At 48.2% G+C, this 70,387-nt stretch overlaps 3 protein-coding genes and 2 pseudogenes across 4 annotated transcripts in view; 2 read left to right on the top strand and 3 right to left on the bottom strand.

The window, feature by feature from the left end:
* LOC113927762 (putative HLA class I histocompatibility antigen, alpha chain H) overlaps positions 1-545 on the bottom strand; it is an 8,894-nt gene extending 8,349 nt beyond the window's left edge. The window contains exon 1 of the mRNA XM_027603913.2: positions 420-545. Coding sequence (XP_027459714.2) covers positions 420-426 — 7 coding nt within the window. The 5' untranslated portion in view covers positions 427-545. The remainder of the gene's footprint in view (positions 1-419) is intronic.
* Positions 546-12,916: 12,371 nt separating this feature from the next.
* On the bottom strand, positions 12,917-26,611 carry LOC118357140 (annotated as a pseudogene).
* Positions 26,612-35,942: 9,331 nt separating this feature from the next.
* Positions 35,943-39,494, top strand: LOC113926585 (class I histocompatibility antigen, Gogo-B*0201 alpha chain-like). 2 transcript variants are annotated; one of them, XM_035728706.1, is made up of 8 exons: positions 35,943-36,139; positions 36,426-36,695; positions 36,898-37,173; positions 37,782-38,057; positions 38,177-38,287; positions 38,643-38,754; positions 38,893-38,940; positions 39,070-39,494. In XM_035728706.1, the coding sequence occupies exons 1-7, from the start codon at positions 36,067-36,069 to the stop codon at positions 38,894-38,896; spliced, it is 1,122 nt and encodes a 373-aa protein (XP_035584599.1). In that variant the 5' UTR covers positions 35,943-36,066; the 3' UTR covers positions 38,897-38,940; positions 39,070-39,494. The 2 variants fall into 2 exon arrangements, with proteins under 2 accessions (XP_035584599.1, XP_035584600.1); XM_035728707.1 differs by having other exon boundaries at positions 35,945-36,139; positions 38,722-38,754.
* Positions 39,495-47,737: 8,243 nt separating this feature from the next.
* Positions 47,738-49,161, top strand: LOC118357225 (annotated as a pseudogene).
* Positions 49,162-49,738: 577 nt separating this feature from the next.
* Positions 49,739-65,990, bottom strand: LOC113927768 (HLA class I histocompatibility antigen, alpha chain G-like). Its single transcript, XM_027603919.2, has 7 exons — positions 64,927-65,990; positions 64,463-64,738; positions 57,269-57,921; positions 56,791-56,995; positions 53,758-54,843; positions 53,333-53,415; positions 49,739-50,524 (listed from the first exon to the last, which is right to left on the bottom strand). Exons 1-3 carry the CDS (start codon positions 65,504-65,506, stop codon positions 57,590-57,592), a joined length of 1,188 nt encoding a protein of 395 aa, XP_027459720.2. The 5' UTR covers positions 65,507-65,990; the 3' UTR covers positions 49,739-50,524; positions 53,333-53,415; positions 53,758-54,843; positions 56,791-56,995; positions 57,269-57,589.
* Between the last annotated feature and the right edge of the window lie 4,397 nt (positions 65,991-70,387).

Here is a 70,387-nt window from a genome sequence, read left to right as displayed (position 1 = left end):
GCCACCGCACAGTGTTCTAAGCAGCAGAGCGCAAAATCAGAACTTCTAGAAGTCGGCTCCAGTGAGGGATGTCCCGGCTCAAAGGTGCTCAGGTGGCGGAGTGGGGGCGGAATCCAGGTGGGACAGTGTGGTCTCCGAATCCTGGGCTCGCATGAAGAACTAGGGTGCCTAGAGCGGCGGAGCTCCCAGGCGTCGGAGCGGGGAGCCGGCTGCAGTCAGCGGGTCTAGGCGCCGGCTTTCTGCTGGGTGTCGGTGTTGCCGTAACCTGGGAACCGCTGCACAGTCGGCAAACCACTCTCCGAGCAGGGGCCCAGCAAGCGGGAGAAGCACAGGAGACCCCCCCCACCCCCAGGAGGAACCGCAGGGGGTCACGCTGCGAGAGTCTGTCCAGTTTGGAGTTTTGAAACTCGGTCACATACCTGACATAAAATCGCTTGGTCACAGGCTGGGTGAACACAGAGTTCCGAGGGAAAGCAGGGAGACCACAGTGATTGACTGCTTCTCGGTGTGGGCTCACTGAAGGGGGGGCGGGGGGTGAATTTTCAGCTCGGGGCTAGAGAGCAGGGCGCAGCCATATTGATCCTGGGCATCAGAGCTGGAAGCCTTCGGGGGCGAAGCAGCGCCACCCGGTGGAGCCCAGAGCTGCTTACACTGCGCCCGGCCTCTGCCAGGGAGGAGCAATTCCACCAGGGCAAAGCCCCCTGACAATCCGCGAAATACGCCCCTCCCCCAGAAGACCGGCAGGGACAACTGATCATAGGGGCTGCAGAGCTTCAGTTCTCGGGGGAGGCCAGTAGTATATAGCATCATGGGTTTTTTTTATTCTCTAGTCCTTCAGTATTATTTTTTGTTATTTTCTTATTTTTTATTCTTTTTAAAGTTTATATTTACATCATATATTTTTTAACTTTTTGTTTCCTTCCATTGAATTTTATTTTATTTTCGTATATATATGTTTGTCTTTCTTATTTGCGGATCTAGTTTCTTTTAATAAGCAGACCAAAACACACCAAGGATTTAGTTTTCTGTTTTGTTTTGTTTTTTGTTTATTTCTTTTGTTTTTTGTTTTTGTTTTTTTCTGGTTTGTTTTTTTTTCTATTGTCGTTGTTATTGTTGTTTTTTCTCTCATTCTTCTATTCTTTTTGGACAAAACGATGAGATGGAGAAATTCACCCCAAAAGAAGGAACAGGAGGCAGTACTCACTGCCAGGTAGTTAATCAATACGGATATAAGGAAGATGTTTGAACTAGAATTGAAAACGATTATAAAGATACTAGGTGGGCTTCAAAAAAGCATAGAAGACACTGAGAATCCCTTATTGTAGAAATAAAAGAACTAAAATCTAATCAGGTATTAACAATGCTATTACTGAGAAGCAGTCCCAAATGGAAGCAATAAAAACGAGACTGAACAGGACAGAAGAGTGAGTCACTGACACAGAAGACAAAATGTTGGAAAATAAGGAAGCTGAAAAGAAGAGACAAAAGAAACAATTATATCATGAAGGGAGACTTACAAAACACAGAGATTCCATAAAGTGAAATAATATCCATAATATAAGAGTCCCAGAAGATGAGGAGGGGAAGAAAGGAGCAGAAGATGTATTTGAACAAATTATAACTGAGAACTTCCCTAATCTGGAGAAGGAAACAGGCTTTCAAGTCCAGAAGACACAGAGAACCCGCTCGAAATCAATAAAAATAGGTCAACACCTAGACATATAATAGTGAAGCTTGCAAATTTCAAAGATAAAGAGAAAATCCTAAAAGAACCTCAGGACAAGAGGTCCTTAACCTACAAGGTTAGACATGTAAGGCTGGCAGCAGACCTGTCCACAGAGACCTGGGAAGCCAGAAAGAACTGCATGATATACTCATGGTGCTAAATGAGGAAAATATGCAGCCAAGAATACTTTATCCAGCAAGGCTGTCGCTCAGAACAGAAGGAGAGATACAGAGTGTCCAGGAGGGCGCCTGGGTGGCTCAGTTGGTTAAGCGACTGCCTTCAGCTTGGGTCATGATCCTGGAGTCCCGGGATCGAGTCCCACATCGGGCTCCCTGCTCAGCAGGGAGTCTGCTTCTCCCTCTGACTCTCCTCCCTCTCATGCTGTCTGTCTCTCATTCTCTCTCTCTCTCAAATAAATAAATAAAATCTTTTTTAAAAATTAAAAAAAAGAGTGTCCAGGAAAGACAAAAACTAGAGGAATTTGTGAACACTAAACCCGCCATGCAAGAAATATTAAAGGAGATCCTTGGAGTGGAGAGCCCAAAAGCAACAAAGACCACAGAGGAGCAATCTACAGGAACAGCGACTTTACAGGGAATACAGTGGCACTAAATTCATATCTTTCACTAATTACTCTGAATGTAAATGGTCTAAATGCTACAATCAAAAGACATAAGGTATCAGATTGGATAACAAAAGAAGACCCATCCATATGTTTCTTAAAAGAGACTCATTTTTGACCCAAAGACGCCTCCAGATTGAAGGTGAGGGGGTAGAAAACCATTTATCATGGCAATGGACATCAAAAGGAAGCTGGAATAGCCATCCTTATAGCAAACAAACCAGATTTGAAACCAAAAACTAATGAGAGATGAAGAAGGACACTATATAAAAGTGTCTATCCAACAAGAAGATCTAACAATTGTAAATATTTATGCCCCTACCTTGGGAGCAGCCAAGTATATAAACCAATTAGTGTCACAATTAAAGAAACTCACTGATAATAATGCAATAATACTAGGGGACTTTAACACCCCACTCACAGCAATGGACAGATCATCTAGGCAGAAATCAACAAGGAAACAAGGGCTTTGGATAACACAGTGCACTTCACAGATATATTCTGTTGAATAATATATATATTCCCAGTTATATATATATTCCAGATACATATCTCCAGACAAAACCCCACTAAAAAGGAGAATTACAGACCAATATGCCTGATGAACATGGATGCAAAAATTCTCACCAAGATGCTAGCTAATAGGATCCAATTGTACATTTAAAGGATTATTCACCACAACCAAGTGGGATTTGTTCAGGGAGGTTCAACATGCACAAATCAATCAGTGTGATATACTACATAAATAAAAGAAAGGACAAGAACCACAGGATCCTCTCAATAGATGCAAAAAAATGCATTTGACAAGATACAATGTCCTTTCTTGATGGAAACTCTCCACCATGTAGGGATCGAGGGAATATACCTCAATATCATAAAAACCATACATGAAAGACCCACAGTGAATATCATCTTCAACGGGGAAAAACTGAGTTTTTCCCTAAGGTCAGCAACACAACAAGGATGTCCGCTATCACCACTGTTGTTCAACATAGTACTGTGAGTCCTAGCCTCAGCAATCAGCCAACAAAAAGAAATAAAAGGCATCCAAATCGGCATAGAAGTCAAACTCTCACTCCTTGCAGATGACATGATACTCTATGTGGAAAACCCAAAAGACTCTACCAGAAATTGCCAGAACTCAGCCAAGAATTCAGCGACGTGACAGAAGATAAAATCAATGCACAGAAATCAGTTGCATTTCTATACAGTAACAATGAGGCAGAAGAAAGAGAAATCAAGGAATGGATCCCATTTACAATTACACCCAAAACCATAAGATACCTAGGAATAAATCTAACCAAAGAGGAAAAGGATCTGTACTCTGAAAACTAGAGCACTCATGAAAGTAATTGAGGAAGACACAAAGAAATGGAAAAATGTTCCATGATCATAGATTGGGAGAACAAAATTGTTAAAATATCTATGCTACCTAGAACAACCTACACTTTCAATGCAATGCCTATCAAAATATCATCAACTTCTTTCACAGAACTGGAACAAGTAATCCAAAATCTGTGGAACCAGATGGAATGGTTCCAGAAAAGACCCCACAGAGCCAAAGGAATGTTGAAAAAGAAAACCAAAACTGTGGCATCACAATTCCAGACTTCAAGCTCTATTACAAAGCTGTAATCATCAAGACAGTATGGTAGTGGCACAAAAACAGACACATAGATCAAATGGAACAGAATGGAAAACCCAGAAATGGGCCCTCAACTCTGGTCAACTAATCTTCAACAAATCAGGAAAGAATATCCAGGGGAAAAAAAGTCTCTTCAACAAACGGTAATGGGAAAACTGGACAGCCCCATGCAGAAGAATGAAACTGGACCATTCTCTTCTACCATACACAAAAATAGACTCAAAATGGATGAAAGACCTAAATGTGAGACAGGAATCCATCAAAATCCTTGAGGAGAACACAGGCAGCAACCACTGTGACCTCAGCCGCAGCAACGTGTTGCTAGACACGTCTCCAAAGGCAAGGGAACCAAAGGAAAAAATGAACTATTGGGACTTCATCAAGATAAAAAGCATTTGTACACAAAGTAAACAGTCAACAAAACCAAAAGACAACCGACAGAATGGGAGAAGATATTTGCAAATGACATCGGATAAAGGGCTAGGATCCAAAACCTATAAAGAACTTACCAAACTCAACACCCAAAGAACAAATAATCCAGTCAAGAAATGGGCAGAAGACATGAACAGACATGTTTCCAAAGAAGACATCCAAATGGACAACAGACACATGAAAAAAATGCTCAACATCACTTGTCATCAGGGAAATACAAATCAAAACCTCAATGAGATACCACCTCACACCAGTCAGAATGGCTAAAATTAACAAGTCAGGAAACGACAGATGTTGGCGAGGATGCGGAGAAACGGGAACCCCTCCTACAGTGTTGGTGGGAATGCAAGCTGGTGCGGCCACTCTGGAAAACAGTAATGGAGGTTCTTCAAAAAGTTGAAAAATAGAGCTACCCTACGACCCAGGAATTGCACTACTGGGTGTTTACCCCCAAAGATACACATGTAGTGAAATGAAGGGGCACATGCACCCCCAATGTTCAGAGCAGCAATGTCCACAATAGCGAAACTCTGGAAAGAGCCCGATATCCATCGACAGAAGAATGGATAAAGTAGATGTGGTATATACATTCAAGGGAATATTAGCCATCAACAAAATGAAATCTTGCCATTTGCAACAACATGGTTGGAACTGGAGGGTATTATGCTAAGCGAAATAAGTCAACCAGAGAAAGACAATTATCATATGATCTCACTGATACGTGGAATTGAGAACGAAACAGAGGATCACAGAAGAAGAGAGGAAAAATGAAACAAGTTGAAATCGGAGAGGGTGACAAACCAAAGAGGACTCTTAACCATAGGAAATAAACTGAGGGTTGCTGGAGGAGACTGGGGGGGGAACGGGGTAACTAGGTGACGGACATCAAGGAGGGCATGTGATGTAATGAGCACTGGGTATTATATAAGACTGATGAATCACAGGCCTGTACCTCTGAAACCAATAATATATTATATGTTAATTAATTGAATTTAAATTTTAAAATGTTGAAAAGAATTAAAATAAAAAGATAAAAAGAGGATTCCTAAAGTTTGAGAGAGGAAATAAAGGGAAGCGCTGAGAACCTTCCAGGGTCTGCATGTTTTGCTGTGCTTCTTCTGGGGGTGGGGACAGGAGAGGCCGTGAGAGCCAGCATGGAGGGGGACTGTGCCCAGCCCGTGTTCAGTGCATCCTGGGCTTTGACATGGTCCACTCCTCTGCTGGGTCATCATTGCTGCTCCTTTGTCCCTGTCCCTTCAGTGAAACCTTGTCTCACCAGGCCCTGGGGTCACAGGGACTCAGATCTCTCCTGTTCCAGGACCCTGTGCAGCAAGAGCTTCCTGTGACCAGGGCAGCCTAGGCTCAGGCCTGGGGCAGGACTCAGCCCCCCAGTTTTGCATGTCTTTTTTTGTTTGTTTGTTTGTTTCTATGAAGAATGAGGCCTGTTCTTCTTGGGTAGGAGTTCTGGTCTCATGTTTCTCCGGTATCTCCCGGTCTGGAGCAATCACACGGGTCCTTTGGCTTCTTACTGTCCCCACAAGGCAGGGAGTCCCTCACACAGGAGTGTCTGTGCAATTGAAAGATGAATTTTCAGACCCATCCATCTCTTCTCCTGCTTCTAGGGATGTTCTGGACCACTCTTTCCATCTTTTCCCCATCTTTTATCAAAGCAGATTCTGGAGTGAGAGATAGGGTCTGAGAGTTTCTCATCCTTATTAAATTTCAGTTAGTTCCTATCTTCTCTGCTCACCTGCCTGTCCCCCTGCCCTTGGCTCTAGTGATCCTTGTTCTGGTTCTGCTCCTGATTCATAGAGTGATAAAGCAGGGTCTAATCTGAATTCACATTTGTCTGGAATACATGACCCATAAGCCTAGATAGAACTTTTCTGAGGGGAGAACTCTCAGCGTTTCCTGTGCTGTGCAGGAGGGATGGTGTGGGAAGGAGGACGTGGGGACGTGGAGGAGACCGCCACTGGAGAGGAGGGTGGTAGCTGCCACGAACAGCTGTGGCCTGAGGCTCATCTAGAAGAGAGGGGTGCTCTAGGCGGATCGTATCTCCAAGTGATAACTGAGTGTCGGACACAGGAACTCTACCGTAGCATCTAGGACACCTTAGTGAAGTCAGAGCAGACAAAATGGGCCCCCCCCTGGTGGGGCATATGTTCTGGAGTGAGGGGCAGGCTGTGTGCTAGTAACTAGGAGGTCTGGGGGGAGCTATTTCCAGCCGGGGAAGCCCCAGTGCACACGCACTAGGGCAGGAGCGTGTCCTGTGTTCACGGAAGGGCGAGGAGGCCACTGGGGCTGGAGCAGAGAGCAGCTGAATTGACATCAGATGTCCAAGTCTTAGGATCTTAGAAGGGTTTAATTCTAATATCCTTGGGGGGCTTATTCTTTTAAGCATCCAACTCTTTTTTTTTTAAATTTTTATTGTTATGTTAATCACCATATATTACATCATTTGTTTTGATGTAGTGTTCCATGATTCATTCTTTGTTCATAACACCCAGTGCTCCATTCAGAATGTGCCCTCCTTAATACCCATCACCAGGCTAACCCATCCCCCTACTCTCCTTCCCTCTAGAAACCTCAGTTTGCCTTTCAGAGTCCATCATCTCTCCTGGTTCGTCTCCCCCTCCGACTTACTCCCCTTCATTCTTCCTCTCCTGCTATCTTCTTCTTTTTCTTTTTTCTTAAAATATGTTGCGTTATTTGTTTCAGAAGTACAGATCTGTGATTCAACAGTCTTGCACAATTCACAGCGCTCACCGTAGCACATACCCTCCCCAATGTCTATCACCCAGCCACCCCATCCCTCCCACCCCCGACCACTCCAGCAACCCTCAGTTTGTTCCTGAGATTAAGAATTCCTCATATCCGTGAGGTCATATGATACATGTCTTTCTCTGATTGACTTATTTCACTAAGCATAACACCCTCCAGTTCCATCCACGTCGTTGCAAATGGCAAGATCTCATTCCTTTTGATGGCTGCATAATATTCCATTGTGTATATATACCACATCTTCTTTATCCATTCATCTGTCGATGGACATCTTGGCTCTTTCCACAGTTTGGCTATTGTGGACTTAAGCATCCAACTCTTGATTTCAGCTCAGGTCATGATCTTGGGTTCCTGGGATCCGTCCAGCTTTGGGCTCCACACTCAGCTGGCGAGTCTGCCTGAGGATTCTCTCTCCCTCTCCCTCTGTGTCTCCCCCCCGACTCTCTCGTGCACGTGCATGCTCTCTCTCTTTCTCAAAAAATTAGGAGACTTTTGAGTTTATCTGAGTGAGGTGTGGATTTACAAGAAGGTTTGAACAGATGATCTACCTGTAGGACTTCTCTTAGAGGCATCGGTTTGCTGCTGTGCAGAATCGGGAGGTGCAGGGCGAGGGACCGGTAGGGAACCCTAGGAAGCCCACGCAGTGTCCCAGGAGGGAGATATGGGCTGTACGTCTGGAAGTGATCGGGTGCTGGAGATATTTAAAGATGGACTTTGCAGCATTTCCTAATGGGTTAATTCTAGGGAGAGAGAATGAAGAACCAAGGAGGACATCCAATATTTCAGACTGCAAGTAGAAATGTGGAATGCCTTCTGTGGAAATGGGGAAGACTCTGGAAGTAAAGACATTTGGGGAAGCAGCATCACAGGCATCAAGTTTAGGAATGTGGAATCTGGGATGTCTATCAGAAATGTAAGTGATATTGGCAGTTCAATACAGAGTGCAGGGTAGGAGAAATATCTAGGTTGGAGACATAGATTAGGGAGGTGACACCATGTAAATGATGATTAGAGCCTTCATCAGCGATGAGGTTACCAAGGGGGTGAGGGCCATAGAAGAGAAAGGAACAGGATCAAACCCTGCACTCCTCAAGGCTAAGCAAGCTGATCAGAGTGCACACACCCAGAGTGGACTGCACAGTCCGGTCTGCGTCTAGAAGGCACATAGACCAGGGAGGCCCACCCTTCAGTGTGCACAGGAATTTCCTGGACTATGAAGATCTAGACAGTCTGGAGTAGAGCATGAGATTCTGGGTTGATAACAAGGTTGGTGCTGCTGCTGCTGGTCTTCAGATCCCACACCGAGTAGCAAGCACATGAAGCAGGATCCCCACATGGCCGTGCATCAGCCTCTCCTGTAGGGCTTATTAAGTAAGTGATTCCTGGGCCCACGCCCAGCATTCTAAGATTTTAAGTCTGGGGAGAGGCCTGAGTATTTTGTAACAAGGCCACAGGCAACCCTGGGGCTCCTCTGGACAGGGAAGCATGAGTCATTGATGAGAGCACTCATTGTGGGAAGGGGGCTTACAGCCACACTTATTCGGTTTTTTTGTAGGAAGAAAAATGCAAGGCATGCCGGGAGAAATGTATTTTCTCTCCTATGGGGCACAGGCAGTGTGCAGATGGAGGAGCTCACAAAAAGAAAAACTGATTGCTAAAAAGAGCAAACCTTGAATGTTCACACACACACACACACACACACAACAGGTAATTTGTGACACGATGCAGTGTTAGCTAACTCTATGGTGATGATCATTTTGCCATTTATCAGATCAAACGGTTTTGCTCATCAAACATTTAACTCATCAAATATTATATGTCAATTATATCTTAATAAAACTGGAAAAAATTTGTAAATCTGTGCTCTCTAAATGTATTCCCTCATGGATTTCTCACTCCTTGTTTCAACAACAAAGTCCAAGTTGCTTAATTGAAACTCTATATATTTATAGGGAAATAATATATACCTAGGAAGATATGCATACATATAATTTCAAATAGAATATGCAATATAACATACAACTTATATTTAATAAATATTAATAAATATTTAAAATATTTAGATAAAATGATATGAAATATAAAATATAAATTATATTTCTACATTACAAATATACATTTGTAGGGAACTATATGTAGCATGTGTACATATAGTTAGAATATTGGGCGTCATTTTATTTCCCGGAAAGCCACACAAGATGCCCGAGGCTGCAGAGCCAGGAACAGAATCCACCACCCCACCCTAGGTCAAGGCCCAAATAGCAATCACTGCCCCCCGTGCTGGGCACAGATCCCGCTGTTCACATCACTGCACCCTGAGGCCAGGACTGCTGTCGCTACCGCCCCTGGCAGCTGGATGACACGACAGCCACTCACGCCACCTGTGCCAAATGCATGCAGCACTGTCCCAGTTTCCCTGTCACCACGTCCTGGGTCAGAGTCTGGCTTGTGCTCACCTGACTGGTGGAGCCTCAGGCCCTGTCCACCTGCAACAAAGTGTGACATCCCGACTCTGATCTGGATTCCTGGGGAGTGACCAACACCCTTGGACTTGACCTCTTCATTCAGTCTGGTCTCTGCATTTCTAGCCACAAGCCTGTGAAAGGCCACGCATTCAGGTGGTTCCCAAAGTCACCCCTGCTGTAGGCAGACTCCAAGATGGCTCCAGGGTTCTCATCCTCCAGTATTCATGCCCTTGTGTAATACCCACTTTGGGAACAGAAGCTGGACATAGTGACTTGCTGGTGACACACAGAATAGGGTGAAGTCATGCAGTGACTTCACCAGGGGACAAGGTATGAGGGACCTGGAGTCAACTGTCTCAAGGTGCGCCGTCCAAGGCAGCCTCGGACGTACAGAAATCTAAGAGCGGATTTCTGCCGGAACCCCACGACAAGTGACCCTGCGTTCCTTCTCCATCTGAGGGGATTCTTCTCAGGATCTCGACCTCCACAGCCACCACCCTCAGCCAGGAGGAGGAGGAGGAAAGGTCACCAGCAGGGATTCTCATCCTGGCTGCAGTGAACAGAGGAATTCTGGGAAAAGGACGGGAAGGGAAGGGAAGAAACACAGGTCCCCAAATATAACAGCTGGTGAGCCACCCCATGCCTCCAGGCACCCCCGTGGCTACAAAGATGAGAGAATAGTCTCCAGTCTCTCTGGGTTGCCCCTGGGGCCCAGCTCTCCCTTCCTCCAACACAGAGAGTGTCCAGGGAGCCCACGGTGCTGCCCCCTGGTGTCTATCTCTGCTCATCTCCAGAACAGACCACCATGGCCACCCCGTCCTGGAAGTCCTCTCCTCTCCATAGGCATTAGTTCAGGGTGTGCAGCAGAAACCCAGCTAACAGTGGTGTAAGCGGGACAGCAGCTTGTGCGTGCGTGTCCCATGTGTGAGGCGAGCCGTTCGGGGCTGTAGGGCCGCTCTGCACCACAGGGCTGGTGCCGATGCCTGGGGAAGTTCCCTTATTAGCATGACCCAGGGCACCTAAGACTATGTCCGTGGTCCGTGAGCAGGGCAGGGAGAGCAGAAAAAGAGGAAGCTTCCCACCTCTAAGGGCAACACCTACTACCTCATTCTGCATCACCATAACGGCTGGAATGTAGTCACACAGAGAAGGAAACCTCAGGGGAGGCTGGTGAATGAATCTATTTTTAATCTGAGTCACCATGTGCCCACATGAAATCGTGAAGACAGAAATCCTGCTTTCTCTTTACAACATGAATGTCAAGTTCCTACCATCCTACTTCCCTTCCTCTCACTCCAGCTGCGAGGCCGAGGAGGGAGCTATAGGCAGGTGGGAGGAGTGCCCTGAGCAGGGGTGAGGCTAGACTTCGCCTCCCCTCTCACCTTGGAGAGCAGGCGTCACCAGGAAGTCAGTCGGAAGAAGGCAAATCAGGGACAGCAGGGTTGGAAGGACATGAGTGGTCACCCCAGTGTCTCTCAGGCCCACACAGGATGTGCTTGCAAACTGTGAATAGAACAGTGAGGAATGAACCCTGCCCACCGCTGCTGGTCTCCCCCTTTCCGCATTCTGCACAGCCCACCTCACAGCCCAGATGCAGACACCACTGATTCCCTACAGCCCAGATGTGACCTCCCTTCCTGCCACCTCCAGCAAACACACTCCTGCAGCCAATGTACAAGCAGCTCTGCTGTCACTTCAAACCCCATGGACTCACCTAGAGGGACAGTGAGGAATGGCTACTCCTGACCAGACTCACTGCTGGAGGAGAAGCTGCCAGAGCCACAGAAAGAGATGACCCTTAATGAGGCGGGTGAACAGTATACAGGAGTCAAAAGAAATGGTGGGCACTTGGGCGCAGCACCTGATTGTTTTATTAGAATCATGGCTCAGCCAGTTGAGTCCCTTAACCTCTGAGTGACCTTGGTTTCCTTGACTATAAGCCGGGGGTGATAGTTTTCCCCATCTCATACGGCTATTATGAAACTTTAAATGATTCATGTACATCCCTCAAACAGTGTTCTGACACTTTTATCAGGCAGAACCCTGGGGAGGAAGAGAGTCCCACCAATGTAGCTCCTGTTTTCTTCTTCCTACTCTGAAGATGCCAGTTGTCCCCATCACTCATCACCCCAAGCCCCTCTCACCTGCTGCTGACGGAGAGCTGCTCTGTCCCTTATAACCGCTGGGGTGGGGGTGGGGCAAGCTTGAACTGGCCAGGCTGGAGGCAAGGATGAGGAATCCTCAGAGCAGCCCGTGCGCGTACACACAGACACACACACACACACGTGTGTGCGCGCGCGCGAGCGCGCATCTATACAAACACCCAGACATGCTTGAACATGCTCACTCACACATGTATATACAAGCCTCCACACACAGATACCCATACACACTTCTACAGGATGTTGAGCCCCCCCAGACAGACACACACACTCCCTTCACATTTGCAAATTCAACTGGGGTCTGAGCTACTCCCATTTCATCTTTTAAAAAATTTAGGATCATGAGGGAGAAGGACCTGAGAATTTGTGTCCCACCAGATAAGGGACCCACTCTCCAGAAAGTCTGGTACTTTCTGGATCCCATGCATGCCTGCTCCGGGAGCCCTCCTACAAGAGCAGAAGCCCAAGGTAGGAAATGCAGGGACCCGACCCCGCTGAGGGGAAATGCTGCAGAGAGCGCCGTCCTGAGAGAGGAAGCAGGGGATTCAGAGGCGGCTCCAGGATTTACTGAGTGATGCACATGTGGGGAATGCACGGGTATGTCTGTGTGCGTGCACACGTGCGTGTGTGACAGGAGAGACAGGGCACGCAACGTAACACAATGGGAAGACAATTATACAACTACGCGCCCTGCCCTGCCCCCAGTGGAAGTCATATTCCAATCCCACCACCCATGGTGCACCCATCGAATGCAGAGATTGTGTATGATTGACTGCAAAGGAAACACTATTTGGCATTTCTACAATGTAAAAAAATCCCTTCTAACTTGTCCCAACTCACTGGTGTCGTGCTCTCGCTAGCCGCGTGAACATGACATGCAGTCACGCCGCCAAGCTGTGTGAGAGCTCAGCGTGCTGAGCACATGGTGTCAGCGCTCAGAACACACCGGAAATCGTTAGCCACATCAAAAAGAAGAGTTGAAGAACATTATAAGTGAGCTTCACACGGGAACGTCTTGGGAACGGTAGAACTTTCTATACTAATACTGACGGGGTGATAGGAGCAGCAAACATGCAAACGGTGTCATCGGAAGGTCGCACTGTCCTCTGAGCGGTGAAGCCGAGCGTCATCCGCGGTGACCGAGGCTGTGACCAGACTGGGAGCCATGCCTGTCCCCACGGGCTCTGTCCCTGCTTCTGCAGGCGGCCGCCCTGTGTCTACCAGAGTAAGACACATGTGGGAAAAGTTATCAGTCTGGTGGGGTGCCTGGGTGCCTCAGTCGTTAAGCGTCTGCCTTCGGCTCAGGTCATGATCCCAGGGTCCTGGGATCGAGCCCCGCGTCAGGCTTCCTGCTCAGCGGGAAGCCTGCTTCTCCCTCTCCACTCCACCTGCTTGTGTTCCCTCTCTCACTGTCTCTCTCTGTCAAATAAATAAATAAAATCTTTAAAAAGAAAGTTATCAGTCTGGCAATGAATCCCTATCCATGTGCTTTCAAGATTGTGTTCTAGTCACTTACTTAAATGCTCGATTGAAGACTTGTAAGAATGAGGGTTTTGTTGATGCGAGGAATTCACTGCATCGGGTGTTGTCATCGGTGCTCAAACAAGCTGGGAAACCGTTACAAGGTGGGACAGACCGTGTCCGTGTTGCCACAAAGTTCCGGTCTCAGACAAAGTTCTAGAGGAATCTCTGGATGTTCTCATTTGGTCCTGCAGGAGTCACTGTGGTCAGTGATTTCAGGATGATACAGCAAAATGTTAACTCAAATAAATCACTTTAAATATTTACTTCAGTACATTTTGTATTCACAGGGTTATCTGTTCACAGGTATTACGCATCCAGTGAATGATCATCTGAGCCGGTTGTCAGAGGGACGGGGATGGGGCTGGGAACATGGGGAAGGGGCAGTGGGGACACAGGCTTCCAGTTCCGGGATGAGTAAGTGACGGGAATACCACCAGTCACAGCACGAGGAACACAGTGGATGATACTGTAAGGGGGCTGCACTGGGCAGCTGGGAGCTACACCTGTGATGAATAGAGCATGATGTGCGACCTTGTCACATCATTACCTTGTACACCTGAAACTAAGGGAACATTGTGTCAACTCTACTCGAAATTCAAATATTTTTTAAAATAATCCTATCACAACTTGAGTTGCATTTTACTTTAAGTGAATTTACATAGCAAATTCTAATCTTGGGAATGAGAATTGATAAATAAAATGTATAATGATGGCATTTACCTTACATGAGTCTGTGGTAAAAAAAATTAAAAATAGAAATAAATAAACATCCGAGAAGATTCAATGCTGTATCTGAATATTTGAATGGAAAGCATGACACTGGGCAGGTCTGGCCTTCCCACAGCGCTAAGGTGGCAAAAGCAGCTGAACGTGATGTCACTCACACCCGTCGGAGTCACTTTATAAGTAATCGTGCAATCAGAGTAGAAAAATGTTTGGGAAATAAACGTTTTTTCAGAGAGTTGGCTTTAATGACTTGTCTATGAACGGAGATGCCAATACTGTCTTTAGCTTTAACAGAGTGGTATATTACTCACTACAGAATCAGGATTAAATTGAGAAAAGAAGAATTAATTAGCATACATAGGAACAAAGGAATCAAAGAGGAAAAGGCAGATGATACTTTTTCAAAAATTAATATGACATAGCATTTTATTTTATTCTATTCTATTTTAAAGATTTCTTTATTTCAGAGAGACAGCACTCCTGGGTGTGCACAAGCCAGGGAGGGGCAGAGAGGGAGAGGGAGAGAGAATGCTAAAGCAGACTCCCGCTGAGCCTGGAGCATGATATGCGGCTCCATCCCAGAACCCTGAGATCATGACCTGAGCCAAAATCAAGAGTGGCAGCTTAACCGACTGAGCCACCCACTTGCCCCATGACATAGCATTTTATAGAAAAATGCCTATATCAAGAGAGAAAAACAATTAGATTATTTAATAAATTATGTGATTGGATTACAACTTGCATAAAATAAACACATAAAGAAGTTTTCAGTTTTAATTTAATTAACCCTGATCATTTACAAAACTATATGGATTTAATAATAAAATCAATCACATGGATCAAATACATTATAATAAATGATTTATTGGACTGAGTGAACTACAGAGACATTATACATAAGAATTTCAGACAATATTACAGGGAGAATATTCTTTTTCTTTTAAGATTTTTTTTTATTTGTGAGAGAGAGAATGAGAGGCAGAGAGCACAAGAGGGAAGAGGGTCAGAGGGAGAAGCAGACTCCCCGCCGAGCAGGGAGCCCGATGTGGGACTCGATCCCGGGACTCCAGGATCATGACCTGAGCTGAAGGCAGTCGCCCAACCAACTGAGCCAGCCAGGCGCCCCAGGGGGAATATTCTAAATGCAGTTGTTAAAGTGAGAGGAGATCTAGGATCATGAACAATTTAGTTCACATACATAAAAGACAATTTAATGATGAACCCACCGAAAACTTTTTATGGGGCCCCCTTGTTCACACTGGCCTATCACTGTACTAATGACAACTATACAAAAAGAATCACAAAATAGTTTTGAATCTTAACAACTAGCTGAGACATTTGTATAACGCCTTAAGTAAAAGTAAAATGTGCTACAACTTACATCATTTGGAAGCAGTTTTCTAACACACGGTTTAGTTAGAACACAGAAAGGCTGCCAAGGGACACCTGGGTGGCTCAGTCGGTTAAGCGACTGCCTTCGGCTCAGGTCATGATCCTGGACTCCCGGGATCGAGTCTCGCATCGGGCTCCCCACTCGGGGAGGGGCCTGCTTCTCCCTCTAACCCTCCCCCCTCTCATGTACTCTCTCTCTCTCTCTCTCTCATTCTCACACTCTCAAAATAAATAAATGAATCTTTAAAAAAAAAAAAGAACACAGAAAGGCTATAACTTTTATATACATATATATAACCTTTATTTACACATTGTATTATATATGTGTATATATATATAAGGTATATATATGTTATACATATATAACCTTATTTACACACTGTATTATTGTCCTGACGGTCAAATGTTAACACTATCCTCATCTGCACGCGGTTTGCCTGCAGGAGTCGCTGACTGACGGAATGGCTGACGTGGCAGAAACCTGCAGAGGACCAGGGGGACACCGGGACGCGTCAGAGGCAAGCGGTCAGGGAGCCTCAGAGCTTGCAGTGCGGACGGACGCTGTGGTCGGCGGAGACGTCTAGAACCAGGAAGAACACCCCGCGGCGGGAGGAACACAGTTTATTTAAATAAAATAAACACATAAGCCCCTGCTGGGGCTTCTCCTGCTCCCGTCCCCGCGCGTGGGAGGCTGCGGACTCGGGCACCAGCGCATCTCCGTCTGACCCCAGGAGCGCAGCAGAGCTGGGCTTCTCTCGGTCTGTGCGCTCAGGAAGCCCGGGCCTTGTCCCTCGGGGGCCAGCGCTCGCTGGGCTGCAGATCTGCGCCCCTGTGGGCAGAGGTCAGGAACGTCTCAGTCCCCAGCAGCTCCCAGTGGAGGGAAGGGCCGGTGGCGGGTTTCTCCCCTCTCTCCCAGGCTAAGCGCTCCTGCTGCGGCAGGGGGAGGGTCACAGGCAAAACCCAGGCTTGTCCTCCGCCCCTCCCCCTCCCTTCCATCCTCACCCTGTGCCTGCTGAGGATGAATTCTCCTGGTATGGATGTTTGCAGGGAGAAGCGCAGGCAGCACTGGCTGGAACTCATCGCATAGCCACACATAGCAGCAGGGCAGAGGGGAGGCGACAATTAATCTTGCTCCGTGGGCTTGAGAAAGGAGAAGAAACATGTGCATTCATCGTCTCTCACCCCAGTACACCCGCACTTCGGGTTCCCCTGCAGCCCTCCGGAGCACCAGCAGCTTTAATGTTCTAGCACATGGAGCTGGAGTGGGGCAGGGAGGGGCTCAGGGGCCACCGGGCCTCCGTGCGCTCTTCTCTCGATGGTTCCAGTTAGAGCCAGAGCCATCCTTCCATCCCGGCTCACACCGCACTGCAGCCGAGAAAATGCTACTCTTCTGTTGTTACAGGATTTTTGTTCGCTTAGTGTCTGTGGTTCCTGGTCATGCCTCTGCGAAGAATGAAGAGGAAGAGCAGAGGAAGAGTGGTGGGGAGCAAAGCAAAGTTCATTGAGTGATAGCATAAAGCTCCCGGAGTGGGAGGGGACCCCAGAGCGTTGCTGTTTTGGCGTTTAAATCTAGGGGTTTTTATAAGCTCTTTCGAGGAACTATCTTCAACATCCTGAGCGCCAGCCCCTGTGGATTGGCTGCTAGGGTGTGCCAGTCAGGGCTTTGATCACGCACCTGTCTAACTATGGGGTTATTGTTCACGGGTTGCTGGTCTTTTGGGCTGACGTCTGGAGACTAACTGCCCCAACTTGTGATAGTGACCAATAGTTTATTTTTTTCCAAGATTTTATTTATTTATTTGACAGAGAGAGACACAGCATGAGAGCGAACACAAGCAGTGGGAGTGGGAGAGGGAGAGGCAGGCTTCCCGCGGAGCAGGGAGCCCGACGCGGGGCTCCATCCCAGGACCCTGGGATCATGAGCTGAGCCGAAGGCAGACGCTTAACGACTGAGCCAGCCAGGCGCCCCAGTGACCAATATTTTATGATTAATTGTTTCGTGTCAGGATGTTTTGCAGAGATCCCTCTGTAGAGGCTGCTAGACAGGATGCTATCGTGGTCCCGTCGAAGGTGTAAAACAGGATGCTAGGGCGGGTTTGTCGTAGCTGTCGTGCTCCCCGTTTTCTTGTTGGGGACCCTGGCCCTGACTACCTAAGTGTCCAATTAACCTAGAACACCATTAGGTAGAGGGATTGCAGGGGAGGGTTTGGTTTTTTCCATTTTAAAATTCTTCCCTGTGCTGCTACACAATATGGTGCAATCAGAAATGGGAAATGGGCGGGGCACCTAGGTGGCTCAGTCCGTTGAGCACCTGACTTTTGTTTTCTGCTTCTGTCCTAGGATCTAGCCCTGCCTCGGGCTCTGAGTCCGCTTGAGATTCTCTCTCACCTTCTGCCCGTCCCCAGCTTGCACGTGCTCTCTCTTTCTTTGTCTCTCAAAATAACTAAAATCTTAAAAAAAAATAAATGGGAAATGGGAGAAGGAAAGAATTGACGTAGGTTCTCATAAGGCAAAGAGACATGAAAAGAAAATAAGAAACAAACAAGAATTCCCATGTGAGACGGAGTTTAAGCCACGTTTGACTCTGTGACGTCAGCCCGCTCTTCCTCTCACAGCATAACTGTCCCGTGTGAGGAAGGCGACCAGAAGTGCCTGATGACACAGCTAGTGGAGCCCAAGCCTGTGACCCCCCGCCCCAGCGCCCCATCTCCTGCAGCAACTCCAGGGAGGAGCGGGGGTCAGAGGGCGTGCGGTGGGTCCCTCATGACACCACAGTTCCCTGGGCAGCATCAACCCCATGGAGTGGAATCTCTCAGTGATGGAGGACTCACCACCTGAGAAGGAGGGTCACTCCTGTGAGAAGTCTAATTTGAAAATGAAAAGAAAAAAAACTAAACCCCAAACACACGAACCTTCTGATGATGCCCCATTCTGTCTCCCTGAAGCTTCTAGGGAAATGACCCGTTTCTGATCCCTTAGAGTCAAACAATAAGTACAAGTCTTCACACAGCACCCTTCAAACATCTGAACTCTTGTCGTGAGCGAGGTGATTGCATCAGGCTAAAAGCAAACACAAGATGGCTGTTTTCAGTACAATGTTGATGTGATTAATCCGGCCCAGCATCACCCGAAGCGTGAGGTTCTCCGGGAGGCCTTTCTGATGAGGCCGAGTAATTTACTGACTCTGATGATCTGCATTTGGGACCTGCTATCCGCCAGGCAGTGGGGATGCAGCCGCAAGCGGGTAAAACAGGCTTGGTGTGTTAATCTATGCAACGTTCGGCCTGAGGAGACAGGCATCTGGAATCTAGAGCAAGGACCCCATCCTGGGAGCAGCTCAGGACATCCTCCCTGAGCAGGGGCCACGTGACCCGAGCCCCCAGGATGGACAGGTAGCTGACAGAGCAGGGATGGTGGGTGGAGGCCAGCAGCTGGGGAGAAGTCCTGGCTCCGGGACAGTGGGGCCGGTTCTCAGGATGGACCGGGTGCAGGGAAGTGGCCGGCAGCGGCGGCAGCGGCAGCATGGAGCTGAAGCGGGCAGGCCTGGGCCCGGACCAACCGGATTCCAGAATGTTCTCCATCACCCCCTGAGCTGCGGGACCAAACACACTCCTTATCCATGGACGCCTCAGCCTCCTCCCCTGACCTGTGGCCGATGCTGCAGGGATGAGCTGACCCCTGTGACGTGCTCAGCACGGTGCCGGGCACGGGGCTGCGGCTGGACCACTGCTTCCTCTCGTGACTGGAAGGAAACAGGTGGGAGGGAGAGGAGCAGGTGGCCTGGCGTGGGCGTCCACGTGGAGGAGGCCGCTGGGGCGCCGTGTGGAGAGGAGACGGGACCGGAGGAGAGTCCGTGCAGGGACGGGTCAGGAGGCCCCGGCAGGGGTGCTGCACTCGTGGCCTCTGTCCGCCCTCTCCCTCCTGAATGACCCCTCTGCCATCTCCAGTGCTTTTCACACTCCTCACCACATCGTCCTCCCGTCACAGGTCAACCTGAGATGACAAGAAATACTGAGCTCACTTAGGACTCTTCATGAGGACAGGTGTGTTGGGGAGAGTTACCCGGAGAAGGAAAGAAGCCGCAGTTCTTTTTGCTGCCACGGTAGAATCACAGGACAGGAAAGGAGAGCAGAGCAGAGCAGGGTTTTATTAAAGTCGCTCCAGGGGAAGCAAGGGCGTCAACAGACACTAAGGCCCCGGTAACTCCAAGGTTTCGGCTCATACCAATGTCTTCTTTTGGGTGCAACCTGGGGTCGCAGCATTGGAGTGACAGGCCTGGATTGTATAATAATTAGCCAACAACCATGTCCTTTCCCAAGATGCATCGACATGCCTGCAGGGGTCGCAAACCACAACATTGCTTCCGTTCTAGGGACAGAGGTCGACAAGGACAAGGCCCTGCATTCTGCAGGCACAACAAACTTGACTTTCTCTGCTGGGGGATGCTGTAACCACAAACTGACGGCCAGATAGCTGGAAGGGGGTGCTCCTCGGTGGGGGCTCTCTGTCAAGACATCAGACATCTGAGGTCCATCCTCCCGTCGCTCATGCCCAGCGAGCTTCCCGCCCCACACATCGAACGTGCACATTGAACAAATGTGTGTAACGTGCCTCCGGAGTTCACTTTGCGGTGGAGATAACCTCAGAAGGAGGCAAAATGTAGCCCCTGATCTCCCAAGATGCTCTTCGGACAAGGAGAAGGGGCTCTGAGCTCCGAGAGCAGGTATAAACGAGATGGGGTCTTGGGCTCCTTGTCCCCATGAGGAATGCAGGACCTGGCTTGTCCATAGGCTGGAACCTATCAATGGACCTGGAGCCCAGGCTTCTGCAGGGACAGCCGGTGTATGTGTGAGTGGGGTCTGCAAAGAAACAATAGCTCACCGGGGAGAAGCAGTTCTCTGAAAAGCCAGCTTTACATTGCCTGCTAGTTCCAACCTCAGGAATGCTCTGGAGCGTGGTTTCAGTGAGCTTCTGTGCGCAGCACAAGGAAAGGGCCTTTTGCTATTGCCGGGAGGACCGCATTCCTGTGTGTGGTTTGCAGCATCTCATAGAGCAAAAGGCCACTCGGTGCCGCAGAAGGAGGAAGAGGCCAGGTCTTAGGAGGCAGGGAATCGTATGCCGTCTTGTCTAAATTTGGGACAGAGCTTTCGTGGCTTATGCTATTACTGACTTTAGACTTATAAAGGAGAAGAGACTCCTTATACATTCCACAGATATGCTTTGGCTGAAAGTGGCAGAAATGCAACTCAGGCTGTCAGAATGGGGGGGGGGTTGTTGTCTTAGTGAACAAACAAAACTAGCAAGGATGCCACTGTCCTCGTGTGACTGGAACCAGGGTGTGGAATGCAGCTAAAACCTCCCCATCTCTTATTTCCTCTTTTCTCTGTACTGGATCATTTTTCAGACCAATCACCCGTACAAGCTCTAGTTTTAGCCCTTTCTAGGTTCGTCCCTCTCAGCTTGCCAACAAAGAAACACAGAGGTCTTCCTTCTCTGCACCAAGGGAGGGAAGAGGCAGCAGGCCAGGGTCCTGGGCTCTCCAGGCAGGGGAGGGGAACCACCCTCCAGGTTCCAAAAGGTGGGGTCTGACCCCTGCACAGGAGCTTCCCCCCTTGGTCATCTTGGGCATGGTGTTCAGACGCTCGGGTTCTGCAGGCCTGGGGATAGGGGAGGGGACATATGCGGGTCCAGGAGGAAATGTGAGGCAGAAGCCTGGGCCCTGAGTCCTGTGTGATGTCATTGTACCACTGCGGTGTCCAGCCTCCAAGCTCCAGGATGGCATCTCCATGGCTCCAGCTGCTGGGACCGCCCCTGTTGGAGGCCCTGGGGCTGCTCTTCGCGGAGCAGGGGTTCCACTGACTTCACAGGTAGAGATGGTTTCTAGGTGGCAGAGGCTGTGAAACAGGGGTGGACGGCAAGTGGCTGAGAAACCGTAGCCCAGGGAGTGGGAATCTGAAAACTCCAGAATCAGAAACCAGGGCTGGCCCTTCAGGGTACACGGGACTTGCTCCCCTTCCTCTCAGTTCCTTGATGCCCCTGCCTCCCCAGCATGAGGGGGTCTTGCTCTGGAGGAGGGGAAGCCCCTTAACCACCTCCCCCTCTCTGTTTTTCCCTTCTTTCCGGAATGTTTGAACTATTCATAGTGTCAGTGTGGAAAATGCCTGAACTTAAGTACAGTTTCCTGACCGATGACAGAGCTCAGCCCTGTGTGATGACCATCAGGTGACAACCAGGACCTCCACCAGGGCCCCAGCCAGAAGTCCCTGCGCCTCTTCCAGTCAGTACCCATCTCCCCCACAACGGTCCCTAAGATGACCCCTTCCCCTGACTCTCGTCCCGGCTTCCTCCACCTGCACTCTTGTTGGCCCCCACCCCCTAATGTCACTACTTCCTCCCTCTGCTCACTCCTCCAGGAGCAGCCCCAGGTTCCAGGCCATCCCCCAGCGGAGCCCCTCCCCCCCTCCTCCCCTCCTTCTACCTGACCTTAGGAACTGAGAATCCAGAGCTGGTTCCCTGGAGGAGGACCCGTTCGCCCTGAAGCAGCAGCAGGAACAAGTGACAGCGACTCCAGGGTCAAGGTCTCATTAGGAGACTGAGGGCACCCAGAATGTGTGTGGGGTCCACGGCGGACCTGGGAACCAGCCGTGATGGCCTGAAGTCTGTTCCTCCCGAGGCCAGACTCCATGGTCCTTCAACGGGGAGAAACCACCTATGTCAGCATGTAGTTTTGGAGACAATTCAGACTGAGGACTTGACACCGGATGGGGGCTTCCCCTGTGTGCACAGCCCTGTGCCCCTCCTGGGAACCCAGGGAGACCCTGGGGAGGTCCCTGGGGAGAAGCCCAAAGGGCGCTCAGGTCACCTGTCCTCAGCCCTGTGGCCACACGGGAGCGCTGCGGCGCTCCGGTCCCGCACCGCCAGGGGGAGCACTGGGCTGAGCTGAGTCAGGCCCAGAGGGCTGACCTGCAGTCTGGGCATGGGCTGGGCGGGGCGGGGCAGAGGAAGGGGCCTTCTGAGCAGCCCTGGGGGCAGGTGCAGGGGTGGGGAGGGGATCTGAGGAGAGGAGCGCTCTGGAGCCCTGTCCCGTGTTTGAGTTTCCATCTGTCCTCCCCACAAGCCCAGGAAAATTGAAGAGTAGATCCTTGTTCCTCCTGGACTGATTCCCTCCCTGAGGGCTATTTTACAAAAGACACTCCTTTATCTTAGAACCGTTGGAGATTCACAGAGAAGTGACAGAGGTAGTGCAGAGTCCCTGGGTACCCCACACTCAGTTGTCCTGTCGTTAACACCAATCTCACCGTCATGCATTTGTCACAGCTAACGACCCCACATTCACACGTTACTACGGATCTCCACACGGGATTTGCTGTCATGGTTTTGTTTTCTCTCCCAAGACCCCATCCAAGTTACCACATTGAGTCCCCATCATGTCTCCTTCAGGCTCCCCTAGCTGTGACCGTGTCTCAGAATGTCCTCATTTTTCATGGCCCTGAAGTGTTTGAGGAGATGGTTCGGGTACCTTGTAGACTGTCTCTCACCGTGAATCAGGCTGACTGAGGCTGTGGGGTTTGGGAAGACCACACCTGGCTGGGCCGTTCTCCACACGCCACAGCAAGAACATACAGCGATCCCTTGCTCGTCACGGATGAAGTTCACCCTCACCCCCTGGCTAAGGTCGTCTTACCCAGATGCTCCCTGTGAAGTTCCTTCTCTTGCTTTGTCCCTTTCCATAAAGCAGTCTTTGGAAGGCAGTCAGGACGTGCAGCCCACAGGTGAGGGCTGTCCCGCGGTGACAATTTGCGTGCAGGTTGTTGTGCAAACGGGAGTTCTCAAATGAGTTGGGTAAATACCTTACAGGGGCATCAGCAGCTTGTGTGCTTAGTCCATGTTTGACTCTATAAGAAACTGCTGACCATCTCCCACAGCGGCTGTGCTATTTTGTATTCCTGCCCTTAGGGACTGAGGCTTTCTGTGGCTCCCTGTCCTGGGCAGCAGGTGACGCTATCAGCGCTTGGAATCCCACCATCTAACAGGTGTGTGATGGCAGATCACTGTTGCTGTCTTTTGCATTTCCGTGGTGACACTTTTTGTTGAACATCTTTTCATATGCTTGTTACCCATGAGTGCATCTTCTTCAGCTCTCCAAATTTTTGCACATTTTTAATAATCATTCTTAATATTTTTATTGTGAAACCCATCAGTCTTTCAAACGAATTAAAAACCTTTTTCAATATTTTAATGAAAAATTCTCACATTGTCCTATATCAACATTTACTCTTCATCTTTCATATGTCATGAAAAACACCATTATTATATGCTTGGAAAATCCTCAAACCCATTCTCTAGTGAGTATGCATCATAATTTAAAGAGTATTTTCTCCACTCAAATAAAAAAAATCTTTTGTTACAAGGCTACAATCATTATATGGCAAAGCAATTCCCACTTACATGTTTTACATAGTCCCATGAAGAAAGAACTCATTGTTCCTAAACCCTGATGCAAGGCATTTCAAAGCCCCCAAATAAAACGTCGGTGTAAACAGCAGTGCAGTACGTGAGTGAGATAACATGAGCTGAATAGTTTTTACACGGTTTGACCTAGACTAAGGGAAACATAAAATCCATCATAGCCACAGCTATAAAGTATGTTAAGATTCACAAGAATTTGTTTCTCTCATTATATAGAGAAGAACAGGGTGTATGATCCCTTAGGAAAAAAGAAAACCTCAAAAAAGAAAGAAAAAAAGAAAACCTCATAAATATTTTCATATTGAAAAGCGGCATGCTCCCTGCGTTTGAATGAAATCAGCATATTCAGAAGTGACCAGCAGGAATAGCAAATGGCATATCTGGACACCCAGCTTAACTATCCCCCAGGCCTAGAGGTCTGGACCCTTTGTAGCACCATGGAAAAGGCATTAGAAAATCACAAAGGTACGTGACTGCAAACTCACCCTGACACAAGGCTCACTTAGTCCGCAGTAACGGACAGCAATGATGCAGAGAAGGTTTTGTCAATTATTGATTAGATATACCTGGCAAGAAAAAATCTGTTATGTTAATCCATCTCGTGTATATCAAGCACCAGTTGCAGGAAGATTATCAAACACCTCCAGCATATTGTTGCTCAGCCCTAGAGTTCATTTCTCACCACTTTGCCCCTTATACCCCGAAAGCCAAGGAAGATAAAAATAGAATGGTGAGAGCTAGTGTAAGAAAAATTCAATTCCTTCCCTATCAAATGTCTATCTCTCAAGTAAAACACAGAGGAAGCAACAAACTTAAGAAGGTCTACTGCGTTCTCTGGAGCTTTCCATCCCAGAACAATTTGTGCCTCTACTAGAGGATTAATGCCTGGGGTGAGGAGGCCAAAGCCAGGCCTTGGTGCCCCATCAGAGAAGGCCAGGCTAGCCTTACTGCTGGAAGGCCACACTTTACATTTCCGCTGCACCTCTCACAAATCTCCCATTGGTGAGGCAAAGAGGTGTGAGTGTGAAAACGACTCAGGGAGCCCATCAAACCCCACTAACAACACCAAAATAGGCTGCACTGTGGATTAACTTCATATATGAAAACAAACACATTGGCCCCTTTTCCAGTGGTAATTATGATTAGCATGCCCTTCTTAGGCATAAAAGGAATAATGGTGTATCTGGGTTTATGCGCAGTTCATAATCAAGTATAAATATTCAGACCGTTTCATTTTAAAATTACAGATGAAAAGTGACTCCCAAAAGAAGATCAATTTCTTCATAAAGGAAATATAGTTTATAAAAAGCTGGAATGATGGTTAATTCAAATACAAAAATTCATACACAAAAAGTCCTCCTTTTCCCTTCCCAACTTGCTTAGGTTCATCCAGTTGATTCTACCACACAAATGTACTATCGTTCTATCACAGAGTAAAATACTACAAAATGCCTCAGTTAACAAACTGAGGGCCACTTCTTGACAACTGCATTAAAACTGCAGCATTTAGGTAGAGCTGAGAATCACCACTCTTAAGCGTGGTTTCCTTCTTCCTGTTTTGTGTCCCACAATGATCATTAAAGGAAGGAATCTGGTCTGTAAAGGACTGGGTCATCCACTGCCCATTTGGAATGTCCCGGAAAGTTCATTCTCCGCTGTGAGTTAGCCCCGTGGAAGGGAAACTGCAAGGGTCGCCGTTGCATGGATTTTCTGCATAAGCACTGCCATACGCTGCTTCATAACCTGGGTCATATTTCTCTTCCTTAAGAGCCATCTTCTTTGCATCCTCTTGGGCTAGCTGTGGATCAAACGTACATTCACTTCTTGAACGTCTGTGTTTGGTTCAACGCCTTTCAACTGATCTCTCAAGTCTCTCAGCTTAATGTGCTTTGTGCTGGACTCCAGGAAACTGAGCACATCTCGCACTGGATGAGGGCATAGCAGGGCAGGGAGTTTCTGTGCCTGCGATCTTATGGGGCCGAAGTCCAAGTTCGAAGTTTTTAACCTTAACTCCAAAAACTTCTTTACTAAAAATTTCATAAAGACCTTTTCCATTAAACACTGCTATCCGTGGCTGATATTGCTGTGATTTCTGCACGGGAAGACGTTCTCCTTCACAACATTCTTTACTGGAAAGAGCTTTGCTGCCTGGTGTCCTTCCCACCACATTGGTAAATCCAATACCATACTTTCCCGGTAGAGCGTGATCATCCACTGGGTTCAGCTGCACCTCACTATGGCCTGACATAAACAGACACTTCCAGAAATGGTTTCCAGGTCCAGGGTAATGATGCCCTTTGTAAGCTGCCATTAGTCCTGGGTTTATGCCAAGAATCACAATGTTCAGATTGAAGGCCAAAATGTCCGGGAGGGTCTTAGAGGTTCAGCTTCGGAAACACCGTTAAGACGGTCTACCTTTCTTTTCACTTTAAATGTGTCTGTAATTTTTTTTCTTGCTTTTCTTTTGATTTTGTGGACTTGTCAGATTTTTTGGCCTCAGCAGGCTTTTGGGGTTCTACTGGATGTTTTGGTTCTGTTGGCCTGGGTTTTCTTTTTCCTTCCTTTTGGGGGTCTCGTGTGCAGGTTCGCGAGCAGGAACGGGGTCTGGAACTTGTGCCACATTTGCTCTTCCCTCACCACTGCCCCATCAGGAGCCCCAGCCATCATTCATGGGCATGGGGAAGCTCGAGCTCGCTGAAGGGAAGGGCTGCCCCCATTCTCCGCTTCCATCCCCCAGTGCGGCTCCAGGGCAAGCGAGTGCTGGTCTCCGGGTTCGCCTGGGAACCACCCCCCACCCCGTACCACAATAACGAGAGCCCAGAGCCCCGACAGGAATGTTGGCTGAACCCGGCTAGGGGCTGGCGCTCAAGCTCCTCCCCCGAGTGTCTAGTCCCATCCCCCACACCTCCCAGCCCCGACCCCCATTTTTGCTCATTTTTTTAATGAGTTCTTTTATATGTAACTAATGAATCGTTGAACACTACATCAAAAACTAATGATGTACTATACAGTGGCTACCTGAACATAATAAAAAAAGAAAAAATGAGTTCTTTTCTTATTGGTCCTTTTTTAAGGGTTTTATGAGTATTCTACAGCAAGTCCTTTATCAGATATGTGATTTGCAAGTATTTTCTCCCAGTCTGTGTCCTGAGTGTGTTTCTTGATGCAATAATAGACATTAGGGCACAGATGTATTTTTCTCATAAGACACATGGCTGTGCTGGATTTGGGGTAGAGAACTTGGGTGACTGGGGGAATGAGGGGTTACCATGCGACTTCTTTATTTTTGTATATTTGTGAGTATCTATTGAATTCTCTTGTATGTGCATGAATAAAGTTTTCAAAAAATACACTACTTTAAAATCCCTAACCCCTGACAGATCATCCTCAGACCATGAATGAAGACTCAGGTTCTGAACTTCTACTTTAGGGCCAATTATCTTTTCACTGAACTATTTGGCCTTTGAATTTCTATTTGTGAAACAGGTGGGCCGGAGGGACAAATTCTCCCACTGAAATAGCTTGAAATGTAGAAAAACCATCAGCTTGAGAGCATTAAACCTGACATGATAGTACTAAATGAAACAATGAGCACCCCCCCAAAACAAAGGGAAAGACCCTGCCTTGCCCCGCAGAAAGCAGGGTCCTGAGACACAGAGCAAAGGCTCTGTGAGTCCCCTGCTCAGAGTGCAGCCGGGCGGCCCAGCCCTTCCAGCCCTGAGCTGCTGACTTCCCCACCATCTCCTTCTTTTTTAAAGTATAAATAAAGCATTTACCTTCTGATTCTGATGTGTACGTGAGATGAACAATATATATGATGTCATGTCTATTCACTGAAGAAAAATTATAAAATGGGAAAAGTGATACATGACAAAGTAAAAAGGATGTAATCCTCACCCCTGAGCTGTTTTGTTGCATTTGCTTCTAGTCTCTTCTATACCCTCCTGCTGCTGGAAGTCTCTCTCTCTAAGGTGATGAGCAAAGACCCAGGGGCTCCAGCCCTGCTCTCTCCAGATGCCATTTCCCCAGTCAGCTCCCTGTCCCCCTCCTGAGAGGCCTGCCTCTCACTTCCCCCTCCCTGCTCAGCCTCCTGCACTCCTTCCCTGCTCCCCTCTCTGAGGTGATGAGCTCATGTGTTCCTCACTCAGAAAAGAAGGACTCAGGGGAGAACTGTGCACCCCCCATGCCCCACCCCAGGTCTGCACCTGTGTCCTCAGCTTCTAAGCGGTGTTGGGGGAGAGCCCTCCTGTCTCAGGCTGCCCCTCCACTGGGCACACATGGCCCCTCACTCACCTGCAGCCTGCACTTCCCCCTGTCTCCTGGCTCAGCCATCCCTCCTACAAACATGCTGCCATGACTCCCGTTCAACAACATGAAGCAAAACTAAATAAACCCAAACAAAATCATCCTAAAAAACCCAGTGCTTGCTCCCAGGACTCCTCCAACTCCTGCCCCATCTCTGTGGCCTCCGTGCAGAACTCTTCCTGACCCATGTCACCCACCATGTCGTCCTTGCAGCCAATGGATAGAGGCACAGAGTTGCACAAGTCAAATCCTTCCACAGTACTTGATATCAAGACAGATGTCCCCAAGCTTCCATTCCCTCATTTCCTAAATCTCTGAGACCACCTGCATTCGTTCTTCTAGCTGATTCCCTGATTATTGCTTCTGTGTCTCTAAGTAGCCTGCTTCTCACACCCGTTCTCTGGTCTTCAGGTTTACGCATCAACTTGAATGAACTGGCTCTTCTTTCACACACTCCCATCTTCCCCTTATAATTATTTGATAATTTTGACAAGCTCAATGTGCAGCGTTTGCATTATTATGACCGTGAAATGCTAGTCACAACTGAGCATTCAGCAGACTATGATTATGTGCCCCCCCTGAATCAACTTTTTATTTTCCCCGGAGTAAATAACTATTTTTCCCTTCATTTCTTAGTTTCTGTTGAGCTCAGTTTAATCCTTGCCCGCTCCCCCTGGGTAAGTCTTCATGAGCACATTCAAGCCCATCCCTCTTCTCCCTTCTTCTTGCCCGTGCAGCCGCCTGACCTGCAGCCCTCCGTCTTGGTCCATAGGGATGGGATGCCTGCACCCCTGGGGCAGGGCTGACGCTCGACCCCCTGCAGCTCCTCCTGGGGGCCCTTGGCCTCTCTCCTGCTGGCTCCCTGTGGCTGGGATCCCATGAGCTCCCCCTGGTCGGTTTTCTCCATCATTTTCCCACTTTGTCTACTGGTGTCCTGGGGAAGGAAACATGGAAAGTAGAACAGAAACTCTCACATCTGAGGAGCCCTCAGGCTGCCCTCGCCCTGAGTCACACGGTGACGAGACAGAGACTCCGTGCTGGACAGAGTTGTCCTCGGGATTTGGGGGCCTCGCCTCATGTCTTCCGGTCCCCAGTCCTGTGTTGTTGCCTCTTGGAGTTTTCAGGGTGTCTGCCCTTCTGCTCTCCTTCGGACATTTCATTGTGATGTGTCCTGGTGTGGGTCTCCTCTCATCTGCTCTAGGTCAGAATTTGGGTGGGTCTTTCAATATGTGTGTTTGTCCCTGTGAACTCAGAGAAATATTCTTGAAATTGTTTTCATCATTTCCTACTCGACATTCTTTTTAAAACAATCATTATTAACTTGTTGGAATCACTTGACTGAGAAACAAATAGGTCTTCTCTCCTGTTGCCATCACCCTCCCGATTGTACCACTTCAGGGAGGGACAACTTTAATCATCCAGTGTGTCCACTCAATTATTCATTTCTATGGTCATATTGTTCATTTCCCAGAGCTCTTTCCTGTCTGTGATTGCACAGCACTGTGTGTAGTTGTGTTTTTGTTTCATATCCATATGGGTGTTGCATCCTGTAGGTATGACTGATCCTAGCGGTAGGGGACCTGCTGTCTCTCCTGGTTTCTGCTTTCGTGATATCATGACCTTTTTCCACGCAGCACTCATCTCAGGAGCGACTTACGTTTCCCTCTGTCATTTCTGCTCCATGCCCATCTCTCATATGACACTACCAGTGTCTCATTACCAGGGTGTCACCCTTGCTCCGTGTTGTAGCTCCGGAGTCCAGCTGATCCTGGAGGCCTCCAGATGGCCACTGGATGATGGACTTTAGTGTGATTTGAGCAGGTGAGTCACATTGCCCCTTAATGTCCTCCTAGGCTCTGAGCCTCACAGCCTCCCATTGCAGAACATTCTGGAACATTGCAACAATTCACTTGCATGGAGTGCACATCATACCCACCCCCTAATGGACAGGGAACAATGAACGACAAGTCAACCAGGCCGCTGAGAACAAACCTTCTGGGTTGAACCCTGGCTCCACCACCCCCTTCTCCTCTCCAAGTCTCCCTTTCCCTGTCTGTACAAAGGGATCCCCTATGGGGTGCCTCCCGGGTTTGCTTTCATGATTAACTGTGACTCTCTGTGTAAATCACATGGTGATAATCCCTGACACATGTTAAGTGTTCCACTATTTATAGTTACCATCGTCATATTGATTATAGTCCTCACGGAATTTCTGTTCTTTGTTTTTATTTTTTATTTTTTTTAAGATTTTATTTATTTTTAAGAGAGAGAGAGATCACAAATAGGCAGACAGGCAGGCAGGCAGGCAGACAGAGGGAGAGGGAAAAGCAGGCTCCCTGCTGAGCACAGAGCCCATGCTGGCTCGATCCCAGGACCCTGGGATCATGACCTGAGCCGAAGGAAGGCGCTTAACCAACTGAGCCACCCAGGCGCCCCTGTTCTTTGTTTTTATAAAGCACAATTCAAGAAACATCCTTGAGAACATGTGTGATTATCTACTGAGGATAAACTCTTCAAAGAAAATGTCTGTGTCACAATATAAGCACAATTCATTTGTGGAGACATTTTTCTTTTTTTTTTAAATATTTTATTTATTTATTTGACACAGATAGAGACAGCTAGAGAGGGACCACAAGCAGAGGGAGTGGGAGAGGGAGAAGCAGGCTCTCCGCTGAGCAGGGAACCCGATGCGGGGCTCGATCCTAGGACCCTGGGATCATGACCTGAGCCGAAGGCAGAAGCTTAACGACTGAGACACTCAGGTGCCCCGTGGAGACATTTTTCTAAAGCACCCATTAAAAATTGTATCCCAGTGTTCACTCCCATCAACCTTTATGACAGTGTTTTCACGACCCTCTGATGGACACTCTCTTGCCTTACTTTCATCTTTGCCAAGTTCATCAATTCTAAGTTTTATTCCTGTTACTTATTCCACATTCTCATATTTATTTACTTATTACAAATACATTTTGTTTTTTTATTTTTTTACGAAATTGTTTGACATTTCACTTCCTCCTTCCAAAATTGTTTTTTAAGATTTCCAATTCTTGTTTCTTTCTTTTTCTTTTTTTAATATTTGAGTGCATTTGACATACAATGTTCCATTCCTTTCAGGTGTACAACGTAATGATTAGCCATATAAACCAACAGTTCCACTCTTGGGTATTTACCCGAAGAAGATGGAAACACCAATTCTCTGATTGTATTTTGAATGGGTTGCGGCTATCTTAATATGTGGACTTTAACAAGGAAGAAACATCAGTCCCGATATTGGGAGCTGGTCTGACACTGACAGCTGGGCTCAGTGTGGTCAGAAGCTGGCTAATGTCCAGCCCTTGGCCATATTCTTCTCCTGTGGGACATAAGCCAGTCACCTCACAGAACATCAGCATCCGACAAGGACACTCTGAAACCATGACATCACTCTGTGTCATTACAGACAAAAACAAGGCACTGCACAACCCACAGAATAATACACATCTCCCTGTGTCAGCCAGTGTGAGCAATCGGGGCTCCTTTACCATGACTGCTCTATCCTCGCTCTGGTCTGGCCTGCCTAGAGAGGGGATTCACTGAGATGCTCAACCATGGAATCGCCCACACGTCCTGACAACACGCCGTCGGGAGTGGGCCCCAGCTTCCACAGATCCTCTCCAAAACACTCATCCAAAGGCCATGTCCTTATAGGTTCCAACACCTTCATATTAGGATGCCCCATGGCCCCCAAAGGGGTGTCTTCTCTCTCACTGCAACAAGTAATAGATCCAACTTGAATGCCCACAGGTGCTCCTCATGGTCTTGGCTGAAGAACATTGAAGCATCTCACCCTTCTGTGTGAAAAAAATTTTTTTGTGTCTTTTAGTTTGATCACGGATATGTGTTTCTATCTTTGTGAGTGTGGTTGACATGCAGATATTTCATGTTTTTCTTTATGGCTTTTCATCATTAGGCCATGCTTAGAGAATTCTTCATCCGACAATTGTAAACATTTCACGTATATTTTCCCCGGAGTAGAAATGAAGAGCAGAGGGTTTCAAGGGTGACACGAAACACAGAGAATTGTCTGAATTTGGGCAAATGTATGGAGAGGACGAAGAGGTAAAAGATAATAAGGTGGTGGAATCAATATGTACATTCTGATTTATGACGTTTACAAGTATGTACAGAGCCTACAAGGTACATGCTGTATTCAATATATCTTCTCACCTGGGCTCGGTGAAGACTTATGAGGCTGCTTCTGTTTACCAGGTGAATGCAAACAAGACCAAGACATCCAAAGTAATAGAGATAACAATGAGCTCCAGGGATGGGCAGTTTTGAACACTTATGACCTAGATGTGATACATCATATTTTGGCCAATGTCGGTACACTTCAGCAGTTACAATGCATGATAATTAAACTTTCATGCTGTTTTTTAAGGATATGTCTCAGACCGACATAGACAAATCCATGACTTCCATCTGAAGGTAAATTTAATATACATATACCTACGAGTCATACAGTATCTTCTTTGAGGAGGATCTAGAAAACCAACAACATTGTAGATATATACTGTCTGAATAATAGCTACGAGCCACCTATGGGTGCTTAAGTTCATATCCATTTAAAACAATTCAGGGACGCCTGGGTGGCTCAGTCGTTAAGCGTCAGGCTTCGGCTCAGTTCATGATCCCAGGGTCCTGGGATCTAGCCCCGCATTGAGCTCCCTGCTCCGTGGGAAGCTTGCTTCTCCCTCTCCCACTCCCCCTGCTTGTGTTCCCTCTCTCGCTGTCTCTCTCTCTCTGTCAAATAAATAAATAAAATCTTAAAAAAAATAAATAAAACAATTCAAAATGCAACGGCTCAGCACACCAGCCTCATTTCAAGTGCCACCTGAATCTCTAGGACCACATGCATCTCGTGGCCACCATACCGGACAGCACAGATATATAGAACAATTCCTTCCGCACAGAATGTCGTATTCCGCGGTACTGCTCTGCGTGCTTTGCGAGCCGCGAGTGAGATGCATCAGACACACGGAAAGTGAAAAGACCAACATGATTTCTCTTACAGACGACATCAGATTCCATCTGGGATGTGAAGACATACGAAGCTGGTGGGTCACAAAATCAAAGTCGCATATGCGTGGGTCTGGTGCCTTCAGGTGCAAACTGTTCTCAATTACAAAAGGGAAACCCCTGTCCCCCCACCTCCCTTCCCAGACGGGGCACCCTGTCCGCCATCACATTTCCAGGAGGTGGGTTCTCTTCTAGCTGCACTCGGGGGCTAAAGTCAGAGCTGAGTTTTCAGAGGCAGGAAGTGCAGCTCAGGGAAAGGGATTCTGCTGAGTGAGGAGAGGCCAGGGCAGGACCAGCCGGAGACTCTCCCAGGGTTATCAGAACAGCCGTTCTCAAAGTGTGGCCTGGGGAACACCTGACGTCACTGAGGCCCTTTCACAGAGTCCATGAGGTTAAATCTATTTTCCTAACATTACTTAGACATTATTTGCCTTTTCGCCATGTTGACGTTCACACTGAGGTAAAACTTAGCAAGAACGGAGGTGATGGGTGCAAACTGCAATAGTTGTCATTCTTCACCACTACTCACTCCCATAAAAAACCAGAAACAGTCTTTCCGCCATCTTTCCATGCCGCCATATGGTCACATGAATATCTTGGCGGATGCTCTCAAGAGCAGTAACAATGCCTGAGAGAGAAGCGAAAGGCAGGTCCTATTAGCCATGCTCCAAAGTCATCGTCCCGTGTCTAACTGTGAGGACGAAGCTGGGTTACATTGGGGAATTTGAAATCACTGCTGATCACAGAGCTAGGAGCATTGTTGGGAACCCCAGGGCAGGTTAAACATGTGTGAAGTGAGCAGCCCCAGGTTTGATATACAACTGAAAGATCTAGAAAAATGGTGGAAGAATCTGCTCCCATCCCTCTAGTTTGGTTTCATTGTCCTGACAACCTCAGCTGGCCTCGTGGACCATGGAGAAGCAAGATGAAAACACACAGGAGGGAAAATCCTGAGAGTCTTTTTCTTTTTCTTTTTTTTTTTTTTTCTGGGAGTCTTTTTCTAAGCATGTAATATATGCATGCAAATAAAATGCCTCAACAGAAAACAAAAATAAAAATAAGCTAATATTACATTAAAACATCCCGATCAAAGCATTAAAAATTATCTTTATTAATTATTCTCAAATCCACGTTTAAACATATCATATATGATGACATGGGTTGTCCCACACTTGCACTACTTGCATAAGCCCCAAGGAAAATAATTTGTGTGAAATTAACTGGCCTCTTTTTTCTTTTTTTTACAGAATCCATTTTTTTAAAGATTTTATATTTTAATTGACAGAGAGATGGAGAACACAGGTAGGCAAGTGGCAGGCAGAGGGAGAGGGAGAAGCCGGCTTCCGGCTCAGACGGGAGCCCAATGTGGGGCTCGATCCCAGAACCCTGGGATCATGACCTGAGCCGAAGGCAGCCACTTAACCAAGTGAGTCACCCAGGCGCCCCACAGAATCCCTTTTTCCTGAAGACATGAATGACACAGAAACTTGGAATATTTAGACTAAGTGATTTGGCAGACAGTTTCTGGAAAAGGAACAGGAACCTACCCTTTCATGAACATCAACTCACATATGACAGCTGAGAGTACGTGTTGCCTTGATCAAATGTAAACTCTCAAGAGAAAATCAGAATTTTGGAAAACTTGTGATCCACCGAGAAACTTGACAGCTTCTCATTCCTGACAAACTTTTCTGTTGCGATCTGTGGTAATATTAAAACAAATATGACTTTTTGATAATTCAATTCCAGGGATTATATAGGGAACCCCTAAAGAACGTAGTGAAACAACACATTACTTAAATATAAAAGTCCTGCATTAGTACAAGATCCATTCAGTGTGCAAGCTGGGCCTGTGGATTTTAATGTAACAGAGAAGGACAGAGTCAATGTTACTGTTTCAGGTTCCCCTTTGCCAATAACCTCAGAGAAAGTACAACTTGTGTAGTTTTCAAATAGTACCTAAGATAAATATCTATAATTCTTTGAGAAGGTTATGAAACGTACTATTCTCCAGTATTTGTGCAAGGTTGTAAATTTTTTCATACACATCAACGACAACAACACAATAAATGCAGAAGCAAATCTGAACATCCAGGGGTCTTCTAAGGGGACAGACAAGAAAGAGACTTGCAAAAATGTGAAATGCAACGACATCACTCTTCTCACTATGCTGTTTATTTAAGAAATAGTTATTTTTCATAAAAACAATATTTCTGTTTTCATGCCATGGGCTATTAATATGATTCTAAATGAATTAATGAATTTTTAAACCTGTTTTATTCCTACTCTGGTAAATACCGAGAGATATAAACCCACAGACCCAAAATATCCTTGGGATCCTCAGTAATCTGTGAGACTGTATAGACATCCTGAGAACACGATGTTTGAGAATCACTGACTCACACAGCTCCTGGGCCACGACTCGGGGAGACAGTGTGACAAAGAGCGCGTCGTGCAGTAGGTGAGGGGTCGGGGCAAAGTCCCAGGTCCCTGGGCCTGCCTCTCAGGGTCTCAGGCCCCAGGGCGGTGGGAGGTGGGGAAGGCCAGGGCCGGGGAGTCCCCATCTCCCCGGTTTCACTTCCCCGTCTCACAACCTGTGTCAGGTCCTCCTGCCTGGGGACTCCTGACAAGGCGCCGGTTCGCATTCCCATTGGGTGTCGGGTTTCTGGAAAAGCCAATCAGCGGCACCGCGGTTCCGGCTTATAAAGTCTCCGCACCCGGAGCCCAGCTGCGACTCACAGTGTCCCCAGACCGCGAACATGCAGGTCGTGATGCCCCGAACCCTCGTCCTGCTGCTGTCGGGGGCCCTGGCCGTGACCGAGACCTGGGCGGGTGAGTGCGGCGGCGGGAGGAAAGGGCCTCTGCGGGGCGGGAGCGAGGGGACCGCGGGGTGGGGACGCGGGACCCCCGGGGAAGGCGCCTCTCCGCCGCCGCCGCCCCAGCCCCCCAGCCGCCCCCGGCCCCGCCACGGCCTGTGCTCCCCCGCCCCTCCCCGCCTCCGCCCTGCTCCCCCGCCCTCGGTGCCCCTCCCCCTGCCCTCCCGGCCGCCTCTCCCTGGGCCCCGGCCCCCGCGCCGCGAGGAGGGTCGCGCGGGGTCTCAGCCCCTCCGCGCCCGCAGGCTCCCACTCCATGAGGTATTTCCACACCGCCGTGTCCCGGCCCGGCCGCGGGGAGCCCCGCTTCATCATCGTCGGCTACGTGGACGACACGCAGTTCGTGCGGTTCGACAGCGACTCTGTCAGTCTGAGGTACGAGCCGCGGGCGCCGTGGGTGGAGCGGGAGGGGCCGGAGTACTGGGACCGAAACACCAGGATTGCTAAGAGCCATGCACAGATATACCGAGTGAGCCTGAACAACCTGCGGGGCTACTACAACCAGAGCGAGGCCGGTGAGCGACGCGGGCCCGGGTCCCGCTCACGATCCCCATCCCCACGGACGGGCCGGGGTCGCCCCGAGTGTCCGGGTCCGAACACCACCCCGAGTTTGAGGAACCCCCAGCCCCGACCCCTGACCCCGACGAACCCGCGGGAACTTTCAGGCGGTTTTACTTTCTGTTTGGACTTAATCCCCTGCCTGTCGGGCGGGGCCAGGCTCTCACACCTACCAGTGGATGTGCGGCTGTGACGTGGGCCCCGACGGGAAGCTCCTCCGCGGGTACAGTCAGGTCGCCTACGACGGCGCGGATTACATCGCCCTGAACGAGGACCTGCGCTCCTGGACCGCGGCGGACACGGCGGCGCAGATCACCCGCCGCAAGTGGGAGGCGACCGGTGTGGCGGAGCAGGACAGGAACTACCTGGAGGGCACCTGCGTGGAGTGGCTCGGCAGGCACCTGGAGAACGGGAAGGAGACGCTGCAGCGCGCAGGTACCAGGGGCCGCGGGGCCTCCCCGATCTCCCCTCCACTGGGGCTGGCTTCCCACCAGGAAGGGAGAATGGACTCAGTGTCAGAACAGCGGCCCTCCCACGGGTGGGGAGACGGAGATCCGCCCGCGTGTTCATGTCCCTACTAGAGAGGGCCTCACCCAGAGGGCCGCTTCTCGCTAAAGGGCAGTGGAGGAACCCAGTCTCTCCCCGGAGGCAGGTGGAGACCATCCCTGAAATAACCCATCAGCGGTTCCCTTTAACCCTGGCAGCCACCTTGGGAACCATGACTTTCCCTCTCAAGGCCTTGTTCTCCAATGACAACATCTTTGTAGGTCTGACCCCGGGTTTTCTGACTGATTCACCCTCCACCACAGTCAGGACCCTTAGTGTGCTCACTCACTTAGACCTGCCGCCTCCTACCCTGGACTCTCACCCTGAATCTAGAACTTTCCAGGGTTAGGAGATCCCAAAGGCTAGGTTGGTAACTGGGCGTTGTGCTTCTTCCATCCAAACCAATTGCTGGGCCCACCTCAGGATGGTCACAGGAATGCCGTTTCAGTGCCCATAAAGGTAAACCCAAGTGTGGATTTTCTGTTCTTTTTCCTCAGAACCCCCCAAAACATACATGACGCACCACCCCATCTCTGACCAAAGAGTCACCCTGAGGTGTTGGGCCCTGGGCTTCTACCCTGCGGAGATCACTCTGACCTGGCAGCGGGATGGGGAGGACCTGACCCAGGACACAGAGCTTGTGGAGACCCGGCCTGCAGGAGATGGGACCTTCCAGAAGTGGGCGGCCGTGGTGGTGCCTTCTGGACGGGAGCAGAGATACACGTGCCACGTGCAGCATGAGGGGCTGTCCGAGCCCCTCACCTTGAGATGGCGTAAGGAGGGTTTGGGGTACAGCCTCTACTCAGGGAAAGCAGAAGGCCTTCTGGAGAATTTCAGCAGGGTCAGGACTCCTGCAGTGTTCCGGGCCCCTCACCTTCCCTTCCCTTTCCAGAGCCGCCGCCTCAGCCCACCATCCCTATCACCTGGATCATTGCTGGTGTGGTTCTCCTTGCGGTCACTGTGGCCCTGATTGGAGCTGTGATCTGGAAGAAGAAGCGCTCAGGTAGGGAATGGAGTGGGGGGATCTGAGTTTTCTTGTCCCTCTGGGGGGTTTCCTACACAGGAGACTGTCCTGCCTTGTTACTGGGAAGTCCCATCCACACACATGGACTTGCCCACGCTGGAGCTGACCACTAACGCTCACTCTGTAGCAAACACTTGTGAAAATGAAGGACAGATTGTCATCTGGGTAACTCTGGTGATGGGGACCTGATTCCCAGCAGTCACAGGACAGAGAAAGGGCCCTGCTGAGGTCAGACCTCCAGCCAGTCAGGTGGTCCAGTGACCCCACCCCTCTATCTCATGTTTCTTGATCGTGTCCTGGGTCTTCAGTCACAACTCTGCAAACTTTCATTTAGGACCAGGACTAGGAGCTTCCTCTAGGATCTCATGGCCCAGCCCTGTTCTGGCCTCTGACATGATGTTTTCTTCCCACAGGAGGGAAAGGACCAGGCTACTCTCATGCTGCAGGTAAGTGTGGAGGGAGTGATCCCTGAGACCCTGAGATAGTGTACACAGAGCCCGACGGGGAGCCCGCCCACCCCGTAGCTCCTCCTTTAGTCTCCCTCTCCGGTGGGCTCTGACCGCGGGCCTGTTTGTTCTCCCCCAGTGATGACAGTGCCCAGGGCTCTGATGTGTCTCTCACGGCTCCTCAAGGTGAGACCTGGAGACCCCGAGTGCGGGAGGGTTAGGCACTAGGGACAGTGTGAGCACGGTGGGGGGTGCTGTCCAGAATGTCCGCACTTACGTGACTGACCTGAATGGGTGCATGATTTTTTTTCACAGTGTGAGACCAGCGGCCTTGCGGGGACTGAGTGATGCAAGATGTGTTCACACCCCCACTTGGTGACATCAACAACCCCCGACTTCTCTTTCCGCAAAAGGTGTCAGATGTGTCTGTGTTCTTATGAGCATAATGTGGGGACATGAGGAGATTTGCCCGCCTAACAACCACGACCCCTGCCTATGCTGATTTGCATTCTCTTCTCTGATGTGCTTTCCTGTTCCAGCAGAGGCGGGGCTGGACCATCTCCATCCCTGACTTTATTTCACGTTGGGCTGAGTACTAATGACTTATTTCCCTACGAAAATTAGAATCCAGATATAAGTTTTCTTTCCTAATTCTTGACATGTGGGGCTGATGAGGTAATAAAAGAGGAAATTTGTAATGTTGAGACAGCAAATAAATGAAGCCCTGAGAACCTTCCAGATCCCCTGTGTTACTGTGCTGAGTGTATTACAGGTGGGGGCAGGAGAAGGCTGTGAGGAGCCGAGTGGGGACAGGGCCTGTGCCCAGTTGGTGCTCAGTGCATCACGGCTGTGCCGTGCTCACCCCTCAGCTGGGTCATCTCTCTGCTCGGTGTCCTTGCCTCTTCTGTGGAACCGCGTCTCCCCAGGACCAGTGATCACAGGGAATTGCACATCACCTGTCACCAGGACCTTGTGCAGCAAGAGCTTACTGTGACTGGGTCAGGCTAAGCACAGGCCTGGGTCATGCCATAGCCCCCATTTTGGGGTGGTTTTTTCAATGTTTTTCTGGAGCATCAGGCCTGTTCTTGCTCTTGTGCACGAGTTCTTATCCATTCTGCCCTGGGTGACCCCACGAGTCACACACGAGTTCTGTGGTATGGAGGGATGAACTTTCTGGTTCATCCATCTTCCCCTCCCTCTAGAGCTGCTTTCTAGATAATTCCTTAGATTCTGGGGGTGGAGAGAGGAGGAATCAGAGTTTCTCATCCTTATTAAGCTTCAGTTAGTTTTTGTCTTCCCTGCTGCTCTGTCCTCTCTCCCCACCCTTAGTTCATTGATCCTGGTGCCGGCTCCGATCCAAGTTCTTGGATTTATAAAGCAGAGTCTAACTAGATTTCTGTGTGGTTGGAGAAAAGGCCCCCAAAAGCCTAAGTACGGTGTTTCTGAAGAGAGGACTCTGTGTGCTGTGCGTGCAGGAGACATGGTGTGGGGGAGGGGAGGGACTGAGCAGAGAGAGGGAGGGGAGGGCAGCCCTGTGAGCAGCTAGAGGCAGCCCGGATGGCGATGTGGTCGCACGGGGGGCAGGAGCTGCGACGGATCAGCTGAGCCTGAGGCGCATCTAGAAGAGGGAGGTCCTCTAGCTGCTCATTCATTCACCTGATAATTGTCGCGTGCACATACAGGACACGCTATGTTTACTTCTGGGACAGCTCAGTGAGACTAAGAAGAGGGAAAACGTGCTGCTCTTGTGGAGACTAGTTCTAGTGTAAGGGGCACACGGCACTTGACCCTCGGGCAATGCGGGGATTAGGGCAGTGACCCCCTCGTGCCGTCAGAAATCCAAGTACAGCTTTTGATTCCTCAAAACATAAGAACTTATAGCCTCCTGGTGACTGGAAGCCTTACTGATAACATGAACTGTCGCTTCACACATTTGCATGTTACAGGTACTATATACTGTGTTCTTACAACGAATGAAGGTAGAGAAAATAGTAGAAATCATAAGGAAGAGAAAGTGCGTGGCCAGTACTTACTGTAGAAAAGTCCGCATGCAGGTGCACATGCCCCGAGCAAAACCAGTGTCAGTCAGAGGTGAACTGTGTATTGTGTAAGCGCAGTAAGAAGGGAAGTGTTTACATGGAAGTTGGTAGGAGCTTTGAGGAAGGTGACCCAGAGCACCGTGCTGGGACGGGGACCATGGCTCCATTACTCCAGGGATCAGCGATTCTCAGTGAGAAGGGACCTCTGAGAGGTTTGAAGGTCATGAAGGAATTGCATAAGAGGAGGTCTGTGGGGAGTTTCTTTTCAGGCAGGGAACCCTCAGTGCACACGCACTAGGGCAGGAGCGCGTCCTGTGTTCACAGAAGGGCAAGGAGGCCACCGGGGCTGGAGCAGAGAGCAGGTGACATGAGGTCGGATGTCAGCATCATCACGGAGGCCTGAGGTTATTAGAAGGGTTTTGAGTTTTCTCTGAGTGAGGCGTGGACTTACAGGAATGAACAGATCGATGGGATTGATCTTCTTGAGCAGCATCTATTTGCTGCTCTGCAGAATCGGGGGTGCAGGGCGAGCGACCATTAGGGCACCTGTAGGAAACTAGTACTGTGTCCCAGGAGGGGGAAGTGGGCCGTACGTATGGGGTGTGAGGAGGGAAGATACTGAGAAGTGATTGAATGCTGGAGATATTCACAGATGGACTTTGCAGCATTTCCTAATGGATTCATTCTGGGTGGTGAGAAGGAGGAATCAAGGAGGGCATCCGGCGTTTCAGATTGCAGGTAGGAATGTGGGATGCTTTCTTGGAAACGGGGAAGACTCTGGAAGTAGGATATTTGGGGAAGCAGCATCACATGCATCCAGTTTAGGAATGTGGAATCTGGGATGTCTATTAGAAACCCAAGTGAAGTTGGCAGTTGGATCCAGAGTGCAGGGTAGGAGAAATACCTAGGTCAGAGAGATAGATTTGTGGGGTGATGCCACTAAATGATGTTTAAAGCTTCAGCAGAGATGAGGTCCCTAAGGGGGTGAGGGCCATAGAAGAGAAAGGAACAGGACCAAACCCTGCACTCCTCAGGGCTAAGCAGGCTGATCAGAGTGCACACCCAGAGTGGACTGCACAGTCCGGTTCTGCGTCTAGAAGGCACATAGACCAGGGAGGCCCACCCTTGAGTGTGCACAGGAACTGACAGTCTGGAGTAGAGCATGAGATTCTGGGTTGATAACAAGGTTGGTGCTGCTGCTGCTGGTCTTCAGATCCCACACCGAGGAGCAAGCACATGAAGCAGGATCCCCACATGGCCGTGCATCAGCCTCTCCTGTAGGGCTTATTAAATAAGTGATTCCTGCGCCCACGCCCAACATTCTAAAATGTGAGGTCTGGGGAGAGGCCTGAGTATTTTCTAACGAATCCACCAGCAATCCTGAGGCTCCCCCAGATATAGAAGCACTGAAGTCATTGATGAGAGCCCTCATCATGGGAAGGGGTTTTACAGACACATTTAAATGGTTTTGCGGAGGCACCTGAGTAACATCTGACACTTTGTTTCAGCTCAGGTCATGAGAAGTAGCCCACGTCAGGCTCTGCACCCAGTGCACAGTCGGCTTGAAATGTTCTCCCTCTCCCTCTACCCCTCTCCTCTTTGTCATGCACACACTTTCCCTCTCTCTCTCAAATAAATAAATAAATAAAATCTTTAAATTTTTTTTTGTAGGAAAGAAATGTAAGACATACTGAGGGAAACGTATTCTCTCTCTTGTGGGGCACAGCCAGGTGGCAGACTGAGTAAGTAGTTTTTAGCTCAATATGAAATCTCCGCATTACTGAGAGCGTGGATCAGAAATGTCTGCACCACACAAAAGGAAATGGTAACTATGTGACATGATGCACATGTTAGCCATGCTATGGTTGTAATCGTTATCAGTACAGGAAAGTATGTCAGCTGGTTGTACCCCTAAACTCACGCAATGGTGAATGTCAGTCATATCTCCACAAAGCTGGTAAAAAATGTCTGAAATCTTGCTCTAGGAATCTCTTCCCTCCGTGGGTTTCTGACTCCTTGGGATACGTACGTACAGTTACAGAGAGACTTAGGGACGCGAGAGAGTGTCTGAGGCCTTGTTTTAGTTCAAAGAAAGCCACTGAGCAGCCTGAGGCTACCCAGCCGGGAGCAGAATCCACACTGGATCCTCGGTGGAGGCCCACATACAGCCAGCCCCCTGCTACTGGGCGTCGATGGCACTGTCCACACCACTGACTCCCCTGAGGGAGGACACTGGGCCCTGAGGCTGGGACTGCTCTCGCTGCAGCCCTGACCGCTGCATGACCCCGCGGTGACGCTGCTCGGACCCCCTGTGCCCAGTGCGTGGACGCTGTCCCAGCGTGTCTGTCACGTGCCCTGAGTCGCAGTCTGACAGGGGGTCACGTGACTGTTGACGCTTCATGTCACGTCCAACTGCAAGACTGGCAAAGTGCGTTCTCCTCTGTATGGATGGAGGTGGTCTCTGTCCCCAACAAGATTCTTTAAGTGTGGAATTCCTTCATGTGGGCAGAGAGGTACGAGTTCTGGGAATGGACGTTGGGGACCAGGAATGGAAAAGAATGACAGATTTCAGCATTTGGAGCCGTGATTTGAGACTAGAACTTGATCTGGACGCTGTAGGCTCTCAAGTCTCCTTGGATGGAGTGACTCATAAAGGGCATCTTTCAACTTATTCCCTTGATGGTTGTTGTGGGCCCAGCGTTTACTCCAGTTCCTACTCACACATAAGTGGAGTAGCATTGTTGGGTGAAGTGATTGCTCAACTTGTCTTCTCCCGGCCTTGGTCTCTTCCTGGGATTAAAACCCAGATCTGTATCACTTCAGATGATCCACACATACACACTGACATTTCATGTTTCTTCCTACATGCACATATTTCTGGGGAGAGTGTGCATAATTTTATTTGGTTTTATGTGGCCTCCACAAAAGTATGAAAACCCATTCCAGTTTAGACACTATTCTACTTCATCTCTGGTCCACAAACAGCTAATTATCACAGTGTTTTAGCAGATCCAATGACGTGATATACATGCTCAGGTTTGCTTGGCGATGTCCAGTCTCAGACAGGAGAAGGTAGAGCTTTCTTGCTTACACTCTTTCAATTTCTCTATGTATCTTTTTAAGGGCTGATTAACAGTTCAAAGACCAGTGCTGGCTCACGGAAGACACAAATCATCGTTGGTTTAGGTGACTTATACTCTAGCACCTACTCTGGTGCCTAAGAAATAGCAGAAATGAAAATAATTAATGAGGATTCCATTTCCAGGAACACCGTAGACTAAGGTTTAAGGCTGCCTCCTGTGCACGTGAGGTGATGAGCACTGGGTGTTATATGCAACTGATGAATTATTGAAGTCTACATATGAAACTAATGATGTACTATATGTTGGCTAAATGAATTTAAAGAAAAAAATGTTTAAATAAGGCTGCCTCTTCTCCTAAAACAACTAAATGATAGAAAAAAAACCATAAAATCATCCAAAAGTGCAGTAGAACTATCAAGAGAATAATCAATTAGCCCAAAATTTAAATATGGGCCATACCAGAGAGAACAGTTCTGATTCTTTGGTCATTTTTCAAATCTAGAAAATCTTAGCTTGGCTTCTCAGGCTCATGAGTCCTCGAGAGGAAATCATGCCCAGAGTTTCTTCATGTAAGGAGCAGGAGATACATCCCTCCCTCAAAATCTGGGTAACAAAGATTCATATCCTCAGAACAAGGTGACACAAATCAAATCTGTTCTATCTTCAAGTAACGAACATTCTAGGAACATTGCCTTGGAGTCAGGAAAAAGTGAGCAAACAACTATTTCAAAAATTTGCAGACACGGCCTAAGCCATCTGTGATTTGTCATCCATATTTGCTTTACCATTGGGCCAAAATAATTTCATGTCATTAGTATAGTTTACAATTGTCCTGGATTGGTGATGACCCAAAAATTTAAGAAAGAAACTAATTTCTCTAGAGAAATCTCTATTTAACCTACATGTAAAAAAAATTTACACCCACAGATACTTGTACAGAGAAAAAAAAAGCAACTCATAGCAAGAAATGTAAAGTCCAAATGGAAGAAAGACTGGATTATGTAACTTTAGAAAGAGTGAGTAGTAAAAAGCTCATGAAACTTCAATATTGGAATCATAAGATACAATATAACATGACCAGAATATGATATAAATATATAAACATATTATTAGAATATATATTATGGATATGATATAAAGAAAAAATCACAAAATTTAAAATGTAGAAAATATGGCAAAAGCAAAAGCACCTCTTAAGAAAATAACTACAAAATAGAGTGATTAATGATTAATGAAAATATTACAGTTTATTCACCGAATACGAAGGTATCAGTAAAGGAGGAATGAGTTGAGGGGCACCTGGGTGGCTCAGCTGGTTAAGCACCTGCCTTAGGCTCAGGTCATGATCCCAGGGTCCTAGAATTGGGCTCAGCATCTGGCTCCCTGTTCAGCAGGGAGCCTGCTTCTCTTTCCCCCTTTCCCTCTGCTGCTCCCCTACATCTGCGCTCTCTCACTCCTTCTCTCTTAAATAAATAAAACCTTTTAAAAAAGAGAAAGAGAGGGGTGCCTGGGTGGTCCAGTCATTAGGCGTCTGCCTTTGCCTCGGATCATGGTCTCAGGGTCCTGGGATCGAGCCCTGCATTGGGCTCCCTGCTCAGCAGGAGGCCTGCTTCTCCCTCTCCCACTCCCCCTGCTTGTGTGCCCTCTCTCACTGTGTCTCTCTCTGTCAAATAAATAAATAAAATCTTCAAAAACATAAAAGTAAAAAAGAGAAAGAGAGAAATGAGTGAGGCATGGAAAACAAAAGGCAAAAGTTAAAATGGCACCATAAATCCAATAGTGTAACTATTAACATTACAAGTAAGTGGCTTAAATAAGGCAAACAAAGTGCAGGTTGTTAGAATGAACACAAAACAAGATCCACCTATGCTGTCTACAGTAGACACACTTGATCTCAGTTACAAATAGATTAAAATCAAAGGGATGGAAAAAGGCATCTCAGGCAAACAACCATAAGAAAGCTGGAGTGGATACACTCATCAGCCAAAAGGGACTTTAAAAATGCTAGTAAGATAAACAGGATGACTTTATACTGATAAAATGGTGAAGTCATCAGAAAGATGAAACAATTCTAAATATATATTCACCTAATAACTCAACATCCAAATACATGTAAGCAAACCGACAGAAACTGAGAGAGAAATAGACAATATGACAATAATAGTTAAACTTCAATATATCACTTTCAATAATGGATAGAAAACTCTGCAGAGATCAATAAAGATAAAGAACACTTGAACCATACTATAAAACAACAGTGTAACTCTGACATTTATAGAACAGTCCAGCCATGAACAGAATATACATTCATTTCAAATGCACATAGAGCTTTCTTGAGGATACGCCATATGCTAGGCCATAAAAAAAAAAACCAACTCAGTGAATTTAAAGGGGTAAAAATAATACAAATACGTTCTCTTATCACAGTGGCATGACACCAGAAATCAATAACTGGGATAGATTTGGGAAACTCACAGCTATGCAGAATTAAACAACACACTTCTACATAATCAAAGGGTCAAAGATATAAAAATAGAAATCAGAAAATACTTTCAGATTAATAGAAATGACTACAGAGCTCACCGAAACCTAGAGGGTCCTACTAAAGCAGTGCTGAGAGGGAAATATATAGGTATAAGTGTCTATATGAAAAAGAAACATCTCCAATCAATTACCTAAACTTCCATATTAAGTCAAAGAAGAAAGAGGAGCAAACTAAACCAAAACCAGGCAAAAGGAAGGAAAAAATAAAGATTAGAGTAGAAATTAATGAAATAGAGAAAAGTGAATAAAATAACAATATAGGAAACTAAATCAAATGTGATCCTTTGAAAGATCAACCAAACTGACAAATCTTCAACTAGACTCACTAAAAAAGAGAGAGAGAGAGAGAGAGAGAGATGACCCAAATTACTGGAATCAGCAATGAAAGAGGAGATATAAGACTGACCACACAGAAATAAAGAGAATTTTGAGATGATGATGAACAATTCTATGCCAAAAAATTAACTTACTTGGATAAAATAGACAAAAACATAGAAAGACACAAACAACTAAAGTTGACTGAATAAGAAATAGACCATCTGAATATACCTATATCAAGGTAGAAGAGAGAGTCAATTGTCAAAAACTATGCCACAGAAAAGCCCAGTTCCAAACGGCTTCACTTGTGATTTACACCAAATGCTGAGAGAATTAATAACAAATCTTTACAAACCCTTCCAAAAAGGAGAGGCAGGAACCCAACTCATTCTACGAAGCTAGGATTATTCAGATACCAGAAGCAGACAAAGATATCCTAAGACAAGAAAACTACAGACCGATATCTCTTATGAATGTAGACACACACACACACACACACACACACACACACACACACACACATATTTCAGCAAAACGTAGCAAATCAAATCTAGCAACATATAGTTAAATACAAGCCTAATGAAATTTACTCCGAGAATGCAAGATAGGTTAAATGTCCATATCAATCAATGTAAAACACCATATTAATATACTAGAAAACAAAGCCACATGCTTACCTTAACAGACGGACAAGGAGCATTTGACAAAATCGGACACCCTCTCATGATAAAACCTCAGCTACTAACAGAGGGAATTTCCTCAATCTGATTAAAGGCACTCATGAAAACCCTTAAGCTAACATCTTACCTAATGGTGAAAGACTGGTTGTTTTCCTCCGGAGATCAACACCTCGAAAAGGATGTCCACTCTCACCACTTCTATTACACATTGTGCTGGAGGGGACGCCTGGGTGGCTCAGTCAGTTAAGCGTCTGCCTTCAGCTCACGTCATGATCCCAGGATCGTGATCCCAGGGCCCTGGGGTGGAGCCTGCATCCAGCTCCCTGCCCCGCGAGGAGTCGGCTTCTCCCTCTCCCTCCGCCTGCCGCTCCCCTGGCTTGTGCTCTCTCTCTCAAATAAATGAATAAATAAAATATTTTCTAAAAAAAGGAAATGCCAGGTGAGGTTCTCAGGTTGGCAGTTGTGGTACTCAAAACTGGGCTCGCCTCTGGGTGGGTTCAAGACCAAAGACTCCATCAAGCCGAAGAATAGGGAAAGGAAGGGTTTTACTGACAAGTAAAGAACACCAGGGATATTTCCCAAAGCAGTGTCTCCTGGAACAACAAACTGGGGAAGTTTTCAGCTGAGGGTGCAGATGTCACTGACCCCTCTGATGCAGGACACCTGACCCTTGGTCGGATCTGCTGTCTCTGCTGCTCCTGGCATCCGGATGACACTCAGGCCACTCCTGCCAAAATGTCTCTGCGCAGACTTAGCGCCGGAGCCGGGAGCCTGCGGCCACCGCCACATCACATCGGAACCACCTCGAAGCAAGTGAAGATGTTAGAGGCACCTTTGCAAGAGCGAGAAATGGAAAATACCGACTTCTAAAAATATCTATTGAAAATGAGACAATCATGATTGGATCATGTAGTCAGCCTTCAGAATCCTGGGGGAAGGACTATGATTCCTTTGTTTCACCCCTCCTGGAGGACAAACAACCGTGCTATATAGTATTCAGGTTAGACTCTCAGAATGCCAGGGATATGAATGGATACTCATTGTCTGGTCTCCAGAACATTCTCGTGATCGTCAAGAAAACGTTGTGTGCGGCGACGAGAGCTACTCTGAAAAAGGAGTCTAGAGGTGGTCATGTTAAAGACGAAGTGTTTGGAACAGTAAAGGAAGATGCGTCATTACATGGATATAAGACAACACGTGCAGGCACAATCTTCTCCTGCCCCACTGACTGCAGCTGAGGAAGAATTAGGGCAGATTAATATTAATGAGGTACAAACTGACGTGGCTGTGGACACGAAGATCAACACTACAAGGAGTAGCATTTCCTATTTCTCGAGAAGCTTTTCAGGCTTCAGAAAAATGAAGTAACAGCTCAACTATGTACAACTGGAAATAGATATAAAAAATGAAATTATTTTAGCCAACACAACAAATACAGAACTGAAAGATTTGCCAAAGAGAATTCCCAAGGATTCAGCACGCTACCACTTCTTCCTGTATAAACATTCCCATGAAGGAGACTATTTGGATACATAGTTTTTATTGATTCAAAGCCTGGATAGTGGATGCTGTATTCTAGCTGCAAGAGCCCTCTGCTAAAAATTGTAAAAAGGCGACTACAAATATATGTCATTAGAAAGATCGAGATAGGGGAGTCTGTGTGGCTCAATCGGTTAAGCCTCTGCCTTCAGCTCAGGTCATGATCTCAGGGTCCTGGGATCCAGCCCCACAACTGGCTCCCTGCTTGGCAGAGAGCCTGCTTCTCCCTCTCTCCCTGCCCCTCCCCTCCACTTGTGCATGCTCTCTCGCTCTCTCTCTCCCTTTCTCTCTCTCAAATAAATAACATCTTAAAAAAAAAAGAAGGAAAGATCGAGAGACAATGGGGATGAGTTGACAGCAGGCTTCCTTCATGAAGAAGTACACGCAAAGCAGCATGCAAACCTAAAGGTCCTGCAGGAAAAAGAGGAATTTGAAAACGTATTAGGGGTCCAGTTGAAAGTGAAGCCACTGCTGATTAAAATCATTATATTAAGCATTACAATACTAGTTTTTTAAAAGTCCAGCTTTTAGTACAGAGGAACTGTTATATCGCTGCACGCGGGTCAACTCACCGAGCTTTTCACTTCTGTGTTTTTTAAAAATCAGGTTACAGAAGATTATATACGATGTGCTATTATTAATTTTGTCATACTTTTTTTTTAAGCTTTTATTTATTTATTTGACAGAGCTCTCTCTCACAGCGAGAGAGGGAACACAAGCAGGGGGAGCTGGAGAGGGAGAAGTAGTCTTCCCGCTGGGCAGGGAGCCCGATGCGGGGCTCGATCCCAGGACCCTGGGATCATGACCTGAGCCGAAGGCAGCCGCTTAGCGACTGAGCCACCCAGGCACCCCTTAATGGAATTTTTCTGGGCACGGTCCTCTCCTTTAGAGTGTTTTTCCAACATTATCCAAGATTACATGGCTGTCAGTCTCAGGATTATTTTTTACTTCAGTCATAGGGTAGTTTTAATGTTTATGTTGATTCACAGTAGGGAAAAAAATGGAACAATGAGAAAAACTCCTGTGTTTGGAATTTACCAACTCATGGGCAGTGGCCAACAGCCAGGCCACATGGTCAGGCAGCAGGACAACGGAAACAAGGTCTATTAAAGGGATAACCACATGGGGGCTGGACCCTCGAACACTACAGGAATTTGAGGGGTGCATTAAAGGAGGACATGTTGATGCTCATCACAAGAACCACCTTCTGAGTTTGGAAGTCGATTGAAATGGATGAGTGGGTATCCTGGTGTCGTCCTCTCTCGAGGTAACCACGTAGGTCAGTGAAATAAGGGGACAGTGGGGGCTGTGGCAATGCAGAGAAGGCCTGGAACTCTAGAGTCCACTTGCATCCTCTGTGGCCCAAAATACCAAAAAGAACTGTTCTGGCTGCCAACCAAACTCTACAGAGAGCTAGGAGGCCGGTCCCCTGTAGGAAAGCCTTGACCGTAGCTGGCAAGTCAGAGTGGAACCGGTAACCCCGAGGGGCTACAAATGGGCCTTGACAGGAACTCGTATTCTGGATTGGGTTTTGCTCACCCAGTGGTAGATGCAATTGGTCAGAGTGCTATTAAAAAAAAAAAAGAAAGAAAGAAAAGAAAAAATGAAAAAGAAAACACAACACAGCTAGACTTCACTTAAAAATTAAAAAAAATAAAACACGCAGAGAGGACTGTTCTGTGTGGACAGCTCAGTGAAATTTTACATGTGCACACCTCCATGTACCACCCCCCAGAGCAAGATGCTGAGCACGCTGAGCTTCGCAGAGATTCCCAGTCAATACGTCACCACAAAAGGTAACCACTCTCTGACTTCTGACATTATAAATTAGTCCTGATCTTCAACTTCACATACAAAGAGTCATACTCTTGCGTGTGTGGCTTCTTTCACTCGATGCCCTGTCCGTGAGATTCACCCACGCTGTAGGGCGTAGCCACAGGCCAGCCTTTTTCGGGGCTGCATGGTATGCCGTTGTATGGATGTGCTACAATTTATGTATCTGTTTTCCTGTCATATGCATTTAAGTCGTTTCCCATTTGGGGCAATCATACATAGTGCTCCTGAGAACATTCTCATACATGCCTGTTGGTGCACATGTGAAAAAAAAAAGATACTGCACGAGTTTGGAATGCTCGGTGACATTTCCTCACACCAAAAAAAAAAGTGACAAACCATAATGTCCCACAAAGGGCATAGAGACAGGTTGACAGAGTAACAGCTTCATGGACAATGGGAACAGGCAACGGACACCCTGTGAAAACAGGGTGTTGGGGCCATGCAGGCATGAAGTGCTGGTTTCCACACCTTCACAAGCGTGTGCTCCCACCCAGCGTGAGAGGGGCTACAGGACGGTCCCCACTACACACTTTTTCCTGGGGGATCTGAGGAGGAGGGGTAGGGGACGGGTGCCAGTGTGACTCTACAGTCCTTCCCAAGGGAGAGGACATCAATCTGTACGACCGTGCTTCACCTCCACACTCGCTCATCCTACCCGATGCTGAGTCTCAGGGCAGGGATGCAAGCGCGCGTGCCAGAAACGGACGCGTTCCGAAGCAAGACACTGGAACTACTTCGTTAAACCCTGACGTGGAAATCCGAAGGGCCTGAGAGGGGAGGGCTGTGCCTTCACTCCATCCAGCAAAGTTGGGGCTGACGGTGAGCACTGCTACGCCACCTGGTGGCCCCTTACCCGCCAGTTCTGTCCCGGTGTGACCCTCCCCACTGTGACCGAGAGTGGACTGGGCTGGGGGGGGGGGGTGCTTCCCAGACTAGTGTTGCTGCCCGCAGTGTAGAGCAGCACAGCAGCCACACATAATGTCTCTTCAAAGGCAGAGAGTTGGGCATAAATGCAGAGAAGTAGAAATAGTAGCTGAGGGGAAAAGAATGGATAAATTCTCTATGTAATGAGGGAAATCCAATATTACATTAACCCCTCCGAAGAAGTGTGAGCAGGAGATGACACTGTCTCTTAGCTCAATTCTCCCAGATGCCTGAGAGAGAATGCCGTACGCTGTGAGAAAATTCCTGCTTCTGGAACATGACAACACTGAATGGACCCAGCCGACAAGAGTGAACCTGGGAGACCCTGTCCTCCAGCAGGATGGTGCGTAAATTGTCAGTGGGACGCGGCTACCATGGCAGCATCTCTGCAGTTCCGGTCCTATCGCTACAAAGGATCTGTGGTCAAAGACCATGGCGTGGCCTGTGGGATAATAAAAATATTTGGTCTTTGTTGTTGAATCAGAGAGCTGTACTTCTGAAACAAGTGATGCAACATATGTTAGGAAAAAAGAAAAAGAAGAAGATAGCAGGAGGGGAAGAATGAAGGGGAGTAAGTCGGAGGGGGAGACGAACCATGAGAGACGATGGACTCTGAAAAACAAACTGAGGGTTCTAGAGGGGAGGAGGGTGGGGTATGGATTAGCCTGGTGATGGGTATTAAAGAGGGCACATTCTGCGTGGAGCACTGGGTGTTATGCACAAACAATGAATCATGGAACACTACATCAAGAACTAATGATGTAATGTATGGTGATTAACATAACAATAAAAATTAAAAAAATAAAAGTCAAAAAAAACTATTTGGTCTTTGTGCCCGGTTCCTGGCACCGAGCTCCCCAAGCCCTTGGGATCTCCTGAGTGATAGGAGCTTCTTAGTATGCTAATGAGATGACTTGGCTGAGGGTCCTAGATAGCTTCAGGTTGGGGACTGGTGACCAGGAGGACCAAGCCATGTTAGAGAGCGAGAGCCATCAGCCTCGATCCCCGACCTCCGGGGAGAGGTGCTGGTGGCTGACCTCCATCCCTGACAGCCAGTGACTGAAGCAAGCATGCCTATGTCATGAAGCTTCTATGATGTCTTCTCAACAATGGGGTTCACAGAGCTTCTGAAATGGCAAACACGTCCACGTGCTCTGAGGGTGGTACATTCCAAGTCCACAGTGACAGAGGCTCCTGCACAGGGACCTGCACGCTCCCACACTCCTGCGCCTCTTCATCCGGCTGCTCGTGTGGATCCTTATAATAAACCATCACGGTCAGCATGGAATTCTCCCGAGGTCTAGGAGTCGTGCTAGCAAATGACTGAACGTCCAGGGTACCCCCAACACTGTAGCCAACATGAACAACAGTGCAGGGGACATGGGAACCTGAGAGTGGAGACTTGCCCGGGAGCTGAGGGCAACCTTGCAGGATGAGTCCTTCCACCTGTGCGTCGCATGCTCACTCCAGGTGGACAGCGTCAGACGCGAAATGAATGAATTGGAGGACACCCAGGTGGTGACAGGGAATCAGACAGCTGGTCAGGTGGGGGAAGAAACCCTCCCCGCTCCACAAAGAGAAATTCAGAGTAAAAGCAAGCAAGTTAACCCTGTACCTCATCTCGTCCAGGAGTAAAGGATAAGCAGAGCGGAAGCATGGCTATCACGTCTGTCTGTCTGCGACCAGCTGTTCACGGTCCTGTTACAAAAGGAGACAGCGGGCCCAGAATGGAGTCACTGATGCTACGCACCACGGAGAACGTCACACTTAACCTACTGCAGCTTCAGCTTCTCTCAGAAATGCGACCTGCAATCGGCCACCGGCATGTCCTGCTCAGCGCTGAAGGGACACCCCCGGGAGACCGCCTCCCTTCCCCTTAAGCAGGGCCCCCTGGCTCACAACAAGGCCTGGTTTACTCATCGTCTCCTGTTTTCCCCTCCCCTCTGCCTTGACAATCCTTTCCTTTCTGCTACTGGAAGAGGCTCCTTGCTATGTGCTAGCTGGGGGCTGCCCTAGCCAGGAACTGCAGAGGAAACCCACCTTCCATGTTCCCGGTTGGCCTGTTGTGCGTGAACAGTCCCGACTTTGTGGGACACTCCAGCTACTAGGCCGGTGCTCTGGGCTCCTTCACTGTTGGTTTTTCATGCGTGCCACGGTCACGTAAAAGCTGACAGATGCTAGAGACTCTCTCCCCAGAGGAGCCCCTGCACAGCGAGACAGAAAGATTCACCCACACGTGGGCGCGCACACAGACCCGCTCACGACTTACAGACCCGGGCGTTCTCGTCCTTGCCAGAGCGACGGCTGGGCACACACGCCCTGAGTCATTGGGCCACCAGCCCACCTGGCCAAACTGCAGTGGACAACAGCTGGGTCTCACCAGGTGGCATCCGGGGAACGAGAGGAGAATTCCCATTTATTAGCCCGGTGGTCCTTGGGCCGAGCCTGAGCGCCTACAAAGCGCCAGATCGAGCGGCAGCCTCACATCTGTGCTCCAGGACCGGCGATGAGTTGCTCTTTCTCCCTCCCCCGCCCCCAGCACCGGAGCGGCCTTCCCACAGGAGAACTGCCCGGTCAGGGCCTTCGGAGGAGCCCGCCTCCCTCCTCCCTCCGCAGAAGAGGAGGACCTGTTTTCCCCACAGCCTTCCAATGCGACCCGGCCCGAGGCTCCGCCAGACAGGGGGCCACACGCGGGACCGACTCACGACCCGCTGACAGAGGCTGCCACTGCACACGAGGCGTGTGACAGGTGACGTGAGTGGCAGTGCAACCCCAGGCCCACGGACGGCTGCGGCGGCCAGTGTCCCGCCTCGGCGGACTGCCGCGCGCGCGGGGACATCTGTGCCCGCGGCAGGGCCGGGCTTGCGGTGGCAGACGCAGCCTGTCGCCCGACGGCGGCTCCGGCTCCGGGCCGCGCGGCTAACCTGTTTCGTGCTGGTCCCCCAGCTACACGGCACCTACGCAGAAGATGCCCGCGTGGACGCGTGTGTGTGCGCGCTACCTGTCGTCTCAGGTCGAGCGGCGCGGGACCGCAGCCTCAGCTCAGAGGAAGGGCTGCAGGGAGCAAGCGTCCTGACTTGTGCGCCGTCCCAACTGCGCCCCGCTCCCTGACGCTCCCCGACACACCTGCGATGAAACAAGGACGTGCATCTCCCACATCACACCGCACACGACAGCAAACGCCCTCCCTCCTCTTTACGGGGCGGGGAAGAGACGTAAATGAGGTTTAAATGTCCCTCCCGCCCTGGCCTGCTCTCCCCACGACCTCAGCCGCTCCCCATCCGACTGAGCACCAGGCCCACTCGGGGGGCCTCTCCCCAGACCCACAGGCTCCGAGGATTAGGCACAAGGTCAAGGAATCCCCTATTTAACAAGCCCCACAAGCAAGGCTGAGGCACAGCCACGGGGGAACCCTAATCTTCGTTCCTGCTGCTCAAAGTGTGCTGGGAAGACCAGCAGAAACTTCAAGGTCTTCCCGAGACGCGAAGCGCACATGTCCCGTCTGTGGCGCACGACCTGCGGGAGTGGGAGTCACGGAGCGACCAGTGTGGAGCACCTCCCCAGTCCAGAGGCACTACCTTTACTCTGCGGCCGCCCCTCCTCCCTCCGCAGCGCCCCGCCTTCCCTCCCTCCCTCCCTGCTCTCACAGCACCTCCCCTGCACACCAAGTGCATTCCCATTGTCAACAAACAGCCATCCTCCTCACAGGTGCTCTTTCCCAACCTAAGAGAAGAGAAATCGAAGGAGACTCTGCTGCGTCAGCAACTCCTTGACTTGGGGCTGGAGCCCGCACAGGGTCAGTAGGGCAGAGCCCGGGCTGGGACATAACAGCAACTAATTGAAAATGCGAGGTCCAGCATGCCCCCTGTCTGCTAATCCAGAATCTGTTTGTCTGAGAAGACTGGGCAAAACATGGAAAGAACAGCCGAGCCACAGAAGGAAGGCAAGTCCTGAATGAGTGTGAAAATAACCTCTGGATGCTACAGATTCCCCGCACGGGGGCTGCACTGGGCCTTGGGGAGACAGCGCTGGGCCAACCACCTCCTGCCGCTGTCAGACAGGAGACACCCGAAGCTCAATGAGACCAGACTCCTACACGAACATGAAAATAGGCCTAATCCTCTACAGAAACAAAGGAACAACAAAGAAACACCCAAAGATGGGCCGAGGGCCCAACCCAGGCCTGAGCCGAGGCTGACCCGGCCACGCAACGTTGCTGCCCACGGTCAGTCCTGCAGGCAGGACAAGGTCTGGGCGATGTCCGAGTGTCTGTCATCCCAGGTCCCGGAAGGACAGGTCCTCCTGGAGGGACAAGGACAAAGGAGCAGAGAGACTCCGCACCTGAGCAGGGACCTTGTCACACCCACGTTGAACTGAGCACCAACTGCGCACGAGGCTCCTCCACACGAGGCTCCTCGCAGCCTTTGCCTGTCCCCACCCAGGGCAGACCCAGCACCCCAAACGTGCAGATTCTGGAAGCTGCTCAGTGCTTCCATTTATTTCTTCTCTCAAACGTTAGGAAGCCTCTCCTTTCACTAACTGATCCACTCCTCGTGACAAGAAATGGAAAAAAACCCAATTCGCCTCCAGAGTCCTATCTTCAACAAGGAAGTAAGAAGCTGTAGCTCAGTGTAACAGGAAGTAAAGACAGGGAAGGAGATGGCCCACTCGCCCTCGGCTGGAACACGAAAGCGGATGAGGAAAGAGAACACAGGTCGGTCGTGGCGGGCAGAGGGGCGCAGTCGTGTGCGGAGGGGGGCAGTCTCCCCACCTCCTCACATTACGTTAACAGGAACACGGACACATTCAGACGCCCTTTGCAGAAAGAGAAATCGGGGGTGTTGATGTCACAAGGTGGGAAAGTGAACGCATCTTGCGTCGCTTGTCCCCCACAAGGCTGCTGGCTCACACGGTGAAAGAAAAGAACCGTGAACAGATTCAGGTCAGTCATATACAGGTGGACTTTCTCAACAGCCCACCACATGCTCAGAGCATCCTCCTCAAAGAAGCCCCGCTACCCAGCCATGGCCCCTTCCCCCTCCCCTCCTCCCGTCACGCCCTCTAGGGTCTCACCTATAGGAGCAGAGAGAGCCCTGGGGACTGTCACTGCCTGGGGCAGGACAGACAGACTGTGGTCAGACTCACAGGAGATGAAACCAAAGGAGGAGCTGTGGGGTGGGTGAGCTCCCGAGGGGTCCCGTCTACACCGTCTCAGGGTCTCAGGGATCACCCCCTCCATACTCACGGGCACCCTCAGCTCAACTCCTTCCTCTTCCACCTGGGAAAGAAAACATCCCATGAGATGCCATGGAGGAGGCAGGGCCCGAGATCCTAGACGATACGGATAGCCTGGACCACAGGGAAGTTTCCTGAACTGTCACTGCAGGCCTAAGGCAGGATCAGGGACAGGAAGAGAAGAGATGGCAGGGCGAGACCAACCGTCCTGGTGGAGTCTGTCCTCAGCAAGGACCTCGCCCTCTGACCTGTGACTGCTGGGAATCGGGTCCATCACCACATTCACTGGGGTGATTAATCTGTCCTTCACTCTCACCTGTGCTTTACTACAGTGACTGTAGCCACGAGCCGCACGTGCGCGAGCACATGTGTGGGGACAGCTCTGCCCACAAACAAGCAGGACACACTTCCACCTGGGCTTGAAACACTGCAGAAGGACAAGAAAACGCGGAGCACCCCCTTTCCCCACCTGAGCTCTCCTTCCTCCACGTGACAGCTCCAACCACCCTAGCGCCGGTGACCACAACGACAGCCAGACCAGCCACGATGCCCACGACAGGAATTGGGGGCCGAGGAGGGGACTCTGGGAAGAGAGGGTAAGGAGAGGGCCCTGTCCCTGCTCTCAGCCTTGACCCTACTAACATTCTCCACACTGGCTCCTCCAGGAGCCTCCAAGCCCGTTTCCCTCCTTACGCCCTCTCAAGGTGAGGGGCTCGGACAGCCCCTCCTGCTGCACATGGCACGTGTATCTCTGCTCCCGTCCAGGAGGCACCACCACGGCCGCCCACTTCTGGAAGGTCCCGTCTCCTGCAGGCCGGGTCTCCACAAGCTCTGTGTCCTGGGTCAGGTCCTCCCCATCCCGCTGCCAGGTCAGGGTGATCTCCGCAGGGTAAAAGTCCAGGGCCCAGCACCTCAGGGTGACCTCAGGTTCAGTGATGGGATGGTGGGAGACATGTGTCTTCAGGGGATCTGAAGAGAAGGGTCAGAACATTCAGGAACTTAGGGAGGAGTTAAGATGGCGGAGGAATAGGAGACTCAGATCATCTGGTCCCTGGAATCAGTTAGACGGTTATCAAATAATCCTGACAGCCAATAAATCAATGGGAGATCTGACACAAGAAAGCCTGCAAGTCTACAAGCAGAAAAGCGACCACAGTTTGGGCGATAGGGGGTGCGGAGACGTGAATCCGGGGTGACTATCGGAGGCTATGGCAGAGCGGAGACTGCTTGCTTAAGGAGGCCACCGGACAGTGTTCTAAGCAGCAGAGCGCAAAATCAGAACTTCTAGAAGTCGGCTCCAGTGAGGGATGTCCCGGCTCAGAGGCGCTCAGGTGGCGGAGTGGGGGCGGAATCCAGGTGGGACAGTGTGGTCTCCGAATCCTGGGCTCGCAGGAAGAACAAGTGTGCCTAGAGCGGCGGAGCTCCCAGGCGTCGGAGCGGGGAGCCGGCTGCAGTCAGCGGGTCTAGGCGCCGGCTTTCTGCTGGGTGTTGGTCGGTGTTGCCGTAACCTGGGAACCGCTGCACAGTCGGCAAACCACTCTCCAAGTAGGGGCCCAGGAAGCGGGAGAAGCACAGGAGACCCCCCCCACCCCCAGGAGGAACCGCAGGGGGTCACGGTGCGGGAGTCCGTCCAGTTTGGAGTTTTGAAACTCGGTCACATGCCTGACATAAAGTCGCTTGGTCACAGGCTGGGTGAACACAGAGTTCCGAGGGAAGGCAGGGAGACCACAGTGATTGACTGCTTCTCGGTGCGGGCTCACTGAAGGGGGGGCGGGGGGTGAATTTTCAGCTCGGGGCTAGAGAGCAGGGCGCAGCCATATTGATCCTGGGCATCAGAGCTGGAAGCCTTCGGGGAGCGAAGCAGCGCCACCCGGTGGCGTACAGAGCTGCTTACACTGCGCCCGGCCTCTGCCAGGGAGGAGCAATTCCACCAGGGCAAAGCCCCCTGACAATCCGCGCAACACGCCCCTCCCCCAGAAGACCGGCAGGGACAACTGATCATAGGGGCTGCAAAGCTTCAGCTCTTGGGGAAGCCAGTATATAGCATCATGGGTTTTTTTTATTCTCTGGTCCTTCAGTATTATTTTTTGTTATTTTCTTATTTTTTAATTCTTTTTTAATTTTATGTATACATTATATATTTTTAAAATTTTTGTATCCTTCCATTGAATTTTATTTTATTTTCATCTATATATGTTTGTCTTTCTTATTCTGGGATCTAGTTTCTTTTAATAAGCAGACCAAAACACACCAAGGATCTAGTTTTTTGTTTGTTTGTTTTGTTTGTTTTTTTTTTTCCTGTTGTCATTCATTGTTATTGTTGTTTTTTCTCTCATTCTTCTGTTCTTTTCTGGACAAAATGATGAGATGGATAAATTCACCCCAAAAGAAGGAACAGGAGGCAGTACTCACTGACAGGTATTTAATCAATATGGATATAAGTAAGATGTTTGAACTAGAATTTAAAACGATTATAAAGATACTAGCTGGGCTTGAAAAAGCATAGAAGACACTGAGAATCCCTTACTGTAGAAATAAAAGAACTAAAATCTAGTCAGGCATTAAAAATGCTATTACTGAGATGAAGTCTCACATGGAAGCCCTAAAAATGAGAATGAACAAGACAGAAGAGTGAGTGAGTCATATAGAAGACAAAATGATAGAGAGTAAGGAAGCTGAAAATAAGAGAGAAAAGAAATAATTAGACCATGAAGGGAGACTTAGAGAACACAGCAATTCCATAAAGTGAAATAATATCCATATTATAAGAGTCCCAGAAGGTGAGGAGTGGAAGAAAGGAGCAGAAGGTTTATTTGAACAAATTATAGCTGAGAATTTCCCTAATCTGGGGAATTTCAAGTCCAGGAGGCACAGAGAACCCCCCTCAAAATCAATAAAAATAGGTCAACACCTTGACATATAATAGGGAAGCTTGCAAATTTCAAAGATAAAATCCTGAAAGCACCTCAGGACAAGAGGTCCTTAACCTACAAAGTTAGACATATAAGGCTGGCAGCAGACCTGTACACAGAGACCTGGCAGGTCAGAAAGGACTTCATGATATATCCAAGGTGCTAAATGGAGAAAATATGCAGCCAAGAATACTTTCTCCAGCAAGGCTGTCACGCAGAACAGAAGGAGAGATAAAGAGTGTCCAGGAAAAACAAAAACTAGAGGAATTTGTGAACACCAAACCAACCCTGCCAGAAATATTAAAGGGGGTCCTTTGAGCAAAGAGAGAACCCAAAAGTAACAAAGACAATCTACAGGAACGGCGACTTTACAGGTAATACAATGGCACTTAATTCGTTATCTTTCACTAATTACTCTGAATGTAAATGGACTAAATGCTCCAATCAAAAGACATAGGGTATCAGAATGGATAAAATAACAAGACCTATGGATATACTGCTTACAAGAGACTCATTTTAGACCCAAAAGACACCTCCAGATTGAAAGGGAGGGGCTGGAGAACCATTTATCATGCCAATAGACATCAAAAGAATGCTGGAGTAGCCATCCTTATATCAAGCAAACCAGGTTTTAAACCAAAAATTAATGGAGAGATGAAGAAGGACACTATATCATAATAAAAGTGTCTATCCAACAAGAAGATCTAACAATTGTAAATATTTATGCCCCTAACTTGGGAGCAGCCAAATGTATAAACCAATTAATAATAAAATTAAAGAAACTCATTGATAATAATGCAATAATACTAGGGGACTTTAACACCCCACTCACAGCAATGGACAGCTCATCTAGGCAGAAAATCAACAAGGAAACAAGGGCTTTGGATGACACACTGCACCAGCTGGACATCACAGATATATTCTATATATATCCTATATATATTCACAGATATATATAACCAGACAAAGACCCCATTTTAAAGGAGAATTATAGACCAATATCCCTGATGAACATGGATGCAAAAATTCTCACCAAGATACTAGCTAACAGGATCCAACTGTACATTAAAAGGATTTATTCCTGGACTGCAGGGGTGGCTCAACATCCGCAAATCAATCAGTGTGAGACACATTAATAAAGGACAAGAACCATACGATCCTCTCAATAGATGCAGAAAAAGCATTTGACAAAATACGGTGTTCTTTCTTGATAAAAACTCTCTGCCATGTAGGGATCGAGGGAACATACCTCAATATCATAAAAGTCATATATGAAAAACCCACATTGAATATCATCCTCAACAGGGAAAAACCGAGAGGGTTTCCCTAAGGTCAGGAACACGGCAGGTATGTCCACTTTCACCACTGTTGTCCGACATAGTACTATAAGTCCTAGCCTCAGCAATCAGACAACAAAAAGAAATAAAAGGCATCCAAATCAGCAAAAAAGTCGAACTCTCACTCCTTGCAGATGACATGATACTCTATGTAGAAAACCCAAAAGACTTCACCAAAAAGTTGCTAGGTTATTTCGATACAGGAATTCAGAAAAGTGGCAGGATATAAAATCAATGCACAGAAGTCAGTTACATTTCTTACACTAACAATGAGGCAGAAGAAAGAGAAATCAAGGAATTGATCCCATTTACAATTGCACCAAAACCCCTGCAATACCTAGGAATAAACCTAACCAAAGAGGCAAAGGATCTGTACTCTGAAAACTATAGAATGTTTATGAAAGAAATTGAGGAAGACAAAAAGAAATGGAAAAACGTTCCAGGGGCACCTGGGTGGCTCAGTCATTAAGCGTCTGCCTTCGGCTCAGGTCATGATCCCGGGGTCCTGGGATCGAGCCTCGCATCAGGCTCCCTGCTCAGCCGGAAGCCTGCTTCTCCCTTGCCCAATCCCCCTGCTTGTGTTCCCTCTTTCACTGTCTCTCTCTCCATCAAATAAATAAAGAAATTAAAAAAAAAAAGGTCCATGCTCATGAATTGGAAAAACAAATGTTAAAATGTCTATGCTACCTAGAGCAATCTACATATTCAAAGCAATCCCTATCAAAATACCATCCATTTTTCACAGAAATGGAACAAATACTCCTAAAATTTGTATGGAACCAGAAAAGACACCAAATAGCCAAAAGAATGTTGAAAAAGAAAACCAAAACTGGTGGCATCACAATTCCAGACTTCAAGCTCTATTACAAAGCTGTAATCATCGAGACAGTATGGTACTAGCTTAAAAACAGACATATAGATCAATGGAACAGAATTGAGAACGCAGAAATGGACCCTCAACAATATATTCAACTAATATTCAACAAAGCAGTAAATAATATCCATCATGGAAAAAGGACAGTCTCTTCAACAAATGGTGTTGGGAAAACTGGACAGTCACATGCAGAAGAATGAAACTGAACTACTTTCTTATACCATACACAAAGATAAACTCAAAATGGATGAAAGACCTAAATGTGAGACAGGAATCCATCAAAATCCTTGAGGAGAACACAGGCAGCAACCTCTTCGACCTTGGCCGCAACAACTTCTTATTAGACATGTCTCCAAAGGCAAGGGAAACAAAAGGAAGAATGAACTACTGGGACTTCAAGATAAAAAGCTTTTGCACAGCAAAGGAAACAACTGATAAATTAAAAGGCAACCTACAGAATGGGAGAAGATATTTGCAAAGGTCTTACCAGAAAAAGGGCTAGTATCGAAAATCTATAAAGAACTTATCAACCTCAACACCCAAAAAACAAAAACTCCAGTCAAGAAATGGGCAGAAGACATGAATAGACATTTTTCCAAAGATATCCAGATGGCTAAAAGACACATGAAAAAATGCTCAACATCACTTGGCATCAGGGAAAAACAAATCAAAACCACAATGAGATACCACCTCACACCTGTCAGAATGGCCAAGATTAACTATTCAGGAAACAACAGATGTTGGCGAGGATGTGGAGAAAGGGGAACCCTCTTACACTGTTAGTGGGAATGCAAGCTGGTGCAGCCACTCTGGAAAACAGTACGGAGGTTCCTCAAAAAGGTAGAAATAGAGCTACCCTACAACCCAGCAATTGCACTATTAGGTATTTATCCAAAGGATACCAACGTAGTGATTTGAAGTGGCACATGCACCCCAATATTTATAGCAGCAATGTCCACAACAGCCAAACTATGGAAAGAGCCCAGATGTTCATTAACAGATGAATGGATAAAGAAGATGTGGTATATATATACAATGGAATATTACTCAGTCATCAAAAAGAATGAAATCTTGCCATTTGCAACAACATGGATAGAACTAGAGGGTGGGCGCCTGCGTGGCTCAGTTGGTTAAGCGACTGCCTTCGGCTCGGGTCATGATCCCAGGGTCCCGGGATCGAGTCCCATATCGGGCTCCCTGCTCAGCAGGGAGTCTGCTTCTCCCTCTGACCCTCTTCCCTCTCATGCTCTCTATCTCATTCTCTCTCTCTCTCAAATAAATAAATAAAAAATCTAAAAAAAAAAAATTTTAAAGAACTAGAGGGTATTATGCTAAGTGAAGTCAGTCAGTCAGTGAAAGACAAATACCATATGATTTCACTCATATGTGGGATTTAAGAAACAAAACAGATAAACATAGGGGAAGGAAAGGAAAAATAAAATAAGATGAAATCAGAGAGGGAGGCAAACCATAAGAGACTCTTAAGTCTAGGAAACAAACAGCGTTGCTGGAGGGGAGGTAGGTGGAGGGAAGGGATAATTGGGTGATGGGCATTAAGGAGGGCAGGTGATGTAATGAGCACTGGGTGTTATATGCAATTGATGAACCACTAAATTTTATCTCTGAAACTAATAATACAAAATATGTTAAGTAAACTGAATTTAAATTAAAAAATTTTTTAAAAAGAAAGAAAATTCAGGAACTTAACATCTGTCTTGGTCCCCTGAAGCAGCTCTCATGTGGCCATCTTGAGAATGAACAGGACAACTGGGAAAGAGAGCAATAACCCAGACACCAGCCTGAACACATAATCTCTTCTTGTTGGGAAGAAGTGGATGGAGATTCAGTTTCATTCTTCTCCATCCACTGCGCCCGCGGCTCCATCCTCAGACTCGCCGCGTCGCTGCCGAACCGCGCGAAAAGTTTCTTGTTTGGAAACTTCTAGAATTAGAGTGAGATGGCCCAGTGTAGAGGCACGTTTCTGTGAGGAAAAAAAGGAATTTCTGGTCCTAGCCTGGCTGGAGGCCAAGTGACTCAGAATAGGTAAAGTCAGACCCCAAACACATGGGGTATGGGGCAGAGAACAAAGCCTAAGAAAATCCCCCAAGGTTCCCAAAGGCACTGTGAGTCAAAGGGAAACGCTCATCAGTTATTTCAGAAATGGTCTCCTCCTCCATCCCTGGAGAGACTGTAACCCTCAATCTCCCTAGGAGAGAAAGGCAGACTCTTAGGGCCACTCTGGTACCAGGTCTGAAAACCCAGGCGCAGTTAGTCTCCAGACCCGACCCACGGGAGGGCCATATACTGGTATGGATCCCATTTCTTCCTATCCTCTTAGGAGGCCTCAGCCTGAGGGGAAATCGTGGAAGCCTTGCGGCCCCTGGTACCTCCGCGCTGCAGCGTCTCCTTCCCGTTCTCCAGGTACCTGCCGAGCCACTCCACGCAGGTGCCCTCCAGGTAGTTTCTCCGCTGCTCCGCCTCATCGGCCACCTCCCGCTTGCGCCGGGTGATCTGCGCCGCCGTGTCCGCCGCGGTCCAGGAGCGCAGGTCCTCGTTCAGGGCGAGGTAATCCGCGCCGTCGTAGGCGAACTGCATGTACCCGCGGAGGAGGTTCCCGTCGGGCCCCACTTCGCAGGCAGACGTCCACTGGACGGTGTGAGACCCTGGCCCTGGCCCTGGCCCTGGCCCCGGCCCCGCCCCCGCGGTCAGCCCCGCCCCGCGGCCCGGGTCCCCGCCTCCGAACCCCAGGGCTTAAAGCCAAAACTGAAAGGCGGGTAAAGGCTCTTCCCAGGTGGGGAGACGGGCGGGTCCCGCAGCCCCGTCCGTGGGGACCGGAGCCCGCGTCGCTCACCGGCCTTGCTCTGGTTGTAGTAGCCCCGCAGGGTGTGCAGGCTCACTCGGCAAGTCTGTGCTTGGTTCTTAGCCTTCCTGGTGTTTCGGTCCCAGTACTCCGGCCCCTCCCGCTCCATCCACTGCGCCCGCGGCTCCATCCTCAGACTCGCCGCGTCGCTGCCGAACCGCGCGAACTGCGTGTCGTCCACGTAGCCGACGATGATGAAGCAGGGCTCCCCGCGGCCGGGCCGGGACACGCCGGTGGAGAAATACCTCAGGGAGTGGGAGCCTGCGGGCGCGGAGGGGCTGAGACCCCGCGCTACCTTGCTCCCGGCAAGGGGCCGAGGCGCAGCGGGAGGCGGCCGGGAGGGCAGGGGGAGGGGTACCAAGGGCGGGAGAGCGGGGCGGAGGCGGGGAGGGGCGGGGCCGGGAGCGGGGGCAGCGGAGAGGCTCCTCCCCGGGGGTCCCGCTGGGCGGTCCCCTTGCTCCTGCTGCAGAAGACTTTTCCTCTCGCCCCAGCACTCATCCGCCCAGGTCTTGGTCACGGCCAGGGTCCCCGACAGCGGCAGGACAAGGGTTCGGGGCATCACGACTCGCATCCCTGGGGTCTGGAGGAACTAAGTCCCGGCGGGTCTGTGCCACGGACAGGCCGGGAACCGCGGTGACGCTGATTGGCTTCTCTAGAAACCGGACAATGGGAGTGCGAGCTGGGACTACGTCATGAGTATCCAGACGGGAGGACCTGGCAGGTTGTGAGAGCGAGAAGAGAAACACGCAGAGTAAGGGACTGGGCTTCCCTGCCCCAGACGCTCCAGGCTCTCAGGACTGGGACTTCCAGAGCCAGGCCTTCCAGAGCCCCGGGCTTTACCCTGATTCCTCTCCACCTGCACGGAGCGCTCTTTGTCTCACTGTCTCCCTGAGGCCTGGCCCAGGGTCTTTCTGGAAGAGACACCAGGGAAAGACACCAGGCTGGCATCAGCCCCCTTTTGTCCCTTTCCGTTCCTGGAATCCCTCGACTTGAGCTGAACTCCTATTCCTTACTTCTCCTTCCGACTCTTCTAAAAGAAAACTCACCCCCAAGAAACTGGGTGCCAGAGAGTGAGCTTGCTCTGGGAATGGAGATGAAGGAACGGGAATTTTCTCTTTAAGCCTGGAGTTTCGATCGAAAACCCCAGCTAGAGATTCTCATAGAGATCAATTTCCCAATTTCCTTTTTGTTAATTCACTACAGTGGTAGCACAATCTTGATAATCCCTGAACGTCAGAATCTGATCCCTAATGTGGTTTTGCCCCTTCCTGTAGAAATGTCTAAACAACATTGCAATCAAGACTCACAAAGCTACTAAATTGTACTTTGTCAGACAGCATAACTGTGACTCTAAACTATTGTTTTGTTTTGTTTGGTGTTTGAAGTGAGACGAAACTCACTTCACATTTAATGACACAGGTAGGTTGAAAATAAATGGATGTTTTTATATAGTAGCACAGTTTACATGGAAACCAAAATTAAAAACACAATATTATTTATAGTTGTTAATAAAGAAAATGAAATACAGTGTATATACTTAACAAAACACATAAAGGATCTGAACGCTGAATATTACAAAATGCTAATAAAAGAAATAAAATTAAATAGAGCCATAATATGTTCATGTATAAGAAGATTCAACTTAGGAAAGATGTCACTTCCCTCCAAATTGATCTATAGATTTAATGCAATTCTTGCCAAAATCCCAGTAAGGTTTTTTGTAGACATAGACAAGCTTATTCTAAAATTTATATGGAAAGGCATAGTACCTAGAAGAGCTAACACACTCGAAAAAGAGAGATAAAGTGAGAAGAATCACTCTATTTGATATTAAGGCTTATGATTTAGCTACAGTAATTAAAACATTGTAATGTTGGCAGAGAAATTGACATATAAATCAATGGAACAGAATAGAGAACCCAGGAATAGGCCCACACATATGCTCAGCTGATTTTTGACAAAGGCATAAAGGCAATTCAATGCAAAAGGATAGTCTTTTTCAATAAATGGTGCTAGAGCAGTTGGACACCCACAAAAACACATAAGCAAACAAAGAAACTTGAGGCTAAATCTCTCACTTTATAAAATTAATTTAAAATGTATAATAGAACTTATATATATAACATTTAAAGTATAAAATTGTTAGAAAAGGGGCGCCTGGGTGGCTCAGTTAGTTAAGCGTCTGCCTTCGGCTCAGGTCATGATCTCCGGGTCCTGGAATGGAGCCCCACATCGGGCTCCCTCAGGGAGCCTGCTTTTCTCTCTCTCTCCCTCTGCCCTCCCACCACTTGTTCTCTGTCTCTCTCAAATTAATAAATAAAATCTTTTAAAAAAATTATTCAAAGGGCGCCTGCGTGGCTCAGTCATTAAGTGTCTGCCTTCGGCTCAGGTCATGATCCCAGGGTCCTGGGATCGAGCCCCGCATCGGGCTCCCTGCTCAGCCAGAGGCCTGCTTCTCCCTCTCCCACTCCCCCTGCTTGTGTTCCCTCTCTTGCTGTCTCTCTCTGTCAAATAAATAAATAAATAAATAAATAAATAAATAAATAAAATCTTTAAAAAATTTTTAGAAAAAAGAAAATATTTGGGCTATATCTTGACTGTGTTTATGGATATACAAACCTATATATATGATAAGATTCCATAGAATTAAACACATACCCAGATGAGTACAAGTAACACTGGGGAAACCTGAATAAGAGCAGTGGATTGTATCAATGTTAATATCTTAGTTCTAATACTGACTACAGTTTTGCAAGGTATTACCATTGAGTAAAAGTTACTCAGGATCTCTATTATTTCTTATAATTGCATGTGAGTCTTCAATTAGCTCAAAGTAAAAAACATTAATTTTAAAAAGCACTTGCAACAAAAACAAAAACAACACAACTCTCATGGCTCCAATTAAAGCTCAAACTTTTTAGTTTCATATTCCTAGCTCCCTACAAACAGCCCCCAAATTCCCTTTCAAAGCTTACCTTCCACCAGCTGTCTGCACACACTGGCTTAATAATTGGATATTCTTGGGAGTTCCGTATGTCTGCTTCTCCACTCAGCTCATCCTCCAACCCAGTCCCCTCATCCACACACCCCAGTTCTACTCTTCTTCAAGGTTCACCTCCAAATGGCACTTCCAGCTGGAAGGAATCCCTCCGAGTTCTCAGGCACCTTCTTACCTTATATTAAAGCTTCGTAGGTACTTGTTTTCTATTTTCCACAAAGCTCTGAGCTTTTGTCTCATAGAGTTGAGATAATTTAGCTCCAATTCCTCACAGGTGCTAGTAAGCACCAGCAGGTCGAGCTATCATATTTTCTTTTCTTTTTTAATTATTATTGTTTCATTTAAATTTAATTAATTAACATATAGTATATTATTAGTTGCAGAGGTAGAGTTCAATGATTCCTCAGTTGTATATAACACCCAGTGCTCATTACATCCTGTGCCCTCCTTAACGCCCATCACGCAGTTACCCCATCCCCCCACCCACCTCCCCTCCAGCAACCCTCAGTTTGTTTCCTATGAAAGTCTCTTATGGATTGTCTCCCTCTCTGATTCCATCTTATTTTATTTTTCCCTCCCTTCCCCTATGATTCTCTTCTTTGTTTCTAAAAACAATCTTCATTCCATAGCTCTAAGTTTGTCTGTGTGAGTTCCCCTCATATCCTCAAAACATGGAAGCACATGGAAGCACAGTTTGATACTAAGTATTTCAACCAGGAGTATGTATAAACTTGAAGAACCTCAAAGTTGCAATGTTCCATGCAATCAAAATGCCCTTCACCAGTGCTCCTGCATCGCCTATTTGTATGCATTATTCACATTTAAGCAGTGTGTGTATTTTATCTAAACACATATTTTATCCAGACACATTTTATATTTTATCTAGACACATGTTAAACTGATTCACATAAGGAGGCAACTGGTTTTCAAGCAGCCCCACAGAATATAGTAAATACTGATGCAAGAATATCTTGGTAAGACCTGTAGATAGAGATTTAATAAAAAATCTATATAACAACATATTTAAATCTGAGAACTACACTGCTTTAGAATTTGTTCCCTCTGCTTCTCTTCCTCATCCTGCATCTCCAGCCCTTTCTGTGTCTCCCTCATCCCTCGGGTGCACTCCTCTCCTTTGTCTCCACCACCTCTCACTCCTGAACTGGGGCCCTGGTACCACCCGATCACCTGCCACCCAGGGCTCTTCTCCTCACAGGCGCCAACGATCCTGTTGATGTGCGTCAGGTCGGGTCATGTCTTCACTGAAAATGCTCCAACAGCTCCATCTCACTCTTGGGAAGCCTCTAGAATGTAAGGCACATGAGCACAGGGGCTTTGGGCTATTTTTGTCAGTTGTATTCCTAAGAAATAAACCTGTTCCTGGCCATAGCAGGGAGTCCTCAAGCACAGGAGCAGCCCCTTGTGTCTCGGAAGTAAGCCTGCCTTAGTGTCCCTCTGGGACCAGTCGTTGGCTGGGAATAGCCCATGAGACGCAAGGCCTCTGCACAAATGCTTTGGAGATTTTAGGGCACAGGAGTGGGTGTCCTTGTGGCTGACTTGGGGAATGTGACTTAAACCTTACACCTAAGGAATCTGGGCCACCAGAAGTCAAACCCTTCTGTCTTTGATTGCTCTGTGCATCCATTCACAGTTGCAGTGGAACAAGGGGGAACCAGGCGATACCCAAGTCTTTCAGGATTCCACACATATTCCTCCTGCCCCCAACCTGGGTGGCTCAGTCATTAAGTGTCTGCCTTCGGCTCGGGTCATGATCCCAGTGTCCTGAGATCGAGCCCCGCATCAGGCTCCCTGCTCAGTGGGGAGCCTGCTTCTCCCTCTCCTGCTCCCCCTGTTTGTGCTCTCTCTCTCTCTCTCTCTGTCAAATAAATAAATAAAATCCTAAAAAATATATATTCTTCCTGCCCCCATTATGGGACACCAGCCCCTCCCCATCATGCAGATGAGGGTCAACTACTCCTACCTCAAGAAGAGGGGCTCCTCTCATCTGCTGGTCTGGGAGTATGGAGTCCAAAGTACCCTGGAGACAACCATACTGTATAGGACAATGGGACCCTCATCATGTCCCCTTGTAAGAACGTCTCCCTTTTTGGAACCAGGACCTCCCACTTTACAGACTCCAGAATTGTGGGGACAGAAAGTGCAAAACCCTTCAGTGGATGATCCCCCATGATGGAAATTTAAGAGACACACTCCTTGGTCCTGGACCCACTTATTTTTCCCAACGGGAACACAGCACCAGATAGCGGTCTCTGCTCCTTTAGAGTTGTTATAATCATTTTGGCCTCTGGCTTTCACAGGTTAACTGTCACTCCTTGGCCTCTATCTCTTCAGGGCCATACCCTCGCCATGGACACTAATGAGTCAACTTTAGGACCCCCTCTCCCACTGTCATCCCAGCCTGCAGAAGACACAACACCCCCAAACTCCTTAGTG

The sequence above is a fragment of the Zalophus californianus genome, chromosome 7 (genome assembly GCF_009762305.2).
Source record: "Zalophus californianus isolate mZalCal1 chromosome 7, mZalCal1.pri.v2, whole genome shotgun sequence".
Lineage (NCBI taxonomy): Eukaryota > Metazoa > Chordata > Mammalia > Carnivora > Otariidae > Zalophus > Zalophus californianus.
Note: the sequence above shows the minus strand (reverse complement) of the source record. Positions and strands in the feature narration are given on the sequence as shown.

What these genes read in the sequence shown, in the direction of transcription:
- LOC113927768 (XM_027603919.2), bottom strand. Translation starts at nt 65,506, where the DNA reads ATGCGAGTCGTGATGCCCCGAACCCTTGTCCTGCCGCTGTCGGGGACC. An exon ending in CTACAACCAGAGCAAGGCCG is followed by an intron (nt 64,739 to 64,926) that starts GTGAGCGACGCG and finishes GGCCAGGGCCAG; the next exon opens with GGTCTCACACCGTCCAGTGG. An exon ending in GGAGACGCTGCAGCGCGGAG is followed by an intron (nt 57,922 to 64,462) that starts GTACCAGGGGCC and finishes CCTTCTCTTCAG; the next exon opens with ATCCCCTGAAGACACATGTC.
- LOC113926585 (XM_035728706.1), top strand. Translation starts at nt 36,067, where the DNA reads ATGCAGGTCGTGATGCCCCGAACCCTCGTCCTGCTGCTGTCGGGGGCC. An exon ending in GGAGACGCTGCAGCGCGCAG is followed by an intron (nt 37,174 to 37,781) that starts GTACCAGGGGCC and finishes CTTTTTCCTCAG; the next exon opens with AACCCCCCAAAACATACATG. An exon ending in CTGGAAGAAGAAGCGCTCAG is followed by an intron (nt 38,288 to 38,642) that starts GTAGGGAATGGA and finishes ACTTTCATTTAG; the next exon opens with GACCAGGACTAGGAGCTTCC.